The 72089-nt window shown below is 39.0% G+C and overlaps 1 protein-coding gene across 1 annotated transcript; it reads left to right on the forward strand.

Annotated features, from left to right (window-relative positions):
• The first annotated feature begins 19690 nt into the window (after positions 1-19690).
• TSPAN8 (tetraspanin 8) lies at positions 19691-55175 on the forward strand. Its single transcript, XM_062202070.1, has 8 exons — positions 19691-19797; positions 32795-32857; positions 38319-38456; positions 40287-40361; positions 40462-40569; positions 47323-47454; positions 50431-50514; positions 54541-55175. The coding sequence occupies exons 1-8, from the start codon at positions 19738-19740 to the stop codon at positions 54592-54594; spliced, it is 714 nt and encodes a 237-aa protein (XP_062058054.1). The 5' UTR covers positions 19691-19737; the 3' UTR covers positions 54595-55175.
• The last annotated feature ends 16914 nt before the right edge of the window (positions 55176-72089 follow it).

Here is a 72089-nt window from a genome sequence, read left to right on the forward strand (position 1 = left end):
AATACCACATTTTAAGACATACTACAGGGGAGGTACAATCAAAACAGCCTGGTACTGGCACAAAAACAGATATGTAGACCAATGGAACAGAATAGAAACTCCGGAAATCAGTCCACTCATCTACAATCAACTTATCTTTGACAAAGGAGCTGAAATCAATCCCTGGAGCAAGGAGTCTCTTAAAAGATGCTGGGAAAACTGGATTCCACATTCAGAAGTATGAAACAAGACCACTGCCTTATGCCTTACACAAAATTCCACTCAAAATGGATCAAATACCTAAATCTATGACCTGATACCATCAAATTACAAAAGAACATGAGGGAAAATCTGAAATACATTAGCATATGCAAAGACTTCTTGGAAAAGACCCCAGAAGCACAGGCAATGAAAGCCAATTGACAAAAGTGATTACATGAAGTTGAGAAGCTTCCCCAATGTAAAAGAAACACTCAGCAAGTGAAGAGGCAACCGACAGAATGGGAGAAAAATATTTGCAAACTATGCAACTGACAAAGGGTTTATATCCAGAATCCATGAAGAGCTCATGAAATTCAACAACAAAACAATCCATCTAGTTAAGAAATGGAAAAAGGACTTGAACATGCATTTTTTTTCAAGAGAGGAAATTCAAATGGTCAACAGACACTTGTAATAGAGAGTTCTTAAACTGAATTATGTGGGGTATTTTTTAATTTTTTAACTTTTATTTAATAAATATAAATTTCCAAAGAACAGCTTATGGAATACAGTGGTCCCCCCCCCCCCCCATAACTTCCTTCCCACGCACAATGCTCCAATCTCCCGCTTCCTCTCCCATTCTATTAATATCAAGATTCATTTTCAATTATCTTTATATACAGAAGATCAATTTAGTATATATTGAAATGTGCCAGGGGATTCCAATTCAATCCCATCAAGGTGGCATGTACCAATGCCACCTCACTAGTCCAAGAGATCAATTTCAGTTCACAATTGATCATACTGATAGGTCTAAGAGTCAAAGGGTTCACACAAACAAGACTAGTGTCTGCTAATACTAACTGATAGAATAAAAAAGGGAGAAAATGATCCAACATAGAATGGCAGATGTCCTAAACAGCACTCTGGCCTCAGAATCAGCCCTTAAGGCATTCGAATCTGGCTGACAAGCCCATGAGAGTATTTTAGGCATGGAAAACCAAGACACTCTGGCAAAAAAAAAAAAAAAAAAGACCTAAATGAAAGATCTCTGTGAGTGAGATCCCAGTAGAAAGAACAGGCCATCAAAGAAGGAGGTACCTTTCTCTGAAGGGAGGAGAGAACTTCCACTTTGACTATGTCCTTGTCTAAATAAGATCGAAGTCAGCGAACTCAAAAGGCTTCCATAGCCTTGGCAACTCATGACTAGAGCCTAGGGAGGTTACTGACGCCATAAACAAGAGCATCAATTTGTTAAGTCAACAACAGGAGTCACTGTGCACTTACTCCTCATGTAGGATCTCTGTCCTTAACGTGTTGTTCAATGTGAATTAATGCTATAACTAGTACTCAAACAGTATTTTACACTATATTCTGTGTGGATGCAAACTGTTGAAATCGTTACTTAATATATGCTAAATTGATCTTCTGTATATAAAGAAAATTGAAAATGAATCTTGGTGTGAATGGAATGGGAGAAGGAGCGGGAGTTGGGAGGGTTGCAGGCGGGCGGGAAGTTATGGGGTGGAAAAAGCCATTGTAATTCATAAGCTGTACTTTGGAAATTTATATTTGCTAAATAAAAGTTAAAAAGAAAAGATTTCAACAGTTTGTACCCACACAGAAACACAAAGTGTAAAGTACTGTTTGAGTACTAGTTATAGCATTAATTCACATTGTACAACACATTAAGGACAGAGATCCTACATGAAGAGTAAGTGCACAGTGACTCCTGTTGTTAACTTAACAAATTGACACTCTTGTTTATGGGGTATTTTTTTTAAAGATTTATTTATTTATTTATTTGAAAGTCAGAGTTACACAGAGAGAGGAGATGCAGGGAGAGAGAGGTCTTCCATCTGCTGGTTCACTCCCCAACTGGCTGCAATAGCCAGAGCTGTGCCAATCTGAAGCCAGGAGCCATAAGCCAGGAGCTTCTTCTGGGTCTCCCATGTGGGTGCAGGGGATTGGAAGTGGAGCAGCTGGGACTCAAACTGGTGATGTGTGGGTATTATAAGTGTTTAGGAGAGGAAGAAATCCATTTAAAAATGACTTAAATGAGAACTACCTTTTGATTTAATGCTTGAACAATAGATATGATGATATCAATGAAGTTGTTAATGTGGGAAGAACATTTGGGACAGGGAGAATGGAAAGATATTGTTAAGTTGGAAAAAAATGGTCTTAAAAAGACAAATTAGCTGTTATGGTTGATAAATTTGGGGAGTTTTAGGAATTGTGATTATAAGTGGTAATTGGGATACTGCTGTTGAACGAATTTGATGCTTTGCTAATGATTTTATATTTGGTTTAGGTATTAGAAAGCTATATTACAGCTGTTTTTATTAAATATTAGGAGCTTTTAAAAATGGAATACTTAGTCTGGCCATTCTCTGCGACTGTACAGATGAATGATCATATCAGGGGAAAGTTCTTTCTCGTATTTCTGTGCATCTTTTGAGCAGAAGCATTAACACTTTCGTTTTAGACAATTTTATTTTTCAAGAATGCTTGGGTAGCAGACAGCTTCAGAAGGCAAAGACAATGTTTTTCTTCTGACAAAGGAAAAGGAGCCCCTTTAAAGATGGATTTTTCCTAAACTCAGAGCCCCTTATTTAATACAAACTTACTGTGTACTCAGCATCTCCCTGGGATGCTGAGTATCTTCCCAGTGCAACATTGGGATAAAGAGAACTCACAAAACCAGAGGCTCCTAGACTTTCCGTGCTGTGAATTATAGTCATTTGTTTCTTTCCCGGGAGTCTCATGTCTTGTGACAACAACTATTAAACTGTTGTAGACTACCTTGTTAGTTTGCAAGTAAAAACTTTACAGTTTTTTTTTTTTAATATTAGTTTATTTATTTGAAAGTAAGAGTTACAGAGAAGGAGAGATAGAGATAGAATCTTTAATCTGATGCTTCACTTCCCATTTGATCAGAATGGCCAGCATTGGGCTAGCCCAAAACCAGGAGCCAGGAGCTTCTTCCAGGTCTTCCATGTGGGTAGCAGTGGCCTATGACATTGGGTCATCTTGTGCTATTTTTCCCAGGCCATTAGCAGGGAGCTGGATTGTAACTGGAACTGGAGCAGCTGGAACATAAACTGGTGTCCATATGGGATGCCAGCTATGCAGGTAGCAGCTTTACCTGTTAGGCCACAACACTAACCCTGGACCTTTACAGATCTTGATAGACAGAAACCTTGTAGCCCAAGAAAATAGTTACTGTAGTAATTCAGTGAGTTATGATTAAGTATTGGCAGTGGACATGAAACTGGAGTTTGTCAGAGATAACAAAATATGTCTATAAACTGGGAAAATAATTAGATAAGAGTAATGGGTTTTGAGACTTATTTCACATGGGATTATGTGTCTTACTAAAAAAAATAGGATTAAGAAGATGAAAAGACAAGCCAAAAATGAGAAAAAAACATTTTAAAAATACATATTTTGATGGAATAGCAATACCCCAAAATATACTGCTTTGGTATTCACCCTGAAAGCACCTGGGGAGCAGACGATTCAGGGAGAGACCTTCCCTGTAGCTCCCTTAACTTGCTGACAAACAGATCCACCGACTGCAAACCCACTGGGACTTCTTTTCTGAAAGGCACATTTATTTGAATGGGAGAGCATGGTGGGGGAAGTGTATAGGGTGGAGACAGAGAGAGAGAGGGAGGAGAGAGACAGAATCTCTATCCATTGGTTCACTCTCCAAATGGCTGCCACAGCAAAGGCTATCCCAGACTGAAGCCAGGAGCCAGGAAGTCCATTCGGGTCTCCTACATGACCTTTCCAAGCACTTGGACCATCATCCATTGCCTTTCCAGGAGCATTAACAGGAAGCTTGATCAGAAGCAGAGCATCCTGGACTCAAAGAAGCATTCTGATATGGGCTGCTGGCACTGCAAGTAGCAGTTTAACCTGATGCCCCACAACAGTGGCCCCCTGCTACTGACATTTCATTACCCAGGGAAGATTAAGTTAACATCACAGCGGTAGAAGAAATTGAAAATTACATATTATGCCCACAGCACAAAGGAATTTTGTCCCAGTCCATTATATACTCTTTGGGCCCTTTCATCTCTAAAAATCATTTACTATTCCTCTGAAGTTGCCTATATCCCTCACTTTACTCTTTTTTATAAAGAAGGCACTTAAGCCTCAACCATGTGATATTTCATTGAGTTTCATATTCCATGTGGCCCCTATGCACATTGAATAAAACATATGCCTTTTTTCCTGTTGACCTATTGTTTGTTTATTTCAACAGACTTAAACTTTCAGAGGGGAAGGGAGAAATTCCTTTGCCCCTATACACATATCTGATAAAGGACTTATCTACAAAATGATAAAAAGAACTCTTGAAACTCAGCAATAATAAAATCAGTGACTCAAAATCTGTACAAAAGGTTTTTAAAAAGATTTATTTATTTATGTGAAAGGTGGAGTTAGACAGAAGGAGAGAGTGTGAGCAGGCATGAGGGAGATCTTCCATCCGCTGGTTCACTCCCCAAATGACCACAATGGCCAGAGCTGGGCTAGCCCTGGCCATTGTGACCATTTGGGGAGTAGACCATAGATGAAAGATTTCTCTCTCTCTCTCTCTCTCTCTCTCTCTCTCTCTCTCTCTCTCTCTCCCCATGACTCTGTCTCTCAAGTAAATAAATATCTTTTAAAAAACTAATAAAAATAAAAAACGGATAAAAATAAAATTAGTACAAATTGTCTAAATTTTCATACTTCTTATTTCTTCTTCAACTCTTGCCATTTGGGCTCTGTCCCTACTATGTGACTAAGACTGGATTTCTGTTAAAGACAGCAGTAATTCCCACACTGTGAAAACGAGCGGGCTTGGGAGCTGTTATCTTAAGAGGTTTCTAGACAGTATTGGCAACTGCCCCAACTCTCTCCTTATTTTCTTTTTCTCACTTCCAGAAAACCACATTGCTGATTCTCCTCATAACACACTGCTAATTGCTTTTCAATTTTGTATATTTCCTCCTTTTCCCTTTTTCAGTTTTACATGTTGGTATGCTCCAGAGATAGCGTTGAGTTTTGATGGTATCTATACACGCATTCTCCTTAGATAATTTTGTCCAGTACTTTTTCTCTAAATATCTTCCATACATCAAAGATGCCCAAATCTTATGTTTTCCTTGAATTCCACATTCATATGGCCCACTTAATTATCTCTACTTTGGCTTCTCAAAGCTAAGATGTTCAGAACAGTCTTTGCTCTTTCTCCAGTGTCTACTGTAGTGGTATCACTATCAACCAAGGTGTTCAAGTCAAAATCTCGGTGGCATCTATGTTCCTCCCTTCCCTTCACTTCAATGTTGATTTCACCTCTGAAGAATATTTATTTATGTACTCCCCTTCCTGTGCACTCCTCTAGACCAGCCATTACAATTTCCTGAACTGCGTCATGTTACTTCATTCCTTAAAACCAGCCTATACTTCTAGTACTTACACTTCAGTCTTTTTTTCTTGCTTACAACTCTCTATAAAATCTGGCTTAAAGAGCTCTTTCTCGGAGCTCATCTCCTACCATGCCTCCCGTGCCATTATAATGCTTATAATTATTTGTTTATTTTCTTTTCATTTGAAAATTGGGAGATAGAGGTAGAAATAGAAATAGAGAGGGAGGGAGGGCGAGATAATGAGCGTGAGAGTGAGAGTGAGAAAGTGAGAGAGAGAGAGAGAAATCTTCCATCCATGATTCACTCCCCAAATGCTTGCAACAACCAAGGCTGAGCTCAGAATTCAATCCAGGTCTCCTGGATCCAAGTACTTAAACCATTGTCTGCTGCCTCCCAGGGTGTGCATTAACAAAACTGGAATGGGATGTGGATCCAGGATTTGTAATCCAGGCACTCTGAGGTGGGTTGCAGTCACCCTCAAGCAGCATCTTAACCACTGCATCAAGCACCTGATCCACCAACAACTCTTTGTCCTTCCTCCAGCTTGCCAAGACCCCGCCTGCCTTAGCTCTAAGTATGTATGCTGTTTGTTCTGTCCACAATGCTATTATTCTATTTCTTGGCTTGTGCCTTCTTCTCAGGCATGCCTCAGGTTAAACTCCACCTCCTCCTCAGAGTTCCATGTAATGTGAAGTAGTCCCTCACTTACTTTTTTTTTTTAAAGAGTTATTTTATCTATTTGAAAGTCAGAGTTACACAGAGAGAGGAGAGGCAGAGAAAGAGAAAGAGAGAGAGAGAGAGAGAGATCTTCCATCTGCTGGTTTACTCCCCCAGATGGCCGCAACGGCTGGAGCTGCGCCATTCCGAAGCCAGGAACCAGGAGCCTCTTCCATCTGCTGATTCACTCCCCCAGATGGCTGCAACGGCTGGAGCTGCGCCATTCCCAAGCCAGGAGCCGGGAGCCTCTTCTGGATCTCCCACGCGGGTGCAGGGGCCCAAGGACTTGGGCCATCTTCTAGTGCTTTCCCAGGCCATAGCAGGGAGCTGGATTGGAAGAGGAGCAGCTGGGACTTGAACCGGCATCCATATGGGATGCCCGCACTGTAGGCTGGGGCTTTAACCCGCTACGCCACAGTGCTGGCCCCAGCTTCACTTACTTTTAAAGACAGGATGCTGTTATTTCTCTCTTATTGGTGGTCCCTTGTGTAATTATGTGAGTTTGGTTCTTTGCTGTCTACGGTGGGTAGAATATAAGGTCTGTTCGAGAGCTGTGGGCTTTGTCTTCCTTTCACCAGGACGTGTGCCAGCACCTAGTGCTGACGATAGTCCACCAGTCATTATACTGGATTACAGAAATGAAAAGGTGAAGAGACACACATGAAAACATTCTATTACTAAAACATTAATAAAAGTATTTAGACAACTTGCTGTTTGGTCATTCATCCAGAAAATATTGAGTGCCTAGCCTATTCTGGGACCTGGGGAGTGCACAACACTGAAACTACTCATGACCTCCTGAAGTTTACATTTCAGAAAGGAAGCATAAAAGAGAACAACAGATGAATAAATATACAAAACCGAGAGTGGGAGATGAAACATCAAGTTCTGCAGATGAAGAGGATTCCAGAGGGAGAGAAAAATGGGAAAGTCCTGAGTTAAGAACATGTTCCGCCAAGTCCAAGGAGCAGCAAAGGAGTCCATGGTGGCCAAGGCAGCATGAGTGAGGGAGAGCGTGGGTGGAAATGAGGTCGGCTCGGCAGCTCAGGGCCCATCTTGTGTGGCTTTGGATTTTGTTCTAATTGTGATGGGAATCCATTAGAGAGTTCAAAGCTGGGAATGACATCATCTTCTACTGCACAGAGAATTGCTTTATGGACTATTTCCTTCTCAGAAAATTCATTAGGGGATTGGGTGAGAAGGCAGTGAATCTCAAGAAATTGAAATTTCTGGCTGATATTCCTTATACATCAGATCCTGTTCTGGTAGCTGGAAATCCTGGAGTGTGTTCCCAGATTCGCACATTCCTTCTTCAGGGGCCTTGGCTAGGCCTATCTAGCTGGCCTAATAATACCTCTTCACACTCGTGTATTCAAGGAAGCATGAAGAGTGAGAAGGAAAGAGAGGAGAGGCTTACAGGAATTCCCTGGCACTCCGCAGCCTCAAGTAGGAATATGGTCTAAATAAATTAGTGGGCAGAAAGAGTTTGGATTATTTTCACAGTAAAAACAAAACAGTAAGACCTCTTGTGGAATATTTTCTGAAGGTTTAATAATTAGTGTAGGAAAAAATAGAGATCAACACAACTCTGTAAAACAAAACAATTCTTGCACTTTCCTCTACCCATAGGCAGTTGAATGACTCCCAAGAGTAGCTTATTTTTTAAAAAAAATTCTGCTTCCTCACATAGTTGCCCTATAGGTAAGGCACTTTCTGGATTAACTTTCTGTTAATAAGTAAGACAAATATTGGGAAGGTCAGGGAAGGACGCTTTAATGCCTGACCATAAATGGAGAAGGGAACCAAAAGAGAGAATTCCAGGAGACATGGTGCATTCTGTGCCTAGTTTCTGGCAAAGCTACATCTGGAATTTGTATTCTTAAAGGCATGCACTTCTGTTTGATTTGATCAAAATTAGGTGCTTCATTCTTATGGGATGATAGCGAGGCAGATGCAGCCATTGCCCTCTCGTTTTGGAAGTGATGGGCTGGATGTGCAGACACAGGTTTCCTGGCTCTTTCTTTTGACTTCTCACATTAAGAGAAAAGCAGGTCGTACAGTTACTCAAGAAAAACTCAGATAGGACTCTCTATAGTATTTTTTAATCTATTCTAATCAGAGCGTGAGTTATTTTCTTCTGAGCTTATTTGGGATACATTTTCTTGTTATGAAAGTGTATGGGGTTTGGGATTTCCTCATAAATGACCTTTTACAATGACTTCCTGTTGTTTTATTGCTCCCTGGGAACCAGAATATCCATGCAATGCCTTTCCACTGTGTGAGGTTGAATAAATCTTTCTAATTTAGAATTAGTCCCTTGTAGATCCTAATTAGTAGTATGAGTAAAATGTCTATGTTTATTTCTGACCAGTCATGGGATAAACCTGTACTAAATTCAGTGTCACATTTTGTTGGCTGTGTCAGCTTGAGAAGCTGATGTCTGATAAAAGAATCAAACATCTCCTAGACTATTTTTTTCCTTTCCCTTCTTTCTTTTTCTTTTTTGTTTTACTCTTAGAACTCTATGTTGGTGGCCTCCACTCATGTCCTTACCTCTTAATCACTGTTAACTCAGAACTTAATCATATCCAGCAGCTAATGTGTGCTTTGTGAACTTACCAAACAAAGGACTGATTCAGAGAGAACTCATGGAAAAGCAGGTTGGCATTTTAACTTTTAACCTAAAAAGCAAACAGCTAGGCAAATATTTGACACAAAAATAGACTACTCAATGATCCTGGAATGGTGAGTTTAAGTCTTGTTTTGTATGCTTATTCTCTGTAGAGTATTACAGTGTGTAATACTCCCAATTTGGAGAGAAGGAAAAGAAGATTGAGAAATTATCTAGTAAAATTTATAAATATGAACCAAGAGATGAGTTGTGTGTAAGTGAAGACATTTTTTATTTTTATTTTTATTATTTTTTTTGACAGGCAGAGTTAGACAATGAGAGAGAGAGAGAGACAGAGAGAAAGGTCTTCCTTCTGTTGGTTCACTCCCCAAATGGCTGCTGCGGCCGGCGCGCTGTGCTGATCTGAAGCCAGGAGCCAGGTGCTCCCTCCTGGTCTTCTATGTGGGTGCAGGGCCCAAGCATTTGGGCCATCCTCCACTGCTTTCCCGAGCCACAGCAGAGAGCTGGACTGGAAGAGGAGTAGCCAGGACAGAATCCAGCGCCCCAACCGGGACTAGAACCAGGGGTGCTGGCGCCGCAGGCAGAGGATTAGCCCAGTGAGCCGTGGCACTGGCCGTAAGTGAAGACTTTTATAAATATCTAAAATGCAATTAAAATGAAATCTTGGAAACAGGACTGAACTGAATTTATAGTCCAGTAAAAGGAAACCCACTCAGCTATCGTGTATCCTTGTCTGAAGACACTGAGATCCCAGAGTGGGAAGGGGTTGTTAGAGCACAAAAAAGGCAAGCTAGTAAAGAAAGGGTTTGGAGGAGTCTCATGCTAACATTCAGGGATAGGAGGCTAACACCACAGAGAACTTCATCTGGAGGGTGTGACTCTTGGATCCCTGGGGGAGTTCTAGAGTCATCAGCAAGCAAATCTTGGCAACACATCCACTGATTCCTTTCCTGAATTCATCATACTGGATACGTTCTGTGTATGCTCTGATTTCTGGGCTGCTTTTATTTTTTTTTTTTTTTAACAAAAAGAGGAATTTCTGATCAGTCTCTCTCTTCTGCCTCTGGATGGACTGATGGGTGCATTTCTCTTGATAAACAAAGATATTAACATTTTGGCTCTTTCTTAAGTGGATCCTAAGTGGATTTTTCCTAAGAAGCAGATCACTGCAGGAAAGGCTGGCAAAGCGAAGCTGTCAGGGTTGCTAATCCAACGACCTGACTCTGGATCCGACATTTCACTGGTCTCCTTCTCAATTTGTTGTGACTACTGAAAGTATTAAAGGAGTTAAACCCTATAGAAAAGCCTAAAGAGAGTTCATGGACATCTCTAATCCACCATGATCAGAAAGTGTATTTTTCATTACTGTACCATTTTGCTTCAGTTTTTTCTTATAAACATATAAGACCAGATTTGGGTGATGTAAAGTCTATTTTTCTCATGCACATTTTCATATTTTTTCTTAAATGACCTATATGGTTAGTAATCAGATGTCCCAAACCCATGAATATTTTAGAATAAAAATATCTTATGGAACAGGAAGAAAATTGGATATTGGAGATCCATTCTTCATGAACACTGGATTCCCACTTCACAATGGTAATGCTAACCCCCCCCCCCTTTTTTTTTTTTCTGAGCTGGAATGAACACCATAAGTAGAGATTGTTGGTTTTAAATGTACTGCAAAGGATAAAGCGGGTTCATTCTCATACCGGATGCTTCCCACCCTCAGTGGGAATAACTAAACGATTTTATGAGCCAGACTCGGGAAGGACAAAAGGAAGGCAAGAAGCTCACATAAAAGCAAAGAAGAATGTTGATCTCAAGAGACCTGGAATTGGACTACAAAACAAGAGCCAAAGCTCTTGTCCTGTGAAAGTGACCATAAAACACATAAGTGAGTAACTTCAACTTTCCTAACAAAAGAAGGTAGTTTTTCAAATAAGAAATTCTAGCGATAACTGGAATTTTCCTTTTAATAGTTCAGAATGCATGATCTAATGCCCTTACAGAACTACCCCTAAATATAGTCGTAAGGAAAATAAATTTCAGCATCATTTTCTTATGCTGCTACCAGCCTTTGAGAAAATAAATTGATTGCCCACTAAGTTATGAAAAGAACACAGTATAGAATGACAGTAACACAAAGGAATAAACAATAGAGTAAATAATTCTTCCTCTAAAACATAATTTACTTTTCTACACTACTCTGTTAGCAAATGTATTAGGTTAGTAGATTTTGGAAACCAAAATGTAAAAACATTAGATTTCATCTTGATTTGTAAAGTGCTATGTCTCTTGTACCTGGTAAAGTGACTGGAATATATTAGATAGTCAACACACTTGTTAAATGGATTTATTTTTATTTTTATTTTTTTACAGGCAGAGTGGACAGTGAGAGAGAGAGACAGAGAGAAAGGTCTTCCTTTTGCCGTTGGTTCACCCTCCAATGGCCGCCGTGGTAGGCGCACTGTGGCCGGCGCACCGCGCTGATCCGATGGCAGGAGCCAGGTGCTTCTCCTGGTCTCCCATGGGGTGCAGGGCCCAAGCACTTGGGCCATCCTCCACTGCGCTCCCTGGCCACAGCAGAGAGCTGGCCTGGAAGAGGGGCAACCGGGACAGGATGGGTGCCCTGACCGGGACTAGAACCCGGTGTGCCGGCGCCGCAAGGCGGAGGATTAGCCTAGTGAGCCGCGGCGCCGGCCATTAAATGGATTTTTCAAGAAGGTTTTTATTTAATGAATACAAATTTTATATGTACTGCTTTTAGGAATATAGTGGTTCTTCCTCCCATTCCCACCTTCCCATCCCACTTCCTGCTTCCTCTCCCATCCCATTCTTTATTAAGATTCGTTTTTAATTAATTTCATATACAGAAGACCAACTCTATCCTAAGTAAAAATTTCAGCAGTTTGTACCCATCCCCCCCCCCACACCAGGTATAAATTACAGATTGAGAGCAAGTTTTACAGTTATTTCTCATTCATTAAGGACAGAGGTCCTACATGGGAAGTAAGTGCACAGTGACTCCTGCTGTTGATCTAACAATTAACACTCTTATTTTTTATGTCAGTGACCACCCAAGGCTCTTGACATGAGCTGCCAAGACTATGGAAGCCTTTTGAGTCCACAGACTCTGTTGGTATATAGACAGGGCCATATACAAAGTGGAAGTTCTCTCCTCCCTTCAGTACATCCTTCTTTGATGGCCCCTTCTTTTTTTAATAGAAAGCTTTTATTTAATAAATATAAATTTCATAGATACGACTTCTGGATTATAGCAGTTCTTCCTCTCATACCCTCCCTCCCTCCCATTTTTCATTAAGATTCATTTTTAATTATATTTATATACAGAAATCAACTCTATACTAAGTAAAGATTTCAACAGTTTACATCCACACAGACACACAAAGTATAAAGTACTGTTTGAGTATTAGTTTTTTTTTTTTTAATTTATTTGACAGGTAGAGTTTTAGACAGTGAGAGAGAGACAGAGAGAAAGGTCTTCCTTCCGTTGGTTCACTCCCCAAATGGCCACTATGGCCGGCGTGCCGCGCTGATCCGAAGCCAGGAGCCAAGTGCTTCCTCCTGGTCTCCCATGCGGGTGCAGGGCCCAAGCACTTGGGCCATCCTCCACTGCACTCCCGGGCCACAGCAGAGAGCTGGACTTGAAGAGGAGCAACTGGGACAGAATCCGGCGCCCCAACTGGGACTAGAACCCAGGGTGTCGACGCCACAGGCAGAGGATTAGCCAAGTGAGCTACAGCGCCTGCCGTAAGTACTAGTTTTACCATTAATTCTCATAGTACAGTTCATTAAGGACAGAGGTCCTACATGTGGAGCAAGTGTACAGTGACTCCTGTTGTTGATTTAACAATTGACACTCTTATTTATGACGTCAGTGATCACAAGAGGCTCTTATCATGAGCTGCCAAGGCTATGGAAGCCTCTTGAGTCCACAAACTCCGACATTATTTAGACAGGGACATAATCAAAGTGGAAGTTCTCTCCTCCCTTCAGAGAAATGTACCTCCTTCTGTGATGGCCTGTTTTTTTCCACTGGGATCTCACTCAGATCTTTCATTTAGGGTCTTTTTTTTTTTTTTTTTTTTTTGCCACAGTGTCTTGGCATTCCATGCCTGCGAAACTCTCATGGGCTTTTTAGCCAGATCTGAATGTCTTAAAGGCTGATTCTGAGGCCAGAGTGCTGTTTAGGGCACCTACCATTCTATGAGTCTGCTGTGTGGTTGATGGTCCCTTCTTTCCACTGGAGTCTCACTCACAGAGATCCTTCATGCAGAACATTTTTTGCCACTATGTCTTGGCTTTCCATGCCTGAAATACTCTTGTGGGCTTTTCAGCCAGATACGAATGCCCTAGAGGCTGATTCTGAGGTAAGAGTTCTGTTTAGGGTGTTTATCGTAATATGAGTCTGCTGTGTGGGCTGCTTCCCATGTTGGAGCCTTCTCTCCTTTTTAATTCTATCTATTGTTATTACCAGATACTTGGTGTTTTTATGTGATCCCTTTGACATTTAATTATATCTGTATGATCAATTCCACACTTCATATGATCACTTTAACACATAAGATGGGCTTAGTACCACCCAGCTTAATGGGATCTGGAGTCCATGGCAAGTTCTTAGCTTTCATTTTAGGGGAATGTGTGCTGAACTGTACAGCTCCTCCTTCTCTCATTCCCACTCTTATTTTTAACTCTATTTTCAATTGACTTAATACACCTATGATTAATTCTATGCTAAATAAAGAGTTCAAGCAATAGTATTAAGTAGAAAAAAAGAATAAATAAAAAAAATGAAATAATGAAGTCTTTCTTGACAGTCAAGACAAGGGCTGTTCAAGTAATTGCTTCTTGTATTGTCAGTTTCACTTCTACAGGTCACCTTTTTGGTACTCTCTTAGTTATCACAGATCAGAGAGAACATATGGTACTTGTTCCTTTGGGACTGGCTTATTTCCTTAAGTATGATGTTTTTCAGATTCATCCATTTTCTTGAAAATGACTGGATTTAGTTTTTTTTAAACCACTGTGTAGTATTCCATAGAGTACACATCCCATAGTTTCTTTATCCAGTCTTCCATTGATTGGCATTTAGGTTGATTCTGTGTCTTAGCTATTGTGAATTGAGCTGCAGTAAATATGGAGGTGTAGATGATTCTTTCATTTGTTGATTTCATTTCCTTTGGGTAAATTCCAAGGAGTGGAATGGCTAGGTCATATGGTAGGACTATATTCAGATTTCTGAAGTATCTCCAAACTGTCTTCCATATTGTTTTTACCAGTTTGCCTTCCTACCAACAGTGGATTAGGTTACCTTTTTCCCCACATCCTCTCCAGCATTTGTTGTTTGTTGATTTCTGTATGAAAGCCATTCTGACTGGGGTGAGGTTAACCCTCACTGTGGTTTTGGTTTGCATTTCCCAGACAGCTAGTGATCCTGAGCACTTTTTCATGTGTCTGCTGGCCATTTGGATTTCCTCTTTTGAGAAATGTCTGTTTAAGTCCTTTGCCCATTTCTTGCCTGGATTCTTTGTTTTGCTGTTGTTGAGTTTTTTTGATCACTTTATGTATTCTGGTTACTAAACCTTTATCAATTGCATGGTTTGCAAGTAATTTCTCCCATTCTGTTGGTTGCCTCTTTACTTTCCTGACCATTTCTTTTGGTGTACAGAAGCTTCTCAATTTGATGTAATCCCATTTGTTAATTTTGGCTTTTATTGCCTGTGCTTCTGGGATCTTTTCCAAGGATTTTTTTTGCCTATACCAATGTCTTGCAGGGTTTCTCCAATGCTGTCTAGTAATTTGATAGTATTTAGATTTAGGTCTTTAATCCATTTTGAATGGATTTTTGTGTTAGGTGTAAGGTAGGGTTTCTGCTTTATACTTCTGCATGTGGAAATCCCAGCACCATTCGTTGAAGAGACTGTCCTTGCTCCAGGGAATGGTTTTAGCTCCTTGGTTGAATAGAAGTTGTTGTAGATGCGTTAAATGGATTTTTGTGTATATTCCAGAGGAGAAGACAATACATAATGAAAATATGAACTATGTGTAAATTTCTGCTTTCTGGTTCAAGTCCTATCTTAGTGGGATTTGTGCTGTTGTGAAATGATACCTGAGGCTGGGTAATTTATGAAGAACAGAGATTTATTTCCTAAAGTTCTGGAGACTGGGAAGTCCAAGGCTAAGGCACTCATACCTGGTGAGACCCTTTTTGCTGCATCACCTCATTGCAGAAGGCAGAAATGCAAAGCAGCACCTGCACACAAGTAAGAGACAGAGTTGGAAGGGGGTTGGAGAGAGGGGTGGTTGCTGAAGGGAGAGGCTCAACTTGCTTTTATAACAAACCTGCTCTGGACATAATGAAGTCACTCCCACAATTATGCCATCTATGCATTCATGAAGGCTTTGCCTTTAATCATCTTTTAAAGGTCCCACCTCTCAATACTGTTGCATTGGGAATTAAGTTTCATTACATGCATTTTGTAGGACACATTCAAACCATAGCAAGTACCTAATGTAGGCCTGATTTGCTTGATGACCTAGAGAAAATGAGATATTTTACACAAGGCATCTGATGATCTTACACAGGCTGTTTCCTCTGCCCTGATAATGAAGAATCTCTTTCTCTTTTTTCCCGGTCAGGAGTCTCATACTGTTATCAAAACCTAGCTTAATAGTGATTACCTTATGGAGAGTTAGAGTGATTAATCAGATTGAATTTGTATCTTGCTTTCTTCTGTGCATGCACTATTGAGTAATAATAATTAGCATGATGACAACATTAGGAAAGTTGTTCTACATCTGTTGAGACTTTCTCTCTGCTCTTTCTCTCCATTGTCATTTCTTGCTTTGAAACTCATATTCCACTACCTCTCCTTCCTGGCCTGGTCTTTCATGAGGTCTGATAAGTATTACTAACATTCTCCAACCCTTCCCCCAACCATTATTAAAAAGTCTGGGCCGGCGCCGCGGCTCAATAGGCTAATCCTCCGCCTTGTGGCGCCGACACACCGAGTTCTAGTCCCGGTCGGGGCACTGGATACTGTCCTGGTTGCCCCTCTTCCAGGCCAGCTCTCTGCTGTGGCCCGGGAGTGCAGAGGAGGATGGCTCAAGTGCTTGGGCCCTGCACCCCATGGGAGACCAGGAGAAGCACCTGGCTCCCTGCCTTCGGATCAGCGCGGTGCACCGGCCGCGGCAGCCATTGGAGGGTGAACCAACGGCAAAAAGGAAGACCTTTCTCTCTGTCTCTCTCTCACTGTCCACTCTGCCTGTCAAAAAATTTAAAAAAAAATTTTTTTTTAAAAAGTCTGTTGTATGATAACTTATCAACATTGAAGGTGGTAAATGACTCATACTTCATAAGTTAAGACATAGCAGATAGCAGTGAGCAGAACAGTGATCAACTAATCACATGACTTCATTTATACAAGGAGCTCTACCACTAGGTGATTTTTGTGAACTTGTAATTTTCCTGGACTGTACGTTTCTCATGTATAAAATGTGGGGCCTTATCTGGATTAATGTTTCTCTAGGTACGTATGTACGTTCTGTAATGCTGGTCCTGGATATATTGCATTCATTTGAGAATTACTATATAGTACCTTCTTGAATGTTATAAGGATTTCTCTGACATATCTTGAGACAAGGAACAGTTTTTCTTTACTGGAAATTGTTTAGGGGGAATGGATGGTATGTGGATGGTTCTCCAGACAGTTCTCTGAGGGGATCTATAGTTTACCTTTCTGGGGAGCTTGGCTTCAATTACATGTCCCTTTACTTCTAGTGATAACAACCATTGGTATAAAGTAGGTCAAGAGCTTCACCTCTCAGGCAGCAAGGATGGAATAAGGGAGAGGTACGAATAACTGTAGTATAGGATGACAGTTGAGACTAAATGTATGATCAAATTCTAATGGGTAAGAGGACTGAGAAAGAAGTAAGTTCTCCCCAGAGTTTGGAGAGAGGATTAGGAAGGAAGACTCCACAGGGGCAGCACTGTATGAGCTCTGTGTTGAGGGGAGTTAGCAATAATTCAACAGGCCAAGAGGCTCAGCAAGGATAGCCTAGGCAAAGGGAACAACACGGCACAATGGTGTAAAACTGCAGGTATGCTCTGTGGTAGGCTCTGTGGCTATGAAAACCTAGGAGTAGACGCTGCCTAGGAACAGGAAAAAGTCTTGGAGGTGGGTGCCTTTATAAGAAGCCTGAAATTTAAGATGCAGTTAAAAAGACACCATTCTTAGGACAGTTTTTAATCAGGGGGCTTTCTTGATCAATAGGTGTTTTATAAAAAGAATTATGGAGAACTGAGGCAGATTGGGAGTGGTGGGTGGAGAGACTGGCAGGGAAATTATTTATGATTCTATTGAAATGGTGCAAGTAAGAGATGATAAAGGAGTGAATCATGACAGGGGCAAATGGATGAGATAGAGGAAACAGAAATAAAGGAAATTCACAAACTTTTTAGACCATGGGGGAATGGTTAGATAATGAGGAAAGAAAGAAAGAGGAATATAAAATGGCTCTATAGTGTGTAGCTTGGGCAAGTATTGTATGATTATATAACTTACTGGGATAGGAACTCAAAGGAATGAACTGTTTCACATAGATTTTGAGTCAGGTTGGGAGCTGTATTGCGTAGGGTCATTTTCCTATAAAACACACCCATGGTTGTTGTGTTTCAGAGTTCAAGAATGATTTAACTAAAGACTGTATTATTTTCAAGAAGATTCATTGTCCACTAGAAAATATATTCCAAACTGAAATTTAGTAGTCACAAGATACATTCTTGTCAGTAGAACAGTATTTAAGTCTATGTTTTTCTTTTATTTTTATGTATATGCGATAAATCATTATTTTTTGAATTATAAATCCATTTGGCTTTTCACTTAATATAAAATTCTTTTTCCTTTCATCTGTGGATTGTACTACATATACTAATATCTCAGTAGATATTAGCACTTCCATTTTCTAGGATAAAATTGCACAGAACACTGACAATATTAGTGATAACTGAAATATTAAGCTATTATTTTTGGGACTAATCCCAAATTTGGCTTTTAGCATGAAATTTTATCATTGATAATGCATTAAAATATATTGTTTATACTGAGGGAGTAGGATTGTACCTCTGTGAAAATTAGAAATAAATATTCTTTTGGAAGAACTCTATCTTTGCTTATTGTGTGGAATTTTCCACAAATTTTAAAGAAATATTTTCTTTCTTTCTTTCTTTCTTTTTTTTTTTTTTTTGACAGGCAGAGTGGACAGTTAGAGAGAGAGACAGAGAGAAAGGTCTTCTTTTTGCCGTTAGTTCACCCTCCAATGGCCGGCGGCGGCTGGCGTGCTGCGGCCGGTGCACTGCGCTGATCTGAAGGCAGGAGCCAGGTGCTTCTCCTGGTCTCCCATGCGGGTGCAGGGCCCAACAACTTGGGCCATCCTCCACTGCACTCCTGGGCCATAGCAGAGAGCTGGCCTGGAAGAGGGGCAACAGGGACAGAATCCGGCGCCCCAACCAGGACTAGAATCGGGTGTGCCAGCACTGCTAGGTGGAGGATTAGCCTAGTGAGCCGTGACGCCGGCCGAAAATATTTTCTAATAGCCTTTTGAGGTAGAGAGCTTTCTTAAAATTATTGTTTAGAGGAATAAGAGCTCCTTTTGAGAGGTAAAATGTGGAACCTAGCATGCTCCAGGTTACTTACATGAAGTAGTTCATAGCTTCCTCATTAGGTCCAAGACTTTTGCTTTTACCTGGGACAGCTGCCTTCTATTTGCACTGGAAGCAAATTGTACAATCTGTGTCCAATGATCCATGACCACCTTCTCATTTCGGATTTTCTTTTCTGTCCAGAAGGGCCTAGAATTCAGAAACTCAGTTGGTGGAGATGTATTGTTGCTAGAAATAATTTATCAGAGGAAAGAAAAGACTGTGTTCATCTTTCAAACAAACCAAGCTATGAAACTGGCTACACTTTATGAAGTGAGCACAATAGTGGTAGTCAGAAACAGACTCCTGAGAACATTTTTTTCTTGTATATCATAAAGAAATAAAGATAAAAACATAATGTTCTTATTGTTATAGGAAAACTCTCCATCCCTCGCCACTTGCCACAACTGTGGTGCATTTAAGGCAGTCTGTGGAATTGTTTTGAAATAAGTTGGAAGCTCAAAAAGGCACGTGCGTGTCATGGTCGATTCACTATTCTGAGGTTAATGATAAAAGGTTGCTCCTTGAGATTGGACCGATTTTTGAATGTATTTTTTTTGCTGTTAGAAGAAATGTCACATTCTTGAGAAAATGCAGTGCAAAATGAGTTGAGACACAATGTGCCTTACCTCAGAGCAATACAACCTTATTTCCCTGCAGCAGATACAGAGGGCGGGGAAGTCGGGCCTTGGTTTCTGAAGTCCAACCACCCAGTATCTGGCTGTGCCATTCTCTCCCCTGATCCAGTGCCACTCCCTTAACTTGATATCTGTTTACTTTAGAGGAGGCCGTTTTTCAGAAAGGATCATAAATATCCTGGCCCAGTGCCCCAAGAGCCATGACAAGCAAAAAGAACATACTTTCCTGCAGATAGCATTGGTGGTATTTAAATATGTGGGTTAATTTTTTATCCACTTCAGCTTCCCTGCCTTCTATTTCTGCTCAGAAGCCCTGGGCACAGGAACCTGTGCAGGCACATTACTCCAGAGCATATTGCAGGACAGTCGTCGAACGAACAGCTGCGTTCACGGCATCTGGATTCCTGATCCTTTTGGAACATGGCAGGTGTGAGTGGTTGTATAAAATATTCCATGTTTATCTTCAACTTCTTATTCTGGGTAAGTGTTTCCCTTTTAATTATCAATTTTCTGCAAGAAAGGCGATCTTGATATCATAAACAAGAACAGATTCTGTGCTAGAGAAATAGGAGGAGAAGGAAAACGTATCTTCCATTTACTTGTTTGGATTTGTTTGTTCTTGCTTTGGATATTTCAGTAATTGAAAATGAGCCAATGACTCAAAAAAGTACACTTAGATTCTGTGAGGATAAACATTTCATAAATGTTTTGATATTGTTGCAAAAACAATCACGGAGGAAAAACTACCCCTTAATGAAAGGACAATTATTCTTAGTTGTATATCAACCAGGACTCCCTGGTTTAAGTCCCCTGTGGGAAAGACACGGTCTAATTCCATCCCTTTATGTCTGGATTTGAAACAGGTGAATAGCATGACATGGAATGATAAAGACATGAAAAGAGGGTCATTTCCTGACCACTCCCCCCCCCCAAAAAAAAGCAATCAATCATAAAAAACTTGAGGGGGAAGCAGTTAAATTATTTTATCATAAAAGGATTGAATTAAACCAGTGGAATTATATTGGCATTTTTGGAGTTAGGATTTTTTTTCGGTTAGGATTTTAATATCATCCCCTCTTTAATAAACTGCTAAGTAACATCTAACATGTTGAAATGGGAAAAATGGAAAAGGCACATGGGATGTTGGGAAATTGACTATCATTTTTAGTGTATATGGTGCAATTAGAGACTGTTCAAAAGCAAATTATTGGAAATAACCCAGACCACTTAGATGAAAAAAGTTTTGAATGATGGATTAAGCAGTACAAGGAGAAACAAAACCTCCTTTATTTGGAATATGTTATCTGTATGTTTTATACCTGTTTGCCTATGGTAAGCAGATAGCTGGTATCTACACAGTGGTGATTTCTGTCCAATTAAAATAATTCTTTAAAAATACCTTTTTAAAAAGGTAGAATAAGCACTTCTTACTTTTTCACATTTCAGACTGATGAGTTAGCTTTCTATTATCATTCAAAAGTGATAAACTAGTACTTCTTTACCTATCCTTATGAAATGAGATTTCTTTACAATTCTTATTCCTATTGATGTGTTTCTTGTTCCATATTTGGAATCACAACATAGAAGAAAAATAATGGACTTAATTAAACTTAATTACATAAATACAGATTCATTGTACAGAATGACATTCCAAATGATCAGCAGTCTCAAAGTACACAGATGATATATTTGGGAATTAAATCACTGAAAATATAAACAAAATAAAGAAGGAAAAAGGTTTATCATTTTTGCTTTCTCCTTTTCCAAGAAAAAAATATTGATTATATCAATTTCAAAAAATTTTTCCTGAGAAATTTCTTCCCTTGAAAGAAGTAAATTGATTAAGCAGTGAGAGTATAATGCCTTGGCTTTATTTCTAATTTGATATTATGGAGAACTTCAAATGTTCATCAAAGAAGATAGAATAGGAGAATCACCTCTATCACCCAGCCCCAACAGCCATGAAAGCATGGCCAGTTTTCTTCCATTAATACTTTTGAAGCAATCTAGATAGGTCATTTTACCTATAAATATTTTAGTATATGTTTCCAAATGATAATTCTTTTAAAAGTGTAAGTGCAATATCCTTATAATGCTTTAAAATTTAGTAACAGTTTCATGATCAGCGATCAAATAGCCACCCAGGGTTCAAATTTTCAGTTGGCTTATAAATGTTCCTGTGTGAGTCAGGATCCAGATGAAGTCCATACATTGTCATTGTTTAATACATCTTTCAGGTTAATTTAATCTATAGAATCTCCCTCTAACTTCATCTTTTTATTCCCTCTTGAAGTTGTAAGTGCTGACATGTATGTTTGTCTTAACGACATTTTCCAGAGTCTGGATTTTGCCATTTGCAGAGGTGTGAGTTTAATATGCACTCCCATCCTTTGTACTATCTTTTATGTTAGTAATTGCGTCTGGCTGCTTAATGATATTCAGAGTTTGTTTTGTTTTTTGGGCACAACTGCTTCATAAGTGATATCGTGTTCTTTCAACAGTAGGCACATGATGTTTGATTGTTTTAATTTTTGAGATGTAAGTAGCCATTGATGCTTAAGTACTAAAGAAAGTATTGATTGATTAAGAGATTCAAATTGGTGATATTCTTCTTCTATCAACTTTTCTTCATATATAAGTATTAGCAATAATACTTTCAATAATAAGAAATTTTTCATTTACTGCTTGGTTACCAGTGATACGGAACTTTTATTTTTAGAACAGGTAACGTAAGAACTTCTTTCTCATTTTTCACTTGTCAAATTTCAAAATAATGAATTACACCAAAGTGATAAACTAACATTTTTAAGTACCCTTTATGAAATGACAGATAAATTAACTTTTTATTGATGTGCAATTTATCCATCTTTGCCTAGTGGAGCTTCTTCAGGTTGACTCCTGGGACCTTGTGACATAATCCTGAACTTGCCTAGTTTCTGCCCATCCCTGGAATCAGCGATTTCTCCAAGATGTCCTTATACTTGTCTTTATAGCCATTGTCTTTATATGACACAGAATATATATCACCCATGTAAAACAACCAGGATATTCATATACTAATAAATATATGGTTCCTATTATTAAGATGCCTTAAAGAATCTAAACTGGTAGCAATCTTTAGATTATGAGATGGCTTAAATATATTTTTGTTGTATGAAGACAGCATGCAAAGAGCTGATGGCTGTTGTGAATATATCAAAGGTCAGTGTTTCATAAATAGTTAACCAGGAATTTGGAATATATCTGAATTTTATTTTTAAAAAAGATTTACTTATTTTAATTGAAAGGCAGAGGGACAGAGAGAGGAGATACATGGAGAGGGAGATCTTCTTCCCTCATGTTTACTCCCCAAATGATGGGCCAGGCTGAAGCCAGGAGCCAGGAACTCCAACTGGGTCTCTCACATCGGTGGCAGGAACCTAACTTCACTTGGCGGACAGGAACTTAACTTCTGTTGCCTCCCACGTACATAGCAGGATGCTAGGTTAGAAGCAGGGGGGCTGAGACCCAAACCAGCACTCATATTGGATGTGGACTCCCCAGTTGGTGGTTTAACCCATTGTACCATGACTCTCACCCTAGTCAGGGCATGTTTTACAGATTCAGGATTGCACAAGAGTATTTCAGAAATTTCATAGGAGACCTTGTCTAAATAAGATCAGAGTTGGTGAACTCAAAAGGCTTCCATAGCTATGGCAACTCATGAAAAGAGCCTAGGGTGATTACTGACTCCATAAACAAGAGTGTCAATTGTTAAATCAACAACAGGAGTCACTGTGCACTTACTCCCCATGTAGGATCTCTGTCCTTAATGTGTTGTGCTATGTGAATTAATGGTATAACTAGTACTCAAACAGTACTTTATACTTTGTGTTTCTGTGTGGGTGCAAACTGTTGAAATCTTTACTTCGTATATACTAAATTGATCTTCTGTATATAAAGATAATCAAAAATGAATTTTGATGTGAATGGGATGGGAGAGGGAGTGGGAGATGGAATGGTTGTGGGTGGGAGTGAGGTTATGGGGGGAAAAGGCTGCTGTAATTCAAAAGCTGTACTTTGGAAGTTTATATTTATTAAATAAAAGTTTAAAAAAATTCATAGGAAAGTGTAATTAGTAATATGAGTTTGTTTTGATGAAAAAAATTTCCACAATATGTGGAAAATGTGTATTAGGAAAAACTGTGCATGAATTTTCAAAAAAAAGATTTTAAACCAAAATAAATTTACCTTTTTAAATTTTTCCACAAGATTTTTGAAGTACTATTGCATATTTAGGAATCAGAGTGAGTTGTAGAGCTCTGTACCGTGGTGCACCGGAAATGATCACTGCTTTCCTGGGAAATTGTGATTTATTTATCATAACCATTCTCTTTTGACAAAGTCCTTCTGATGGTGTAGATCATAATTAGATATTTCTCATTTTCCTGGGGGTTCATTCCATTAGTGTATGTGGTCAGGCCTACAAAGCCTGTGTAAGAAATCTTGATGCCCCTCTTCCAGGCCAGCTCTCTGCTGTGGCCAGGGAGTGCAGTGGAGGGTGGCCCAAGTGCTTGGGCCCTGCACCCCATGGGAGAACAGGAGAAGCACCTGGCTCCTGCCATCGGATCAGCGCGGTGCGCCGGCCGCAGCGTGCCAGCCGCAGCGGCCATTGGAGGGTGAACCAACGGCAAAAAGGAAGACCTTTCTCTCTGTCTCTCTCTCTCACTGTCCACTCTGCCTGTCAAAAAAAAAAAAAAAAAGAAAGAAAGAAATCTTGAAATTGAATCAATCTTTCAGCGAGAGCAAGAGTTATAAAGGCTGCTACTGACAACTTCTTAGCCTACAGGTGACATCAATATTTTAAACCAAAATGTAGATGATAGAATCTCTGCAGTTAGAGAATGTTCCTACTACTCTCCTGTCTACCCCCAACCTAGAGTCTTCAGTTGGAGTTTTACAGTCCTTCACAGGAAGTTAGCAAGTTGTCACATTCTTAATGTTTACTTAAGCAAAAATTTTAAGGGTCCCACTGATGTGGTTTTCTTATAGATGTCCATAGCCTTTTGTTTTCAAATGCATTCTTTCTGGTGTAACTTGCTAAGCTAAACCTTTGCAAAATAGGGCCAGATGTGGAAATATCTCAAAGATATGCATATGGTTATTTAATCTAAACATACTAGTTTCTTCAGGGGAAGAATTTGTGATGTGCCACGTAAATATGCAGTAATTTCCAAGTGTTAGAATTACTAATTGAAGGAAAACATGTGAAAGTAAAAATGACTCCAGTCACTTATGCAAGAAGTTGATGCAAGTTGGAAAATTGGATGCCCTATTGTAATGTAATTGGTACAAAATCTGTTTTCCTGCCCTTTATGTTAAAAACAAATGCAATGCCTTCCAGATTCCTCCATTTTCTTGCAAATGACCAGATTTCTTTTTTTTTTCTTTTTTCTTTTTTTTTTTTTACTGCTGTATAGTATTCTATAGAGTACATGTCCCTAATTTCTTTATCCAGTCTACTGTTGATGGGCATTTAGGTTGATTCCAGGTCTTAGCTATTGTGAATTGAGCAGCAATAAACATTAAGGTGCAGACCGCTTTTTTGTTTGCCAATTTAATTTCCTTTGGGTAAATTCCAAGGAGTGGGATGGCTGGGTTGAATGGTAGGGTTATATTCAGGTTTCTGAGGAATCTCCAGACTGACTTCCATAGTGGCTTTACCAGTTTGCATTCCCACCAACAGTGGGTTAGTGTCCCTTTTTCCCCACATCCTCGCCAGCATCTGTTGTTGGTGGATTTCTGAATGTGAGCCATTCTCACTGGCGTGAGGTGAAACCTCATTGTGATTTTGATTTGCATTTCCCTGATTGCTAGTGATCTTGAACATTTTTTCATGTGTCTGTTTGCCATTTGGATTTCCTCCTTTGAAAAATGTCTGTTGAGGTCCTTGGCCCATCTCTTAAGTGGGTTGTTTGTTTTGTTGTTGTGGATTTTCTTGATCTCTTTGTAGATTCTGGTTATTAATCCTTTATCTATTGCGTAGTTTGCAAATATTTTTTCCCATTCTGTTGGTTTCCTATTCACTCTCCTAACTGTTTCTTTTGCAGTACAGAAACTTCTCAATTTGATGCAATCCCAGTAGTTAATTTTGGCTTTGACTGCCTGCACCTCCAGGGTCTTTTCTAGGAAGTCTTTGCCGGTGCCAATATCTTACAGGGTCTCTCCAATGTTCTGTAATAATTTGATGGTGTCAGGTCGTAGATTTAGGTCTTTAATCCATGTTGAGTGGATTTTTGTGTAAGGTGTAAGGTAGGGGTCTTGCTTCATGCTTCTGTACGTGGAAATCCAGTTTTCCTAGCACCATTAGTTGAATAGACTGTCCTTGTTCCAGGAATTGGTTTTAGATCCTTGATCAAATATAAGTTGGCTGTAGATGTTTAGGTTGATTTCTGGTGTTTCTATTCTGTTCCATTGGTCTATTCATCTGTTTCTGTACCAGTACCATGCTGTTTTGATTACAATTGCCCTGTAGTATGTCCTGAAATCTGGTGTTATGATGCCTCTGGCTTTGTTTTTGTTGTACGGAATTGCTTTAGCTATTCGAGGTCTCCTGCATCTCCATATGAAATTCAGCATCATTTTTTCCATCTCTGAGAAGAATGTCTGGTATCTTGGTTGGTATCCAATTGAATCTATAATTGCTTTTGGGAGAATGGACATTTTGATGATGTTGATTCTTCCAATCCATGAACATGGAAGATTTTTCCATTTTTTGGTATCCTCTTCTATTTCTTTCTTTAAGATTTTGTAATTCTCATCACAGAGATCTTTAACATCCTTGATTAAGTTTATTCCAAGGTATTTGATTGTTTTTGTAGCTATCATGAATGGGATTGATCTTAGAAGTTCTTTCTCAACCATGGCATTGCCTGTGTATACAAAGGCTATTGATTTTTGTGCATTGATTTTATATCATGCTACTTTTCCAAACTCTTCTATGAGTTCCAATAGTCTCTTAGTAGAGTTCTTTGGATCCCCTAAATAAAGAATGATATCATCTGCAAAGAGGGATAGTTTAAGTTCTTCCTTCCCAATTTGTATCCCTTTCATTCCTTTGTCTTGCCTAATAGCACTGGCTAAAACTTCCAGAGCTACATTGAATAGCAGTGGTGAGAGTGGGCATCCCTGTCTGGTACCAGATCTCAGTGGAAATGCTTCCAACTTTTCCCCATTCAATAGGATGTTGGCCGTGGGTTTTTCATAAATTGCTTTGATTATATTGAGGAATGTTCCTTCTATACCCAATTTGCTTAGGGTTTTCATCATGAAAGGGTGTTGAATTTTATCAAATGCTTTCTCTGCATCTATTGAGATAATCATGTGGTTTTTCTTCTGCAGTTTGTTAATGTGATGTATTACATTGATTGTTTTATGAATACTGAACCATCCCTGCATACCAGGAATAAATCCCACTTGGTCTGGGTGGATGATACCAATGCCAGCCCACTAGTCCATTTGATCAATTTCTGTTTACAATTGATCATAATGATAGGACTAAGAATCAAATGGATCACATAAACAAGACTAGTGTCTGAAAATACTAACCAATAGAACAAAAAAGGGAGAGAATTATCCAACATGGGACGTGGGATACACAGCAGACTCATAGAATGGCGGATGTCCTAAACAGCAGTCTGGCCCCAGAATCAGCCCTTAAGGCATTCGGATCTGGCTGAAAAGCCCATGAGAGTATTTCAGGCATGGAAAGTCAAGACACTCTGAAAAAAAAAAAAAAAAAAAACACCTAAATGAAAGATCTCTGCGAGTGAGATCCCAGTGGAAAGAACAGGTCATCAAAGAAGGAGGTACTTTACTCTGAAGGGAGGAGAGAACTTCCACTTTGACTATGACCTTGTCTAAATATTATCAGAGTCGGTGAACTCAAAAGGCTTCCACAGCTATGGCAACTCATGAAAAGAGCCTAGGGTGATTACTGACTCCATAAACAAGAGTGTCAATTTGTTAAGTCAACAACAGGAGTCACTGTGCACTTACTCCTCATGTAGGATCTCTGTCCTTAATGTGCTGTACATTGTGATTTAATGCTATAACTAGTACTCAAACAGTATGTTTCACTTTGTGTTGCTATGGGGTACAAACTGTTGAAATCTTTACTTAATATATACTAAACTGATCTTCTGTATATAAAGATAATTGAAAATGAATCTGGAGGTGAATGAAAGGGGAAAGGGAGCAGGAAAGGGGAGGGTTGTGAGTGGGAGGGAAATTATGGGGGGGGGGGGAAGCCATTGTAATCCATAAGCTGTACTTTGGAAATTTATATTCATTAAATAAAAGTTTTAAAAAAAAGGAAAAAAAATACAAATGCAATGCCCACATTTTCCTATGCCTCTCTTAGATACACCATGCTGATAGTATTGTAGCTGCTGAGGGTGTTTTAGGTGTCTGAGTAAGCATGGAACAGAGAGCATTTGGCTGGTGGATGTGGTGGAATAATGGCCAGCAATGGAGACAATGGAGAGCTATGGAGAGGCCAGCTCTTTTTTTTTTTTTTTTTTTTTGACAGGCAGAGTAGATAGTGAGAGAGAGAGACAGAGAAAGGTCTTCCTTTTTGCCATTGGTTCACCCTCCAATGGCCACTGTGACCGGCTTATCATGCTGATCCGAAGCCAGGGGCCAGGTGCTTCTCCTGGTCTCCCATGCGGGTGCAGGGCCCAAGCACTTGGGCCATCCTCCACTGCCTTCCCGGGCCACAGCAGAGAGCTGGCCTGGAAGAGGGGCAACCAGGATAGAATCCGGCGCCCCAACCGGGACTAAAACCCGGTGTGCTGGCACCACAAGGCGGAGGATTAGCCTGTTAAGCCACGGCGCCGGAGGCCAGCTTTTAATGAAGGAGAGCAGAGTGAGGTAACATCCACAATCCCAGATGGGGCAAGGTGAGGAAAAGAGGTCAAGTTGTGGAGTCAGGTGTATCAGAAACTGAAGGAAGCCAATACATGCAGAAATACGAAGAGAGAGAAGGAAATCAGAATGTGGTGAGAGTTTCAAGAATCAGGATTTCAATGTTCATCAATGAATTCTTTGTGGTACCTTGGCTTGATCTCTAGGTTAGATGTGCGTCCCAAGGTAGACTTATCTATGGCTGTAATGTATGAACTTTGTAAATAGAGTCGTTGGCTACCACCGTGCGATCATGTGACAGTGACAAAACACATTAGAACCCAGTGGTGGAGATCTCAGTCTGAATATCAGTTCTTTCATCACTAGCTGTGCTGCCTTCTGGAAATTAGCTAATCTCTCTCTGCATTACTACTCCTCATCAATAAAAAAATGATGACAGTGGTAGTATCTATCTACATCATGGAGTTGTGAAAATTAAGTGCATTGACAGATGAGAAGAACTCATAATAATGCCATATAAATATTTAAAGAAGACATTTCAGTGGCAATTGTATAAGAATCTTTATGACTCAGAAATATGAAACTACTCTACATAGTGGCGAATAAATTTCAGTGTTTGATTTTGAAACAGGAAGAAATAAAACAGCAAGAAAAAAAGGCAAGAATTTGTCTCTCTCTCATAAGTCAAGACAATGAGAAAAAAGTATATACTGTAAACACAGTGACTGGGATCAAATCCTGAATCCATCCCTATTGCTCTGTGACTAGCACATGACTTTTCTGCCTCCCATAATCAAGTCACCTCTGGTATTCTGGGATTATCGTAAAAATGAGTCTTGTAGTTGGCCCCTTAAACATTATCCATTTTTGTCCCTCAAGGTGCCCCTTTGGGACCAATAATGATAAAGTTCACAGTCTAGTCTGTATCCCAGCAGTTTCTCCCTTTCTCTACACTGCTGAAGCACACTTCCATAAACATTAAAATCAAAAGATACAGTTGGGAGAGAGGGAGTAGGGATGATTGGAGGACATGTTATCAGAGAAGAGGACAAGTCAACATTCTACCAGTTGGGGAGGACATGTGACACAGTAGTTAATTTGCTGCCTGGAATGTCCACATCCCGTATTGGAGGGCTTGGTTTGAGTCCTGGCACCTCTGCTCCAAATTCAGCTTCCTTCTAATATTTACCCTGGGAGGCTGCAGATGGCTGCTCAAGTATTTGGGTCCTGCCACCCTTGTGGAAGACCTGGAGAGAGTTTCTGGCTCCTGTTGCAGGCATTTGGAGAGTGAATCAGGAGATGGTAGATCTCTGGTGGGTTTCTGGTGAGGGCCCTCTTCCTGGCCACCTTCTTGCTATGTTCTTTCTTGGTCTTTCTTCAGTTGTGTGAGTGGGAGAGGGAGAGAGGGAAAGAGAGATTTTGATTACTTTTAAGGTCACCAATCTTAACAGGTTAGGATGCCACCTTTATGACTTTACATGATCCTATCTTTTAAAATCCATATCTCCAAATACAGTCACATTGGAAGTTAGGATTTTCAACATATAAATTTTCAACATATACATTTTTAGTCCATTGAATATACATAAGCAAATTTCACAATTGCCTAATTTGTTAGAATGCTGATTGAGACCAACTACATCCTAATTCCATAGAAAGAATGATGCTCTGTGAAAGCTGAGTAAAAACCACAGAGATTCTCTAGAAATAAGTGGAAGAGGTTGGGCCAAGGAAGTTCTGCAGGGTCACTGATAGCAGGCCTCGGCACTGAGTATACTGACCCCTTTCCTTTTACAACTTTACCAAAAGAAACTGGGTTGGAGATAGACACATATTTCTTTTCTTCTTAAAAATTTTTAAAAATTTTATTGAAGGTACACAAATTGCATGTATTTCATGAACTTAGTGATACTTCCCACCCTACCCTCCCTCCCGCCTATGTTCCCACCTTTCTTCCTTCTCCCTCTCCTACTCCCACTCTTTTTACAAAGATCTATTTTCAGCTTACTTTATACTTATTTCTTAATTTATACTTGTGTTGATGAAAACAGCATGAAAAGACTAAGGGAGAAATCCTTGAGGCAAACTGGAAAAAGGGCTCAGGGAACCAATATGGTAGTCAATCTAATAATCAAGATGAACTAGTTTAGTATTTTTTTTTTTTTTTGACAAGCAGAGTTAGACAGTGAGAGAGAGAGACAAAGAGAGAAAGGTCTTCCTTCCATTGGTTTGTCCCCCAAATGGCTGCTGCCGCCGGCACGCTGCGCCAATCCAAAGCCAGGAGCCAGGTGCTTCCTCCCAGTCTCCCATGCGGGTGCAGGGCCCAAGCACTTGGGCCATCCTCCACTGCACTCCCGGGCCACAGCAGAGAGCTGGACTGGAAGAGGGGCAACCGGGACAGAATCCGGCACCCCGACCGGGACTAGAACCTAGAGTACCGCCGCCACAGGCAGAGGATTAGCCTAGTGAGCTGTGGTGCCAGCCGAACTAGTCTAGTATTAATCATCACTATAGAATGATCATCCTTGATAGAAAGGAAATTTACCTTCATCTTTGTTTGAGAAGCAAAGAGAGACAGAGAGAAAGATAATGAAAGCTCTCATTTGGAGAGTAAATCAGTCAATGGGAATTCTATCAATCTTTGCTTCTCAAATGAAGTTTCAATTTTTAAAATATAAACAGTTAAATAAAGAAAAACTTGTCATTTGTGGGACAGTTAGTGTTTATTTCATAAGGCTTACTAATGGTTTGTTTTCTAAGTACTTGGAAAAATGAAGAACTTATCATACACACAAAAATTTAAACATCATGTTTACTCTGAAAATTATTAAAGATTTTTCGTTGATAGTTGAATAAATGTCAGATAACAATGATAAAACTGCCAGGATTGTATTTGTATTTGAAGCTAAAGACCAATGTGAGAACTTAGATAATAAATTTACGTCTACTTGTGAAAGGAGAATAAAAAGAAAGAAAATATTAGTGAACAAATCATGTAACAAAAACCCAGTTGTTATAAAATTACTGAAAACTCCAGAAGGTTTTATTGTCATTTGTATAAATTCTCACTTAGAGACTTATTAACAGAAAATTTCTAAAATGAGCATTTATCCTAATTTACAAATGAAGTTAGGATTTAGTGAAAGGAGGTAGGGGTGTAAAAAAAGGAAGATTTTGAGACTCCGAAACTTTCTTTCATGGCTTCTATTTTACTGTATGTATAGATGTGTAAGATAATTAAATTGCATAGGTTGTTTGGCATTTAGATAAAGAGCTTTTATTTTTAATTTTAATTACACTCATTTTTGGGGGGAGTTGAAGCATGTGATGGACATGGATTGGGTAGGAGTTGCTGAGGATTTTCAGAATGAATACACACACACACACACACACACACACACACACATATATATATATATATATATATATATATATATATATTTGAATTCCAACTTCTTCATCCAAGATGAAGAGTTAGGACCTGGGTTTTGAAGTTTTTTAGAGTATACAGAATCTTATTTTTCAGCTACTCATTACACTTGACAAAAATCTCGACTCTGTCTCCACTATAAACCTCATGAGGAGCCATTAAAAGTGCCATTGGGCATTGCTGCCTTGTGGCTCAACCATGCATGAAAGCAATGATGCTCTGAGGACACTGGGTTTTGGAGGACTTGGACATTTCTCTGTCAGAGCATGGAAGCTTAGAATCTTCTAGAAAGTCCATCCAGGCCTGCTGTGTCTGATATGTTACCAGCCCTGCTCTTAACATCTCCCTCTAATAATAGATCTTTGACTTTTTTTTGAGGTCATAATATGTATCTTTTTTTTTTTAAAGAAAGCCTGAAAGACAAGAATTTTCCTTACACTAAAGTAAAATGTGTTTCACATTTTATGTGTTGGCCTTTGTCCAAATTAAATAATCTGGTAGAGTCATTAAAGGAATTTAAGACTTTAAGAACTATTCTTCATTGTTCTTTTTCTCTGGATAAACTTTACTACCTACAAGAACTTATTTTTAAAAGAATTTATTTAGGTCCAATAAGTGTTGGTTAGTGTATATCTCAGTTGCTGAACTGCAAATTTTGTCTAATGTCCTACTGTTCTCTGCTTACCCCAACTTTATTCTCCCTCTTGCATCCTGAGTGAATATTTCATGATTAGTCAGTTGTTTTCTTCTTTCTGGACCCAAGATAGCTTTTGAGAGACAAACCCAGAGGCTTGATAAATATATTTTATCTCTAATCTATTGTGACTTGTCTTTTGGGTGTTACAATCTCCAAAAACACAGAGTTGGAATTGCAACATGGAAAATGATCTTTCCTTGCTTAGTGAAGATGACTTCTGGTCCACAGACCTACCAGTGCTTTGCAGACAACAAGCAGTTATTCTTATCAAACATATGGATTGCAATAGAACATTTCCACAATTATCTGTATATTTCATTTATGCCTTTCAGGTAGTAATGGTTAATTTAATGAAAAACTAGATGGATGACTAGATGGATGAGAGTATGTGGAATTGGTTCATTTTGTCTTAATTGTAAACTCTACCTTTTTTTTTTTTTTTCCAGCTATGTGGTATCTTGATCCTGGCAATAGCAATATGGGTACGAGTAAGCAAAGATGGTCAAGAGGTAAATAAACAAATATAAGCCACCTTGTCCCTAGTGTAGTTTATTTCTAATAACTATTTTATCTATGAAAATGAAAGTAATGACTATCACAATAACAATAAGCACTTCCACAACATTTTTCTTGACTACTTTAACTCATCATTTGTGCTGATATGTGATTTTATAATTTAGTTAAGTTAATTGAATTACTCTGTCCCTGGCACCATGCTAGGTGTCAACAATGGTTCTGGAGCATAGAAGAGGTATTATTCTAAACATTGAAAAATTTCAGTGAAAATGGAGGTGGGAAGGGGCTGAAGTGGAAATGTTTTTCCTTCATCATTTGTTTAAAGCCAGCCTGATATACCACTTGAGAAAGTAGACCACCCCCCTCCTCACCAAGAGTAACCATTTTTGTACTAGAAGATTTTTCAATAATTTAACTGATCTCAAAGTGGTTGATCCAAAAGGAAAAAAAAGGTGTGTGGGGGGAGTTATCTTAAGGAAATTTGAGTCTGTGCTTTAAAGGCATCACGAAACACTATAGTTAGTGTTACTCATGACAACTAACATTGAAGGCAATCCCTTCCAACATGAAAAGCTTGTCATGTGAATATAGCTCAGCAGTTATCTGGGCATGCCCAGCTTCTTGCTACCTGTACAAGACGAACATGTCCCTGTTTTGCCTACTACACATATTTTTTTGACCAGGGGCAAAGATCTTATGAAGATTTTCCCGAGTTTAGAAGAAGCTTTCTTCCTATGGATAAATTTTGATTCCAGCCTCTGGACTTCTCATGTGCTCTCCATTTCATACCACAGTGTCACAAATGTGGGAAGACTGGGCAGGGAAGGGACAAAAGCAAAAGCATGGGAGGAGGGTTCTTTGTTTTATCCAACACTGTGCCATCCTGGCAGCATTCTCCGGTTTCTTGCTCTCCTCTTTTCAGGGGTATCCCTCCTTCCCAAATTATTATTCTTAATCCTGTAGAATGTTTTTTTTCATTTTTCTTTGTTGCCTGGGTTCTTGCCACTGTGCGGAATCATGTCTTCTATTGCTAGTGCCATTTCAAGGTATTTGCCCAAATGAGGAGAATTTCCTCCTCCTTAGATTTTTTTATTCCTATTTGATAGTTATTAAACTATTTTTAAGCCAGCAGTTAAGAGAATATCTGTGTGACAAAGATAGAGAGCAAGCTCTTACTTGCTGGTTCACTCCCAAAATGCCTTCAATGTGACTAGGACTGGGGCTAGGCCAGGCTGAAGCTGGGAGCCAGAAACTCAATCCAGGTTTCCTGCATGAGTGACTGGGACTCAACTAGTTGAGCAATCACTTGCTGCCTCCCCGGGTATGCTTTAGCTGGAAGCTAAAATCAGGAGTTGGAACCAGGATTCAAATTCATTACTGTCTTCTGGGATACAGACATCTCAACTAGCTTCTTAACTACTAGGTCAAACATCTGCTTCAGATAGCACATATCCTAATAAAATTTATTTAATCATGGTACAGTTAAAAGCCTCTGTTCACAGCCTGGTGGAAAGAGCAATTAAAGACAAATTTTTCTGTTCTGTTTCCTATCCTAAAGTGGGGGACACTTCTGGAAATTTCTCTCCCTCTTTCTCTTTTACAATTTGCTTTCTACTCCTGTGGAACCCATAGAATCAGAGCAACAATTAGTTACCTCAGCATTCTGTGCCTTACTTAGGTGAAAACCTTTGGTGGGGGACAGTTATGTTTTATACTGATAAATATGCCTTCCTGAAGGCTTGAGGATCTGCAATGTAAGCCTAGAAAAGGTATTTGAAGATGGACAGAATCTCTGTTGTTTAGAATGGGATGTCTGACATTGGGGCTCATCATCAAACACAGAGATTAACAACAACCTACATATAGAGCACTTTGGCCTTTTCTAACATGGGTGCGAGGCCTGCATCTTATTTATTTTATTCTTTTACTTCTGGTTGATATTTTCTTTCCCCTTAGTGTTTCTGGTAAACAAATTTGGTGTTTAGTCTGTTAAGAAGTTACCCACATTGAATAAATTAAGGGAATACTGTTGTCATTGAGGGTGTTACTCCACATGTGGGGATAAGAATGAATTAATAGAACTAGACAGCATCTTAGTTATGTTCAGACTCTTGCGCTGTCAGCCTCTTACCATGAACAAAAGCAAGTTATTTGCCAGGACCACATTAACCAGTTTGATTTATCTACAGTTAGCTTGATTTTTATTTATCTGAGGTTTGTGACAAAGAATCATGACTGAGCAAAGAGCTGAACTTTATTAGTGGAGAAATAGAAGTAGCAGTTTTAGAAGGGAAAACATGGACACAAACAGAAAAGGAGAATGTTGAGGAGGAGGTAACATATCTTTCTGCTAGTGTTTCATAGGAATAATTTTCTTCCCCTGGGATAAACTCAGCACCATGAGGAGAAGCATATTGGCAGCCATCCTTGACCCAGGAGACCTCCTCTAATCCAAAGAGGAACCCTGGCGCTTTGTTGTCCAGGCCCAGCCATTCCTCTTCCATTAGAAATTCTCCCCTTGTCCTATGACTCACTCAGACACACCATTCATCCAACATCTTTTAATACCCTAAGTTTTCTCTGATGCACCAAACATCTGAACTGAGATTTCTATCCCATTCTTGAGTAAGACTAGCTGCTTTTTGTGCTGGACATGGCACAGTGACTGCCAGGCAGTCAACACACTGCTTTCTGGCCAGTCTCTGACGCTGGGTCACCCTTCCTAGGCCAGTCTCATAGAGGTTCCTCATGAACTGCTGCACCAGTGCTGGCTGTACCACCCAGACCCCATAAGTATATATTTGATCTATTATTCTATACCTGGGTGATCTGTCCTAAATTCTGATAGCCCTGCTAGTGAGTCTTCAAACCTGTTTGACAGCTTAGGGTTTGCTTGTACTGGCCACAATATTCTAGTGAAGCATTTTTAGTGGTAAGTTAATAGAGATCATTTCTTTTCTTAGAAGAAATATTTACTTTTTTGAAAGAGAGGGAGGGAGGGAGGGGGGAAGGAGAGAGAGAAAAAGGGAGAGAGAGAGAAGATAGAGAGAGAACCCAAGAGCTCCCATCAGCTGGTTCACCCCTCAAAAGGCAATGATAACCAGGGAGCCAAGGTTAGGAGCGATGAACTGAATCCAGTTCTTTCACATGGATGACAGGATCCCATCTAATTGAGCTATCACCTGGTGCTGTGGATTTGTTCTGGGAGGAGGAGCACAGTGGGGGCAAAAGGCATGGAGTCACCACACAGACACCAGGAGTGAGGTGAAAATGGGCCAGAGGCGAGCAGCCTGCAGATTCATTTATTTCAGTTGGTACAGCAGCTTATATAGTCGAGGCAGCCAATCCGGTCAAGGGGTGGTTTCTGCCCTAACCAGTCACAGCCTGTTGCCAGGCAGGCTCCATTGCCAGGTGGTTTCCCAGGGGGCTTCTGAAGCCATTCCTGAGTAACTGATGCTAGCTTGCCAGTGGCCATCTTGGCATGGCCTTCTCATTCCACCTTAATCACCCATTGCATCTTAGAGTCTGGAGGAAACTAGAGTCAGTACTGAAAGCTAAGGATAAAACCCAGGGTGCTCCAGTGTGGGATTCAGGCATCCTTGCTGGCATCATAACCACCAGGCCAAATGCCCACTCCAGGCTGGTTTCTTAATGCTACTTTTTTGTCACATTTAGTTTGACCCAGATATCATGACTGTTTATTAACAAAGCTGATTTCATGGCTTCAATCCTAACAAGAAAACAAACAAAGAAAGCCCCAAAACAAACAAAAATCTTTAGGCCTAACCAAGCTTTCAAAATATGTAAATTGAAACATTATCTGTAAATACAGACTTTAATAGACAAGAGGACTTAGATGTTAGAGGCTGGCCCACAACCTCTTTATAAATGGAAAACTGAAGCCCAAAGAGTTAGTTGAGTATCCCAGGGTTACAAATTTAGTTTTTGTTTTGTTGTTTTGTTTTACAAATTGAGTTCTTTGTCAGGATCCTGACTGGGATCTAAATCTTTGTTTTAATGCTTTTCTAACTTCAGCACAATATTTCATACTGATTGCAGAATAAAGATTTCTTCTAGTTATGAAAGGACATAAAAAGCCTTGAAAACAAAAAAAGGGCATCAAAAGTGGTAGCAGTAGTCAAATCATTTTTGCCTTTGACATTACCAGGGATCTGTACAGCAGATTCTGAGAGACAAAATATTTCAGGTAGACTAGTAACTAGTGTTCTACCTGGAGATAGCCCAGTAGAAGAGGTTAGAGGTGATAGATGGACTATGTGTAAAAGTCATGTATGACACAGGCACACGATTTCACTCCTTCACTATGATTTGTTCCTGGCCCTATATGAAGAACAAGATTTTGATCAGGGGTAGGTCTTCAGAGGGTGTTGAAGAAAAACATGTGCTATGGTGTGGTGTGTTGTGTGTGTGTGTGTGTGTTAATAGAAATTAATTATACCGAATGGAGAGCACATCCACAGAAAGGGTCCTAGAATTTTTTCCTTAATATCCCATTTCTTATCAGTCAGAAAAATTAGAGTTGATAAGAAATATTAGAAGTGGACTTTCTTTTATAAAGATGAAAAGTATTCTTACGCAAAAGTACTCTCATGTCCTTTTTCAATCAATACCTATTTTCTCTCCTGCCTTCATCCAAGGAAAACACTGCTTTGATTTTTATCACCATAGTGTTACTATTCTTGAATTTCATATTAGGGGACTCAGACATTATTTATGCCTTTACGCAGGGCTTCTTTAGCTCACTGTAATAATGAGATTCTTTCATAGCATTGTGTCTATCCATTGTTTGAGAAATGTTGGACTTTTAAAATTTAAAACATTAAATTGCCATAATGGTTTATAATGCAACTTTGTGCCTAAAATGCAGAATATGCAAACCAAAGATCACATCAGTAACAGTGAAAATACCTGCCTTCTAAACTTTTTGAAATCATTTTTAAAAGCCTATTACATCCTTTCCATCCATCCAACTTCCAATGTATCACTTTAGAAAAATAGGAGATTGGAAACATGATTCAGATCCATGTCATCTTAACAGAATGTTAGGTCATGGTGGCCTGGGATTCTCACTTGTTTAGATCATGTCAGTATTTCAAGGTCCCAGAACAGGGCCTGGCACATAGAAGATACTCATTGGCTATATATTTTAACTTTCATTTAAAAACTTTAACAGACACATAAAAACTCTACATGTTTGTGGAGTACCAAGTGATGTTTTAATGCATATCTACATTGTATATAATGTCTACTCAGGGTGAACAGATCTATTTCCTCAAATATTGAAGATTTTTCAGTGGTGAAAGCCTTCAAAATCCTATTCTTTAGCTCTTTTTTTTTTTTTTTTTGAGAGTGAGAGACATATAGATATAGTTGTTGAATGAAGGAAACATCAAGGAAATGGCTTTTTTGTCATTAATCTCTTTTTATTTCCAGATTATCAGTTCTGGAGACAAAGCCACCAACTTCTATGTTGCTGCAGATATGTTGATTGCTGTGGGCGCCATCATCATGATCCTGGGCTTCCTGGGATGCTGTGGAGCCATGAAAGAAAGTCGCTGCATGCTTCTCTTGGTGAGCTCTTCAGGCAAACCCCAACATTCAGCCTGCAGGCTCCTGAGGATTATCTTCCATCCTCAGAGTCTGTCAAAAGTGTTTGCCAAGACTGATCTAATTCCAACTTCCGTTAGAGGGTTTAACTGTGGAAACTAACATGACTTAGAGTTGACTATGTTTGGCTGTGATTGGAGAATACTTTGAGAAAAGACAAACTCTAGTCATTTACATATCATTCATTTATTCAACAGTACTGCAGACCTCTGGGTGCCAGATTCTGTGCTAAACCATATATACAACTTAAGGCAATTCCAACCTGGTACGGAAGAGTAATAAGTAAATAGCCGGTTACACTGGGAGTGTTCCCAGGAGAAAAGGGCAAGGAGAGGGGCCACTTTTTGGCAGGGGCAGAGATGAATAAGGTGATTGTGTGGGCAAAGGTATAATGAGGTCTCTAGAAAGATATCCTGGCTGTCCAGTGCTTGTATATTTGGGGAACTGAAAAGCCTTGGAAATGGCGGGAGAGTAGGCAATAGCCACGTTCAATAAATCATGGATCTGAGCCTGTGGTCAAATCATAAAGTGTCCTATGTGCCACATAAGACAATGTAAGCCATGAGAGAACCAGACTTGTCACTTGGAAAATAAGGAGGATGAACTATGTCAGAATAATCCAAATATGTTTACTTTTAACATATACAGTAAAAAATAATGAATGGATATGGTAAAAAAAAATAGGAAAAATCCAAGTGTTTGTCAGGTATAGAACTGACACTAGAGTTTTTGAGAGCCAATCAAAACTTGTTTCTTTCTTTTTCTTTTTCTTTTTTTTTATTTTTGACAGGCAGAGTGGACAGTGAGAGAGAGAGACAGAGAGAAAGGTCTTATTTTTGCTGTTGGTTCACTCTCCAATGGCCGCCGTGGCCGGCACGCTGTGGCCCGCGCACCGCGCTGATCCGAAGCCAGGAGCCAGGTGCTTCTCCTGGTCTCGCATGGGGTGCAGGGCCCAAGCACTTGGGCCATCCTCCACTGCACTCCAGGGGCCATAGCAGAGAGCTGGCCTGGAAGAGGAGCAACCAGGATAGAATCCGGCACCCCAACCAGGACTAGAACCCAGTGTGCCGGCGCCACAAGGCGGAGGATTAGCCTATTGAGCCGCGGCGCCGGCCAAAACTTGTTTCTTAATAAAATAAGTGTTTTATGAGTCCTTGAAAAGAATTTCTTTTAACTGTTTCTTTGGTATGAGGGAGCTTTAACAGGACACTAACAGGATGCTAACAGCATCCTGAACTGTTACCTTTTCATTAAAAAGATCCTATTTGCAATGTGGGGAAGTTAATGACTTGAGAAGTTTATTAAACAAATAAACAAGCAAAAAAAGAATCTGTGGGCTGCATCCTCCAAAATTATGATTCAGTAGATCTGAGGCATGTTTCAGGAATCTACATATCTATAACCAAATGCCAGATGGTCCTGATAATGACGGAAATTCTGTTTCAAAACCATCTCTCTGCGTTTGGTGAAGACAGGGAAGGAGAAAGATAATATTCAAATAAATTCATGTATGTCTTCAGCTTCTCTCCATTCACTATCATAGATACCAGTAGTCCTATCAATAAATTTTCATTTGCACTATTTTCCTTTGCCAGTCTTTGAAGCAAATGTTTCTGAGTGATAACACACCTCCAATTTGCAGTCTGAGCAGGGTAGAGTAAGTGAAGGGTGTGGCTGCTACACGACTGTATAAGATCCCGAGTGTCAAGAGCAGTGCTGTGCTAAAGTGTCCCCAGATGTTACTGAATGTGTAGAGGACAATAAATGTTCTTACTCCTTTTTTTTTTCTTTCAGTTTTTCATAGGCTTGCTTCTGATCCTGATCCTGCAGTTGGCAACAGGAATCCTAGGAGCTGTTTTCAGATCAGAGGTGTGTACATAGAGGATGTTTGGAAAATTTTGGAACAGCATGAAAAGTTGAAATACTGCCCTCTGGCATAAATAATTTAATAATATTTTCTCATTTGCAGTCTGAGCATGTTCTAAATTCAACTCTCTATGAAAACGTAAAGCTGTTGAGAGAAACAAGTGAGGAGGCAAAAATGTTCCAGCAGGCCCTGATTGAATTTCAAGAAGAGGTAATTAGCATCTGCAGGTTATCTGGGGAGTTGGGCACAGGTTTTCTACACTTACACTGGTGTATTCCTTGAAGACTGATAATGTTTGCATTTTGCAGATATTGACTGATTATTCTGTCACCATGCCATAAGAAATATTCAGGAATATTTGTAGCTATTTTCCAATTTCCGTATGAAATTCTTGAACTAGATTAGAAGATAGAGATTAAGAAGTTAAGTTTTTTGATTGGTTCAATTCAGTAACTGCTTTAACATCATCAAAAGGAAAATATAAGAAGTTTCTCTCTCTCTCTTGCTCTCTCTCTCTCTCTCTCTCTCACACACACACACACACACGCACACGCTCACACCCTCTCACCCTATCACCTTCTCCCTCCCAGAAAAATAAGCATAGTTGGCCCGCACTGTGGCTCAATAGGCTAATCCTCTGCCTGCAGAGCCAGCACACCAGGTTCTAGTCCCAGTCGGGGCGCCGGATTCTGTCCTGGTTGCCCCTCTTCCAGGCCAGCTCTCTGCTGTGGCCCGGGAGGGCAGTGGAGGATGGCCCAAGTCCTTGGGTCCTGCACCCGCATGGGAGACCAGGAGAAGCACCTGGCTCCTGGCTTCGGATCAGCGCGGTGCGCCGGCCACAGCACGCCAGCCACGGCGGCCATTGGAGAGTGAACCAACGGTAAAGGAAGACCTTTCTCTCTCTCTCTCTCTCTCTCACTGTCCACTCTGCCTGTCCAAAAAAAAAAAAAAAAAAATAAGCGTAGCTAACATTGGTAGTCATGATTACCAGGTTTTACATTCAGCAGCTCATTTATGCCTTTCAATAACCCTAAATGCTGTTTTAGTTGTTTGTGTTACTATAACAAAATACCCAAGGCTTGGAACTTTGTAAAGAAAAGTTTTATTTGGTTTATGGTTCTAGAGGACCGAGACCATGACATCAGCACCTGCTGTGCTCTGTCTGATGCAGGCTTCATGACAGGTGGCATCACATGGCAGCTACAAGTGTGTAGAGGGGAGAGACATCACATGGCAAGACAAGAAGACAGAGGCTGGGGAGAGTCCAGGCTTGCTCTCATTATAACAACCTATTCTCCTAGAAGTTAATTCACTCCTGCAAGATCTACATACTCAAGAAGATGAGCATTAATTTATCTATGAGAGTAGAGCTCTTTTGACTTAAATCCTTCCACTACACCCCACTTCTTAAAGATTCTACCATCTCGAAACCATCCGACTTGGAACCAGCCTTCCAGCACATGTACCTTTGAGGGACACACTCAAATCATATAAAACCACAGCAGATGGTATACAAGTCAACCATTGCATTACTACATTAAAATATCTAAAGCAGATAACTTTATGAAGAGAAAACATTTATTTGGCTTGCAGTTTTGAACGTTTAAGGGCATGGGGCCAGCATCAGCTCAGTTCTGGAGAGGAAAGCATGGCAAGTAGTAGATAGTGATGGCAGGAATGTGTGTGTTGGAATAAGTGGTCATATCTCAAGCCAGGAGCAAAAAGTGATACACATGTCCCTTAACCCTTCAAGGGTCACACACCCTCAGTTACCTAAGAATTTCCCACAAGGCTCCACCTACCAAAGATCTCACCGCTTCCCAATTGCTGTGCCCTGGGGACCATACTTTAATCATGGACCTTTGGGGGATGTACAGTCCATAAAAGATGGGTAATATCACTATTCTTGTTATCACCATTTTATAGATGAAGAAATTGAGGGCCAGCGCCATAGCTCACTTGGCTAATCCTTCACCTGCGGCACCAGCACCTCGGGTTCTAGTCCCGGTTTGGGCACTGGTTCTGTCCCGATTGTTCCTCTTCCAGTCCAGCTCTCTGCTGTGGCCCAGGAGTGCAGTGGAGGATGGCCCAAGTCCTTGGGCCCTGCACCCACATGGGAGACCAGGAGGAAACACCTAGCTCCTAACTTCAGATCAGCGTGGTGTGCTGGCCACAGCATGCCAGCCATAGCAGCCATTTGGGGGGTGAACCAATGGAAAAAGGAAGACCTTTCTCTCTGTCTCTCTCTCTCTCACTGTCTAATTCTGCCTGTCCAAAAAAAAAAAAAAAAAAAAAAAGGAAATTGAGGTTTAGAAGGCTCTGACTGCTGACAAGTTTTGGGTTGGAGTTTGAGTCCAGATCTGTCTTGCCAGTCTATTTATTATGTTTTAATTGATCCTGGGTAGGCATTGAAGGTACTCTACTCTCTGACTCCCACCTGCTCTTTTTACACCATTCCATAAAGAAGTCACTTGAGTCCAGTTAGATTTATCTCCTCAAGATCCCTTGAACAATTTTGTCTTTCTGCCTTTGCATCATTTCTACTGTTCCCTGCTGTTGGAATATACTTACCACATTTTTTCCCTAGATATATGTACTGTAAAGATGGACTAAAACTATTAGTTCTCTGTGAAACTCATCCTCATAATAGCTTTTCATTCAATATTCCCCTCATATTAACTACATATTGCATTCACTTCATGCAAGTCATGAAAATTCTCAGAATTTTAGGGGAGGCTTTTATAGGTCATTTACCTTGACTTCTCATTGACTGAAGCATTTTGTATTTATGGTCTTCTACCTTTTAATTAAATATTGAACGGGTGGGCTTAGGCACAGAGGGTTAAGATACTACTCAAAATGCCCATATCAGAGTGTTTGAATTCAAGTCCCATCCCAGGTGTACTCTACATCCAACCTTCAGTTAATGCACAGCCTGTGAATGAGCAGATGATGGTTCAAGGACTTGGGCCCTGTGATCCATGTGGGAAACGTGGAATGAGTTCTGGATTCCAGGGTTTTGCCTGGCCCAGCCCTTGCTGTTGTGAGCATTTGGGGGTAGTGAATCAATTATGGGAGATCTCTCTCTCTCTCTCTCTCTCTCGCTCTCCACATCTCTGTCTTTCTGCCTTTCAAGTAAATAAAATAAACATTAAAAATAAGTATTAAGGAATTAGTTTTATCATTTTTGCCCATTCCAATTAGATACAAGATTATTTGTGTGTTTTTTCTTAATTTGAAACAAATATGCTTCCCTAAAATTTACATCATTTAGTCCTAGTTCAATTTCAGAAGACAAATCAATTCTATGGATGCTTTCACACAAGGCAGCTTTTCTTTGAAAATGGATATTGTTTGATTCCTAAAAGCTTTGCTTCTCAATTTGAAACATCCTTGGTTTCTTGAGCTATTTATCAGATGACTTTTTTTTCCCCTCCAGAACATTCTTAAATTCCTATTTGGAAAGGCTCCAGCTTGTAAAAATTCTGCTTAAAGCTTTGTTTCCTAGAACTGAAACCTGACATGGGTCATTCCCTGTTTAGCATCCTCTGTTTTGTGCATTGTTCCTAGCTCCCCTGTAGTTGCGTCCTCTGATTTTCTCTCCTCCTAAGTCATTCCCTCTCTAGAGCACAAAATAATACAGGCTTGCTGTAGGAAGAATTTAGACAGCCGCAGTCCCTCCACTGGGCAGGACTGAGCACCCTGGTCATTTCTGGTTATGTTGAATAGACCAGGTATACTGCGGGTCACACTTGCTGCACTTTTCCCCCGAGATTCAAAGTCTCAATGCCAACCCCGAGTTTCTAAATAATCTGTTTATTTTGGCATGTTCTCCTGAAGTGCCCTCAATCTTCTTATAGAAATCCTGTCTGCAGCTCCTTGTGTTCGTTGGGCTATCATAACTTTCTGCTGTCTATCTGAGTTTGTTTATTTTTCTTCTTTTTTTCCTTTCATGGCTTTCTTGTTTTAGTTATGTTTCTTTGGGAAAAGAGTTTTACCCTAAATTCTGGCTGGGTAACCTGGGGTCCCACTACATATGGACAGAAATTACAGCAGAGGCATAGCTTTCTTTCTGGGTTTCAGTGAATTTCCACACAAATTCATGGTTGACATATGATGGAATGTTCCTCTCTTGGGTTCTTGGTAATGGCTATTTGTCTAGAGGGGCTGTGTCACTCATAGTATACTGCCCTTCTCATTTAGAGGTTACACAACTTTCAGCAAGTCCTGGCCCACATCTTCTCTCCCTGTGCCCACTTATAATCTAGTGATCAACTATTATGATAAGTTTTAGCTTTCCTACTTCCCACCCTATCCTTTAACAAGTATGTCTCTGTGCCTCCCTGAGGTGCGTTGTATTCCAGGTACAGACTCTGAATGTGTATAGTGGGACTTACATTATGTTTAATTTGGAGTATTTGTATCAGTTAATGCTATTCAAGATTACATAATCAGAATGAGTAGGAAATTAATCATGTCTCCCATGGGAACAGGAAAAGAAATTGTTTCAAGATTTCCCTCTTTGTTAATGTTGACCTTGGAACCACCTGAAATTTCCAGCTCTTTGTCACCTGTTGAGTCATATTCTTGTGCAATTCAGTCTTTGGGCCAAGGTGCAAGACTGCATGACTGCCTCAGTTGAACTTGTTAGTTTAAATCCATTCTTTGCACTGTCTTTGAAACTTGATTCTGTTCTCCAGTGTATTAATCACCACTTCCAGCTCCCCATCACTACATAGTTCACTTTTTTTTTGAAAGACAGAGCAATGGGGGTGGGGGGGGGAGGGAGGGAGAGAGAGAGAGAGAGATCTGAAATCAGGAGCCAGGGACTCCATCTGGGATCACTACATGGGTGACCATGGCCCACACACTGAAGCATCTTTCACTGCCTTCCCAGCTGCATTAGCAGGAAACTGGATCAAAAATAGAGGTAACAGAACTGAATCCAGCACTCTCATATGGGATGCTTACATCCTAAGCAGCTGCTTAACCTGCTACACCATAATGCCAGCCCCAACAGAGTTCAAAGATACTTTGTATATTTTTATCCAAAATACTTTGTGTGTTTTTACCCAATATTGAATAGATACATTCATGTTTGTGCATAACACTACCACCAACAATAAAAGCAGTGTACACATGCAATCAGATGCTTTCTACAAACCAGGCACTGGGCTAAGCACTTCATATATGCATATGGATTTGCTTATTTCCATCTTTACAAGTTGGCAAGTTAGATGCTATTCTTCACAACTATTTTCTGCATTGCAAAGATGAAGAAACTGAGAAACAGAGAAGTTTGAGTCATGTGAGTAACCTAACCACCTACCCAGTTCCTTAATTGTCCCAGCATTGCAATGCATTGAAGCCTGGAGAGGCATCCAGTGTTGGTTCTATTTTTTCAGCAATGTTTTCCCCACCATTTCTGCATAAAGAGTGTTCTCACTAATAGAGCAGATAGGAGCACGATGAGAGATAATAACTTTTCTCTCTCTCATTTGATAATATTACACTTTTCTCTCTCTCATTTGATAGTATTACATGCTATTCCCTCTGGGTCATTGGGCATATCACTTCCTTGTTTTTCTTCACCAAGGAAAGCTATATATCCTCTGTTTCCTCTTCCTAGTGATTCTCCATGCTTCAGTGTATTCTGGACCTTAATTTTCCCAACATTATTCTAAGAGTTTCATTCTTCATTTGTTTACCTTCCATATTTTACAGAGGCTTATGAAAACTCAATCATGTGAGAGGCCCCTTGAGGATACTCTTTGGTCCTTGAGAAGCCTCTCATCTTTCTCCTCCTCTCTCCCAAGATAATCAGAAATTGTGGGGTGGAAACTTTATTTTTAAAACTTCTTATCTGTTTTGAGAAACAGTTCTTTAATGAGACCCTGACACTCTCATGAATTCTTTGGAAACATACTAGCTAAAATCTAGGATATAGGGACCTGACACTCAACCCTTCTCATTTGTCAATAGAATTTGAAGGTGAATTTTTAAAAATCTTCTTCCAAGTGCCTCAGATTTTTGACTCTTATCCTCATTTTTCCTCATTAATCTTAAGACCAAAATGAAAGATTCTTTCATTTTTACTTCTGTGTTCAGGTGAGTGAAGAGATTTACAAGATGGTGAAGTATGAGAAACTTCTTGGGGCTGGCGCTGTGGCACAGCAGGTTAATGCCCTGACCTGAACCACCAGCATCCCATATGGGTGCCGGTTCGAGACCCGGTTGCTCCACTTCCAATCCAGCTCTCTGCTTAACCTGGGAAAGCAGTAGAAAATGGTCCAAGTCCTTGGGGCCCTGCACCCACGTGGGAGACCCGGAGGAAGCTCCTGGCTCCTAGCTTTGGATTGGCACAGCTCCGGCCGTTGTGGCCAACTGGGGAGTGAACCGTCAGATGGAAGACCTCTCTCTCTCTCTCTCCCTCTGCCTCTCCTCTCTTTGTGTAACTCTGACTTTCAAATAAATAAATCTTAAAAAAAAAAAGAAATTTCTTCTTCTTCTTCTTCTTCTTCTTCTTTTTTTTTTTTTTTTTTTTTGACAGGCAGAGTGGATAGTGAGAGAGAGAGACAGAGAAAGGTCTTCCTTTTTGCCATTGGTTCACCCTCCAATGGCCACTGCGGCCGGCGCATCTCGCTGATCCAAAGGCAGGAGCCAGGTGCTTCTCCTGGTCTCCCATGCGGGTGCAGGGCCCAAGGACTTGGGCCATCCTCCACTGCCTTCCCAGGCCACAGCAGAGAGCTGGCCTGGAAGAGGGGCAACCGGGATAGAATCCGGCGTCCCGACCGGGACTAGAACCTGGTGTGCCGGCGCCGCAAGGCGGAGGATTAGCCTGTTAAACCATGGCGCCGGCAAAAAAGAAACTTCTTAATAATGAGTTCAGAAGAGTATGATTTAGTGTATTGAGAATGTTTTTAATCTTCTTAATGACTTCTCATTCTTCTTTTCATGAAACAGTTTAAATGCTGTGGTGTGGTCAATGGAGCTATTGATTGGGGAAACAATTTTCAACAAAATTACAAATCATGTGAATGTCCAGTTGTGTCAGAATCTTGTACATATTATGAAGGACAATTTGTGTACAAACAGGTAAGAACAAAATCAAATTTGGCATAAAAAGGCGACTCTGTTATTTTCTTTTCACAATGAAATTCTGTGCAAAAAATTAAAGTACAGCAAGTACATTGGAAATCATGTTATTAAATTTACAGGAGTTTCCTAAATACAAAAGAATTCCTTATTTAAAGATAAAAGCATATATTAAAAATGAAAGTATTTTATTTCTTCTATGAGCTTGGTATTATTTAAAACCAACTTTTACATTTCAAAAAAATATTCTATAAGGGAAGGCAAAGTACATACTAAAAGTTTATTTTGTCCTGTTTTTAGTGTCCTTAATCACTATTCTCCATTTTTTTTATTTTAACGTAAATTCTAAAAATGAATATTCTCATCAATTTTCAAAGGCAGTTTTGTTTTTCTTATTAAAGTTTTCTTTTCTCAAGAAATTATGTAAGTGTAAAGGAAGGATTTGACATTTAGGGGTTTAAGTTCTGGCTATTAAAGTTTTCTAGCAGTTTACCTAGTTATTTATGAAATTGAGAAGCTGCCTTGGAGATTTAAAGTCAACTAAAAAGATGAGTTTATCTTTTATGTATGTGGATGTCATATTTATGTGACTTTTGGAAATCAGTCAGTGGTTGTCCAATTTCTTTCTATTGATCAACTCATCAAATATTTGTTGACTACCTCCTATGTGCTACACCTTCTACCAGCCTCTGGGGATACATTCTTGAACAGGATACTAATGGAGCTGATGCCAGATAGGGAAGAGTGAAAAATGATTAGGTGACTTCAATTCAATGGATATCGGCATTGTTAGAATAGGAGTATCACAAGTGTTGTGGTACCCCATCCAAATCAGTCTTTGAAGTTCGAGATATGGTTTCACAGAGGACATGACATCTGTCCCTTACCAAAGGGCTTTATATGGCTGCTCCTTATGCCTGGAGGGAATGCATAATAAAATAACAATTGGTATTAGTATGTCATATATGTGCTGTTATTCTTTGTTGCATACTATGTGTGAGACAAACTCTTGATAGGTTTAGATGTGTTTCTGGATCTTCAAGATTATAATCAAGTTAGGAGACAGATGCTTAAAAATGATCATAATTCACAATGAACTGATTTCTTTAATAACTAGAGATTATTTTTAATCTATTATTGTTTGGTTTTAGTAACTGCTATTGAGCATAGTATATAAAAGGAAATAGAAAGTATCTCAAGGATAACTTCCTTCTCCCTGACTACCTCCTCTAGGTCCCACAGGCTCTGTTCTGAAGGGTTTTGTTGGCACAAATATTTAAAGTAACCCACAGAAGTTATCTAGACTACAGCATTACTGTGTCTTTTCAGTGTCAAAGTAATATCACTGAAAACATTTTATTCTTACTTTTTGTAGTCCTCTATGCTCCTCACCTCCTTATTATATAATATTAATGGTACAGTATCTACAGGAAGCAGGGAAATAAACATGGTACAAATGAATGTAGTTCCCACTTAGGGTAGTGAGAAAATTAGTAAATTCAATTGCAGATTGCTGGCTGTCTCCCATTAAAGATTCAATTTACAAACGTTTTTCCTCAGTTAGGAAAAAGTGCTTTTCTTGGTTTTTCTAAAAAAGTCCCTAGTATTATATATACTAAAAGGATATTCTCTGCAATTTCACACATAATTCAGCTGCATATAGGTTGATAGATGTACCAGTTTCCCAGGAAGTTATAAATTCATAAAATACTTCCATCTGCCTTCAGTCATTTGCAAGAAGTTTGGAAAAATAAGCAATCTGGAATGGCTGCAATTCACATTTCTTCCTTCCCACCCTTCCCCCTTTTACCAAGATAACCTTGTTATCTCAGGGAAAGTGGCAGAGAAAAATCGCTCAAATATAACTAGTGTGACTCAGTAGATGTAATCCCTAACCTCATAGTTAACCTGAAATGATGTAGTAACCTCCGTGAATAGTTACTGCTTTGATCAGGTGTGAATGAAGAAACTCATTACAGTCACGAATGAAGGGAAAAGACTGACTCAGCCTGGTGGAGACATTTAGTTATTAAACAAATAGTAGTATCATGTTAGCCTTCGGACACATATGAATATCACAGTGATGCTATATTTTATAGCAATACAATTTCCATTTTTAAAATCAGCCTTATAATTTATAATTGCTGAAGTTTTTAGGTTTGATCTGAAATGTTTTAAACTTAGGGAATTGTATGGTGGTTTGAATAAATTTCTGAAAAATAATAGGGGTAACTTTATAAATTCTCCTTTTAATCTAAAATAATGGCATGATGGTAGATATAAAGATTTTTTTTCCTTTTAAGATAAAAATAACACTGATGTACATTTCAAATAATTTCATTTTTAACTGACAAAATTTGCATATTTGTGGTTATAGACATTATTAAGGGGTTTTGTTTTATGAATGAAAATTTGCAATATATTTAGGTAAAATCTTAATCAGAAACATCCGTTTTGCAGATTATGAACCTAAAAAATTCTAGTCCAGGTTATATCAAGTCTAGTATAAATAAAATGAATTTAGGATAAAATATTTTATCAGTTGTAGTATTGTAATAAAATTATAATTTCTATACTTTGGAATATATTGGAAGGTATTATTTATAAACATTAATCCATAGATTCAGCAACTAGTCAATTGAAGCAAAATTTTGTTCTTTAAGTGCTTTATAATTTTGGGAGATATTGGTGAAAATATTATTATTTATAATTATAGGTCCTAGGTTTACTAGTTAGGTAATTGAGCAAAATTTTACTCTTGAGGAATCAATTTTGAGGAACTTTTGATTTATAAACAAATGATAGCAGTTATAACCTTTTGGAGAAAGGGTGAAGTAGAGAGTAGAGGAGATAATCTGATTTCCTTTTTGTTGAGTGTGTTGCGTGGCAACAATAAAAACATAAACCAAATGAATAAAAATGTTAATATTATATTATCAAAATTTTACTAAAGGTAACATTTTATTTTTTTAACAGCCATGTATTTCTTTGATAAAAGACTTTGTTATAAAACATATTATTATAATTGTTGGAATAGCATTTGGACTGGCAGTTATTGAGGTACGTATAATCTTGCCTTATGACTTTTCATTCGTTCCCTTGTTTGCTCATTAATACATCTAACAAATCACCTATGGTAAGCCAAACGAAAATCAGGTGCTTTAGAAAAGCATTGGGTTCTGAGTGCCCTAGGCCCAGCATCTCTGTAAATCAGCCTGAGAATGGGGAAGGGATTTCAGTCCTATGAACTGAGCAGAGCTGAGGCTGCTATTTCTGAAGTGAGAAAAAAAAAGTAGAATTAGTTTCTATACTGTTCTTAGTCCCAGATATTCTTTTCCTATGGAAAAGTAACACAAGGGCTAAACTTTCCTAACATTAGAAAGAAAAGCACCACACACAAGCAAAGAACAACCCTTAAAGTTTCTTCTCTCTCTTCATGACTTTGAAACAGGAAAAAAAAACTGAGTTCAAGAGTATGGGGAGTGATTTTCTTGTTATTCTATTCTAGAAAAATCTTGCACGTTCTAAAAACTAGAAGCAATTGCCTATGATTTTTCTCAATGTGAGTACTGGAGACTTCCAGTAGTTTTCAGGGAAGTTTCGGGTTTATAGATTATTCTCATCAATTTAATCATTGATGTTGAAAAAAATCCTTCATGGGATTTTTATCTTGATGGAGTAATTTGAAGAATACTTTATACATGACCTAAATCTTTGCCAAACAGATGAAATAAAACTGCTTACAGCAGCAATTTTGGAATTATCCCAAATCTTGGGTAACTTAGATATCAAGTGAGTCAAGTTCACTCACAGGACATTCATAAGAATCTTAAGGATGTGAACTGTCCCCCTGGTTCCTGAATTTCTCAGCCAACCATTAGAAAAGATGTAGGGATTATTCACAGAAAATGGAGCTATTAAATGTTACTTTCTTGTAATCCAGATTAGTAGGTCTTTCATGGTAGGTAATGGTTGCCTTTCTTTAGGTCTGATATATAACTAAAGTCAAATAGTCTGTTTCTCTTTTCTAAAAAATAGCTCCAAGAGTATGTGATTTTTAAAGATTTGTTTATTTATTTGAAACGCCAAGTTACAGAGAGAGAGGGACAGACACCACACACACACACACAGAGAGAGAGAGAGAGAGAGAGAAACAGAATGAGAATGATCTTCCATCGAAATGGCAGCAACCATGAGGTCTGGGCCAGGCCAAAGCCAGGAGACTAGAACTCCATCTAACTTTTCCATATGTTTGGCAGTGACCCAAGCACCTTGACCATCCTCTGCTGCTTTTTCAGGTGCATTATCAGGGAGCTGGATGGGAAGTAGAGTGGGACTCAATCCGGCACTCAAATGGAATGCTGGTGTTGTAGGCGAAGACATGCGTCTGCACCACAACACCAGCCCTAGCCTACTTCTCTCGATTCTGTCTTTTGAAAAATGCCCTTTGTTTCTTTACTTTATGTTCTGGGCTTATACTAACTTAGAAGTAAGTACTAATGATTTCTTAGATGAATGACACAAGAGTGTATATATACTCAGACATACAGTGGATATTCATGTATATTTGATAGAGTTGAAATTAAATGAAAGATTGAGAGTTCAGGCTTTAAATTGGAAAATATTCAATGTGAGTGTTAAATTTCATATTATACCCAAACTCAAACAATTGGCTATGGTTGGCTATAACCAGCAAATGCATTTAAGAAGCTTCTCATAAGTAAAGCCAGAAAAAATAAACAATTGGAGAGATTGATGTCTCTTGTATCATATCCAAATGCATTGCCAGAGAATTAAATACACTGAGTGGAAAATAAGAGTGCAAGAGGAATAGTATATTTCAGTATTTTACAAAATGGGTATACATCATGTATTTGTTAAAATTTTAGATATTTTAGTGTTCTAAAGAAATATACAGGGAAATATCTTAATAAAGGCATTATGTACAGTAATTTATAGATGAAGAGTTTATAAGGTGCTATTGTAAAATATGGCCATAGTTTTCTTTTAGATTAGTTGAATTAGATTCTGTAGATAAGGCAAACAGTTGGTTCAAAGAAGTGTTTGAGGTTTTTTGGTTGTTCAATTCCTGAATCTAAAGCCTGCTCTCCCTGTAGGGTTTGAAGAGAAAGGAGCTAATTTTCTATTCCTTCCTCCTTTATTCAAAAAGCAATTTTGAAGGTAGTTCTTCTGTCATCCAATCTACAAAAATGTGTTCTCCCCTCTCCAGTGGCACTTAGATCTGTCACAGAGTCATTAATACAAGTTGTCTGACACTGAAGCCCATTACCCTTCTTTGTTTCCCAAGTTTAAATTCAGGGAAACACAAATATACACAGAGTGAAAAACTTCTTTGCAAATATTCTTAAGGAAGCACATGTCCCTGCAGAAAACACATTCAGACCATTTCCACAGAAATAAGTCATACAACCAACAAACAACACCCTTCCACATTTAAACCTTTGGACTTAATCTCTTTAGGCATAGGATTTAATGGAGTGGGACAACTGTTTCCAAAGCTCCGTTAAGAATCTTCTCAAATTAGTTGGTAGGAATCTATGCAAAATGCTTTATTCTATAAGGAAGATGTACCTATAGACATTTTTGGATTGTCAGTATTTTTACTTAGATAACCAATCATCTTTCCTTAATTGACTACAGTAATCTATAAGCTCCCAAACTAATCAGCATTTACTTTCCCACTTTATTTAAAAAAAAAAAAAAGCCATTGACACTGATAGTCATTACTGTGTAGGATAAAACTTATGCTGATAGGTGGTCCTGGGAATAGAGCAGTTAAACATGGTAATTTACAGTTTTTTTAGACTGCTTCACAATATTGGACTTCTCTATACCACTTAGCAAATTTTTCATGAGTCTTAGCATATCTTATAATGTGATAAATCTCTTTTATTTGGTGTTTTCCCACACAGTAATTAATGTTCTTTTCAGAAAGAGCAAAATAAAACATGTGATATTAATTGTCTAGTTTGCTGATGAATGGTGGTCTTCTATTTTAAGAATGTGGCAATGAAAAACAATTGCCTTTTCCCATTATTTTGCACATTTTCTTTTTTCTTTCCTGATACTTGTTCCCCAGACTTAAAGCTTAGGATCAAAGCAGAAAGTCTAAATTTCAGTCCTGACTTTGAGAACATTCTGAATGAAAATCATTATTTTCGCAGAGAATTGGTGACTTTTGTTGTTGTTAAGAAGGAAGAAATATTAGGCAGCAATTCTCCTTTGAATTACATTTCCAGAAAAGGATTAGTAAGCAGAAAGTCTCAACACAGTAGGAGCATTTAAGATGACTCAGCATAGATGGCACCTTGCCGTCTTCCTGCCTCTATTCCAGGGAGCTGTTGAAGAGACACACCGGTCCTTTCTGGCATTTCAACATCAAAGTCACAGTGTGCAAGACAACCAGTGCAGAGCCAATTACAGCAAATTTTGGGGTCCCTTATTCTTGGAAGAGCTATATAATGAGATGGAAATTATGCCCTAGATTTTCAGCTGTGCTTTTCAACTTCAAAGGAAATTCCTGAATTAAGCTATTCCCCATAGTTTAGAAGCTTTTTTTTTTTTTTAAAGAAAAGTTACTTCATGTTTTCATCCCTCATGGCAATGACTAAAACTATGGTAAAAGAAATTCTAGACTCCTTGATTTTTATGCAGATGATCTAAACCAGATGATCACAATCTAACTATGGAAGCAATAGGTATATTTAGCCCCCGGAGGCCTGAGCTCCCCAGAGCTACAGGGCAGATGCCCTACAGAAGAATATATGTGTTCCAGAAAGAGGATCAGGGCACCTGGTGGCAGCTGCCACTGCACATTTAAATAGGACTTTTAGAATCTGGTCAGCCAAAAACTCTGATTAAAACACACAGAGATGCACAGAGAGCTTTCTGGGTGCTCTTTTGACCCTTGGGAATCAATAGTTTCCTGAGAACAATGAGTTAGATAAATAAGATTAGAATTGTCAGTAGGTTGAATCTTTTTATTTATAATTTTTTCTGTTTATTTATAATGTCTTCATTGCTTTCCTTTAAATTATATATTAATTCTGTTGCTTTATTCTCTAGATGCTTGGTTTAGTGTTTTCTATGGTCCTGTACTGCCAGATTGGGAACAAATGAAACTGTGGATATGTCAAGCTATCATCAGCCAAACCCCTTTTTAAAATGTCTCTAGACATAGCTAGAATATGAATATCTTCTAGACACATTGGACATATTTAAGAATTGAGGGACACAATAAAAAGTATATGAATGTGTATTTTTACTCAAAATAAAAGTAACATTGTTTACATGGTGCCTTCCTATTTCTAAATGATTGTGTTCAGGTAATGCTGTATTTAAAATGCCCATCTAGAGCCACCCAGTGGAATAACCTACATTTCCAAGTGACAGGGCCATAGATAGACAAGACAGTGTATCTGCGATCTTCAGAATCAACACTGTCTTCGGTATAATCTGTCCACTGTTGATGATAAGATTGAATTAAATCTGAAGCTGAAATAATTGAGAGTGTCCTGCTAACGGGTCAACATCTCTTTTCTACGTATGGCAATGACTACTAACGATGTCTCTCTCTTGCTAACATCTATTGTGGGGACAAACATATGTGAGTGTCTGTCTCCCAGCCATTGGATCTCTGGTACATTCTGAATCTTCCTCTGGGACACAGAAGTATTTTTAAAATTTACTTTTTGTCAGAGTACAATATACACACAGTAAAGTGAATGCAACTCAAGTGTATAGTCCTGTGACTGCATACACCTGTGTAGGTCCCAGCCAGATCAATGCACAGAACCTTTCCAGCACACCAAGTCCAGCTTCATGCCACCTCCCAGTGCAGTCCTGGAGCTGGCTCATGCTAACATGCCAGAGCAGGCGGTGCACACACACGCTCTTCCCAACTATGATCTTTGAGTCATTTTTACTATTGTTGAACTCTCTCTAAAAGTAATAATGACGTATGCACTGTGGCTTCTTTTACTCAAGATTTTGTTTGTGAGATTGATCTGCATTGTTGCATGTTGCTGGAGTTTGTTCTCATTGTTATATATCATTGTACAGTATATGAATATATCACTGTTTATCTATTCTTCTATTGATATGCATTTGGTTTGCTTTCTGTTTGGGCACTATTATGAATAAAGCTGCTATAACGTTCTTTTACATACATAAAAGTGCTCCTTTTAGGGTACATATGTAATAATGAAAGTGTTTGTATATGTGTGTGTGTGTGTTCAGCTCTCATAAATTCTGTTAAGACATTTTCTAAAGTGATGATACTAATTTATATCTATACTAGACAAGTATGTTAGACTCAATCTCCTGAGGGAGAGGAAAAGGAAGAAAAGCAGTTACTTTGAAGTAGCTTGGAGCGACTACCAAGGAACAGGTAACTTAAGCAAATCCTGGAATAGAATAGGCACCTCTATTCTGTGCTCCCTACTAATGATAAAAAAATCATCTTTCTCTCAGCATATGTCATATTCCAAGAACCATAGCAGAAACTGTCATTTTATTATCACCTCTCTTCTCACCACATTCTTATGAGACAGATACTATCTTTCTTTCCATTTTGCAAATGAGCACATTGAGGCATAGAGAAGTTAGGTGACTTGCCCCAAGTCAAACAGTTAATAATTGGCAGAACTGGGTTGACAAATGCTTCCCCAATCCTGGCTGTTGATCATGTTAACTTTCCCAAATCTATCAATAAACTTGTATTATTTTATTATAATTATCTGACCATGGATTTTACCTTTGTTAATATTACCAAAAACTACTTGAGAGGCATTGATTGTTCCTAATTTGTGTTTATAAACCAAGTACCTATTGAATGGCTTGGTGCATAAATGATATTCAATAAATTATAGCTAAAATATTAGATGTATTGAGAACTTATTATATTCCTAGAATATACTAAGCATTCTACGTTCAGTAACTCATTTAATCTATAATTGCCCTCTTATATTAGCACAATTATTAGCCACAATTTGCAGACAAGGAAAACAGAGCCTGAGGAGACTAATTTTTCTTAGATTATGTAGCTAGTAAATAAAGAGTTCTGATTTAATCTAAGTGACTCAAAATCTGTACTACTTTGTCATATCTTATGATACTGTTGGGAGAAATAGGTAAAAGGATGTGTAGTCACGTGGCTCATGTATGCTGCCCGGCACATATTAGGGCTCAATGTATACATAATGGCATCAGGATGTAAAGGAACTTGTATCAGGACCAGAAGCTCAGCCTTAGAGGTTAAGATGCTGATTAATACACATGCATCTCAAATAACAATACTTGTTTTTTTAAAGTATTTGCTTATTTGAAAGGCAGAGCCACAGTGAGAGAGCTGGAGGGAAGGAGGAGGAGAGGGAGGGAAGGAGAGGGAGAGAGAGACAGGGAGGAAGGGAGAGAGAGACAGAGAGGGAGAGAGAGAGGAAGAGAGAGAGACAGAATGAATCTTCCATTCACTTGTTCATTCCCCAAATGGCTGTAACAGCAGTGGCTGGGCAAAGCCAAACATTGGAACCTGGAACTCCATCTGAGTCTTCACATGGGTAGCAGGGACTCAATACTTGAGTTGTCTCCCAGGAATATTAGCAAGGAGCTGGATCAGAAGCAGAGCAGCTGGGACTTGAACCCATGCTCATTCTGGATGCAGGCATTGTGAGCAATGGCTTAACCTGCTGCACCACAGTGCCAGCCCTACAATACTTGGATTTCATTCTAGGTTCAGGCTCTTGACCCTAGTTTTCTGCTAATTCAGATCGTGGAAGGCAGTAATGATTGCTCAAGTAATTGGGTTCCTGCCACCCACTTGAGAGTCTTGAGCTGCATTTCTGGCTCCAGGCTTGGAAGCTGTGGCAAGCATTTGGGGAGTGAACCAGCAGATGGAGCTCTGGCTCCCTCTTTGTGTGCATGTATGCACACCTCTCAAATCACTAAATTAAAATAGAAAATAACTTGTATCAGTCAGGGAAACAGAAACCCTCCACTATTTCAAGTAATGGGAATACAACTTAAGGAATTTGTGTATTTTTCAATTTGGACTGCTATAACAAAATACAACCCACTGGGTGGAGTAAACAACAGAAGCTTCTTTTCTCAGAGTTCTAGAGGCTGAGTCCAAGATCAGGTACTGGCAGATTTGGCTCCCAGTGAGGGCTTGCTTTCTGGTTAGCAGATCAACTGCTTCTTGCTGTGTCTTTACATGTGTGTGTGTGTGATAGAGAATGAAAACTCTCTGGTGTGCCCTCTTGTAGGATAATATAATTGAGGGCTCCACCCTTATGACCTTATTTAACATTATTTAATTCAGATACAGCCAAAATGGGAGTTAGAGCTTCAGCATGTGAATTTAGGGGGACATGATTTAATCTATAGCAACTTCTTATACAGATGATGGAAAAACTGGGAAACCAAATGGAATGGCAAGGAAAACCAGAGATTAGCAGCAATAGAAATTTATTAGTGTGTCTAAAACAGAGGGGCAGCAACACTTACCAGAATCCAGGGTTCAGGACCACTTAGTGGAAGGTAGAACCAAGGCAGGGATCACAGAGGGAGAACTGTTCAGCGGAGTAGAAGTAAGAGGTGACTTAATAGCCATTAGTAAAAGAGGAGAGAGAGATAGAGAAAGAGAGAAAACGAGAGAAGTACTCTGGTTTCTTTCCCCTGTCCACTCCAATCTTACTGGATCTCCCATTGGCCAACCCACTTATAAGTCAGAAAACATGGGCGCCTGGGAAATGTAGTTTTCTTTGATAGAAAGCAGAGCTGGGGATAGCAAGGGCTGGGACTGAGAGTTGACAGGAGAGAGACTGTCAAAGCAGTTAGAGAGTTAGCAGGTTTACTGCTGGACTTTTTGAGAAAAGCTTATAAAAATTGTGGAACGTATAACTGAGATTTAGAATTGTCACAAGAAAGTATGCAAAGTTTCTTTGATTCTTTCTCTTATGGCTGAAGTACATATTTTAGGGATAGAGAGGACTATAGAGTAGTTGTTCTTAACAGAGGGCCATCTTGTCTCAGAAGATATTTGGTAGTGTTTGGAGACACTTGTTTTCACAAGTAGAGTACATGGTGGGGGTTACAATTATCTAGTGGCCAGAGCCTGGGAATGCTGCTAAATGTTCTGCAGTTCTTCTGAATGTGCCCCACAATGAAAAATTACATAGTTCAAAATGTCGATGGTGCTGTGATAGACCTGGCTTTAGAGAAGCTCCTGTGAGTAACAAAATCCATCTCAGGACACAATAATGTGCGTGTGAGTTTGGAAAGTGAATGGGATTGGAGTCAGGAGTCATTTTAGACTGGAATCTCACACTGGCTAGTTTTGTGACCTTTACAATTCACTGAACTTGATTTTCCTCCTCTTGAAATAAGAATTTTATCAAGAAGATTTTTAAGCTCTCTACCAATTCTCAAATATCTGTGTATACTAACTTCTTAAATGTATTTAGTTTTCTACTATGGGTATTTTAAAAATATCAGTATTTATTTGCTTATGATAGTTCCCCTAAGTTTCCATTTTAATCTTCAGAGCTGAAGGTGATTGGGCCGGAAGTTTTTATTCTCTCAAAGGACATTCAATTCAGATGTAAGAATAAGCACATTCTTTAGTTTCATGCTTCCAAGGTCAAGCCATACTATCGAAAATGTATTAAATTTGGTTAAAATATTTAAGAATCATAGCAAGAACAAAATAAAAGGACACTCTAAATTGATAATTTAAGATAGATGAAAATGTTTTTTTCAATTCAGAAAAATGTAGGAATTATCTTCATGATGCTTAAGATTGTACAGTAGCACTAATTTAAGTATATAACATTTACATTAAAACTTGGAAGATAGTTGTCAGGTCTGCCAACTTCTGTTTCAGTATTTTATTTTTATTATTATTATTTTTTTTTGTTTTTGACAGGCAGAGTGGACAGTGAGAGAGAGAGACAGAGAGAAAGGTCTTCCTTTTGCCGTTGGTTCACCCTCCAATGGCCGCCGCGGTAGGTGCACTGCGGCCGGCACACCGCACTGATCCGAAGCCAGGAGCCAGGTGCTTCTCCTGATCTCCCATGTGGGTGCAGGGCCCAAGCACTTGGGCCATCCTCCACTGCACTCCCAGGCCACAGCAGAGAGCTGGCCTGGAAGAGGGGCAACCGGGACAGAATCAGGTGCCCCGACTGGGACTAGAACCCAGTGTGCCGGCGCCGCAAGGTGGAGGATTAGCCTAGTGAGCCGCGGCGCAGGCCAGTCTGCCAACTTCTCTGCTTCACTCTCACCACCATCCTGCCTTATCTCTCCCAATCTCTCTTGAGAAAGTATCATTGCAATAATATCTTGATGACTTTTTTAAGTTTGTTTTTTTCTTCAGATTCATTTTCCAGTGGGCAATGGAATGAGCTGCCTAAAATGCAGACTTTATCAAGTTAAACAACTGTCCCCCCAAAAATAGAGAATCTTGAATGGTTCTCTGCTGACTACAATGCCCTTCATAAGAACTAAGAGAACCATGTCCATCTTTCTTTGCTCTTCTCCAGTACTCTTCCATATGTACCCAATATGGCTTCAACTTTCTGCTTTTTGGCTATACTTTCATATCTTTGCCATTGTGCTCACTGTGCCTAGAATGGCCTTCATATTCATTTGGTTGGATACCCTCAAGTCTAGCTCACATGTCATCTACTCCATGAAGCTTTTATGGATCTAATCATAGCAATTCTTTCATTCATCTGCATTTTCCCATAGCATATTATATTTACAGATCAATTATCTTAATTTTGGGTATGTTTTTGTCTGTATTTTATTATAGTATCCTTGAATGCTTTTGAGTTCTGAATTCTGAATTGAATTGAATTCTGCATTGAATTTGAGTTCTGAACTGAATTTATCCCAGGCTTTAGTATAATACACAATATACTAATGGATTAATAAGTGTATGTTATTATTAATATCCCCTACTCCACTTGATGAAAGATATCCATTGTTACATTATGGATATTTTCCTTTTATTATCTATGTCTCCATATAATAACTATTACATGTAGTGCTTATTACATGCTAGGTACTCTTCTAAAGAATTCACATATATTCATTCATTCAGTTCTCACAACAGTTATATTGCTAAAGTTATCCTCATCTTACATATAAGAAAACCATAGGAAGAATAAGTAAGTTGCCCAAAGAATTCAGATTCAGCTGTTCTACAGATTGCATTATTGACCCACAATACTATGGTACATCTCTTGGAGGGCAAAGTTGATTTGATTAATAAATAACATTTTAGATTTTTTCTAGAGTAACTGAACTGCTAAGGGTAATACTTGAACATTGAAGTATATTGCTGTATCAATGTAAGCCCACATGTCATGATCTCCTTTCCTTTGCTCTCATACATTGTATATAACCCCATCACTATATTCATCATGCTATATTTCAAAGATTTGTTTCCATATCTACCTCTTTTATCTGACTGGGAACAATTTGAGACAAGCAATGTATCATTTTAAAAGTTGTGTTCTACCTATACATTGCATGATAGTGGCAGATGTTTGGACAATCAGTGTTATTAAATGAAATAATAAGGAATAGATTTTGCCTTTTAAAAAACATTAAAATTTCCACATCCATAAATGAAAGTTGATGAGTCATATAGTTTACAACAAATTAAATCCAAGAGATGGCACTAGAATATCCTGTTCTTTTTCATGATCGAAGTTTGATTAGTAATCATTTTTATCTTGTCTTTCCATTGTGATGGGGGTGAAGAAAAAATACAGATTCTGAAATCAGATTGATTGGGGTTTGACTCATGTCTTCACTGTCTGGTATCTGAGTGATCTTGGACATGGTCCTTATTTTCTCTGTGCCTCATCCAAAAGCCAATGATAAAAAGAAATCTGTACAGGGCTGTTGTGAGATTACATGAGATAATACATGAAAAATTCTTTTAGAACACATACACCGCAGTTTGTAGTCAATTGAGTATAACAATAGCATCATCACTATCAGAATAATTGCATGTAACATCAGTAGTTAGCATCAGTATTTAATGATACACTTATCTAGATTTGTTTTTGATTATGAAACATTTTAATTCTTTGAAGAATGTTTTGGGCCATCAGCAATTTCATCTTCAAAGCCCTGAGTTTTTGAAATGAGTTTTGACGGTAACTCCCCCTGAAAGATAAATCTTCTGCTTATAATCTCTTTCCAAGGCTGCTATCCAGCTATCATGTTAAGCAGTGGAACTAAAAAGAAAGAGAAGTACAATGGGCCTGAAACTGAGCCACACGGAATGACAGACAGTAAATGAAAGGGGATGTAATCAGGAATCATTGTGATGTTAAACAGCACACGTGTAGACAAGCGGAGAGACAGGCTGGTAAGCTATGTTGGCAAGGTGAGACCCAAATAAGTCATGTCTGTTTAATACAATCCGAGCATCACTTGTGGCAAAGCCAAGAGCAATAACTAACTCAGGCAAACACAACACTGCACCTGGCTCGCGATATCTCCAAGAGTAATTTGTGACACTATTTCAAGTGATTCCAATAGAACATGTTGTTCTCTGCAGAAATCATGATTTTGGAAAACAGGTTAGGGTTCATGGCAACATTGGAGATGAAAATTATCAGGAATGTTATAAACAAGTAAGAAATTATTCCTAACAAAATGCCATGATAACTGGCAATTGGACTTTTTTAATAACCAAAATACGCTTAATATAGAAACAGATAAATCAAACAAAATATAAGAACTAAGCCCAATAAGTGTTCAGAAGTAAAATAAGGATCAAATGTGTGTAATGAGCATGAGAATGTAGCCAGTACTTGTTGAATTGAAAATGGGAGCGTCTCATGGGTCTTGAAGCTGGAACCATGGCTTGTGAGTTGGGCTGTGAGCCTGGCTCTGTGTGATGCTGGCTAACTCCCCAACACCTTTTTTATCCTTGTTAATTGTCCCTCAGTGGTTCAACATTCTCTGCTTTGGAAAGCACTTTCAAGAGATCTGAAGATCTAAAAACCTTTTGATAGAATAAGAAAGTTTCTGACACAGGAGCCAACTTTCCTGGGAAGCATCCAGCCATAAAAATTCTAAAAATATCTTGGAAAGGCCATATATTTGAGAGTTATAAAGTAAAGAATTTATTTTTCCTACTACCTAGCTTACTCTTGTATGTAATTAGCTTTTATCTTTATAGTCAAATAGTAGTGATGCAGGTCTGTATAATATTCAGTCAGGGGAGGAAAAAGGAAAGAAAAATGGTTGAGAGAAAAAAATGGAAATTCACAAAGCTTTTCTCAGGTTGGATAGATTAAATGGCAATGTTACATTACCTGTTGTTGTGGGAAGAAATTGTGGACAATGTAATTGAAGTTCCCCATGAAACTCAGTTATTACAAGAAGATAAAAGGCCATACAAATAGAAGAGGAAAATGGGGCAGAAATCAATATTTATTATGTAGATATTGGCTATTTCTCAGGCTCAAGGCTGGGCACTTTACATATTTAATCTCAAGTAAATACCACAATACCAATGTGTGAAGCATATCCCTATGTATTTTAAAAAATTAATTATTAATTATAATATGCAGCTGATTGAGAATCACTACCCCGTACAAGGATTCAACAAAAACTACTCCCTGCTCCCCAGTACCTTTTTATCTTGTGCTGTTGAACTCCACAAATTTTCTCAGATATGTTCCCTTCAAGTACCATCATGACCAACTACAGTAACAGGACCACCATAAAATACACGCAGCAACTCTTAAATATTTTCCAGTCTTGAACCCATGTATGGACCTCTCAAATTCAAGGTTAGTCCTTCCATGGGTTCCTCCTTGATCCTAAATCAGAATGAATTTATTGTAGTTGATTGAGTGCTGTTTTCTAGAGACTGGCTTTAATTATTTAGAGCTGTTATTTCTCCAATGTTCTGGACTGCATGTAGGATTCAGCGTTAACATTGTCCTGGTTTTCATTGTCTACTATGGCATGGCTTCATTTTTCTTAGGCTTGAATCTCTGCTTCAGTTGAGCCCATGAAGTAAATCTGCTTTATAAAGCCTTCACTACTATCCTTTAGATGGTCTAGTATCACAGATGTTTCCTGATATTTGAACTTCACACACACACACACACACACACACACCAGTCCTTTCACCCCATGTCTTTGCTGAGGTCTGCAGAGTTCACGCGTGCTCACTTGCTTGTGGACAAAATGGCTATAAGCAGCTGACATTTGCCAAAGTCCTGCTATAGCAGTTAAATGTCAGCCAAACCAGAAAAAAAAAACAAAAAACTATCTTTGGCATAATGCAAGTAAAATTTTGCCAACCAACAATGGGGATGTGCCCTACCCACACACTCAAGTCTATGTTCCATGAATTCAATCCATATGAGAAACCTCTCAATGTGTTACCTGGTATACAAATCCTACTTCCAGTTTTGTTTCTCAGTGTTCACAGCACATTTGCTTTTGGGGGAATCATGGGGAATCATGAGTCAACACTTCCCAAGCAACAAAATCTTGCCATGGAGTGAGTAATCCACAAGACATACTGGCTTCCAAAGGGGAAACGAGGAGCTAAGCCCAGAAGGCCATAAATTTTCATCCCCAAGTGACTGTCAGATGGGTCATTCTGGGGGGATGATGGGGGAGTAGTTAGGTGGTGGTAGGATGGCAGTACATACTGACAGGTTTCAAGAGTTAAACTAATGGAGCTATTCAGCATGGAAGAAACATCAGGTAACTTCACTTCTCACTGAAGAATGATGAATATTCAATGACCTATAAATACGATGCTTATTAAATGTGTCCACGAATTGTTTGCTACTCCACCCTCCAAAGGTAAAGTCTAAATCTGCTCTCCTTGGGTATGAGTCTAAGGGACATTCTCCTATGAATAGAGACTAACGAATGTGGCCGTGAATGAGTTCCAAAACCAGTTCATAAGAGGCAAGGTGGCTTCCTTTCGGCCTTTGTGCCTCGTGCTATGGAGGAAGGCTGCGGCCTTGCATTGAAGACACTCAAGTAGCGCTATGGAGCGATCTATGCCATGAAGAATGAAAACTTCTCTCCAAGAGATAGTGAGGAACCAAGGCTCCCTGCCACTAGCCATGTGTGAGTGCCATCTTGGAAGCAGATCTTCCAGCTCCAGTGGAGCCTTTATGTGAAACACCTCCTTCCAACAGCACAGCTGTAACTTCATGAGTGATCTTGAGGTAGAAACACCTAGATAAGCCTCTTTCCAACTCCTAGCTGAAAGAAATTAATATAATATAACATAGGCCGATGTTGTGGCACAGCAAATTAAGCCACTGCTTGCCAGGCCAGCATCTCATGTTAGACTGCTGGTTCAAGTCCTGGCTTCTCCACTTCTGATCCAGCTCCCTCGTATCAGATCGTGTGCCTCGGAAAGCAGCAGAAGACAGCCCAAGTACTTGGGCCCCTCCACTCATATGGGAGATGGGAGATGAGGATGGAATTCCTGGCTCCTGGCTTCTGGCCTTGCCCTGGCCTAGTCCTGACCTTTGTGGCCATTTGGAAAGTGAACCAGTGGATTGATGATCTCTCTGTGTCTCTCCCTCTCTGTCACTCTATCTTTCAAATAAATAAAATAAAATATTAAAACAGAAATTAATGTAACAATTATTGTTTCAAGCCTTTAAATTTTGAGTAATCTGTTAAGCAAGGAAAAAAAAAAAAAAAGAACAACTAATGCAATGAGTACAAATCAAAGAATTTCCAGAAAAAAGAAAGATCAAGAAACAGAATACTGAAGGCTTCCTCTATGTTACCTTTCAGTCCCTCCTCTCTTAGCTGAAGAGAAGCTGTATTCCTGACTTCTAAGAGCATACTTTTTGATTTTTGTTTTATTTTATTTTTACCATTTCTGTTATTTCATATAAATGGAATATAAAAATACGTGCAATTTTTGTCCAGCTTCTTTCACTCTATGTTATGTTTGTGAAATTTATCCAGGTTGTAAAATGTAGTTTTACATGATTAATTTTCATTACTGTATAGTTTTCCAGTGTATACATAAATAAAATTTGTCAAAAAACATACATTGCTTACCAAAATTTTCTTAAAGACTGTGTTTGTTTATTTAGGAGAGAGAGATAGAGAGAGACTGCTATCTCCCATTCACTGGATCACTCCTCAGATTCCCATGATGTTCCCTGGCCAAGCCAGGGACCAAAACTGGAACCAGGAGCTCGATCCTTAAGTTGCCCATATGGGTGGTAGGAATCCAACTACTTGAGCCATTATCATTGCCTCCAGGCGTTGCATTAGCAGGAAGCAGGAATCAACCCAAGGTACTCCTGTGTAGGCCATGGGAATCAGCTTACTAGCTAAATGCTTACTCCTACTTAATGATGTTTTTACAGCTACATGTTTAAAGCAACATTTTAACATTTGATAGTGTTGCTGCCTACAACCACCACTTTCTTCATCTGCAGAGAGGGAGATGTTTGCTGTTGGCTTTAGATTCAGGCAGATTTAACTTTGATATTTACTTTGGTTAGCTATTCTGTGTGTTGTTTGTGATCAAGTTAATCAAGATCACATGTACTTCAGGGTACAAATACATTATACACTAATACATATATATTTAATGTATAAAAGGGATGATTAAAAACATGTAATTATCTCCATAGAAGCCAGAATTCCTCAAATGAAATTAAATACCCATGTTTAAAAAGAAAATAATTTTAAAAAGTAAAAATATGACTATTCCCTAAGCACAATATTTCAGCCCCCAATTTGAATTTACTTAATGGAGATATCCAGGAAAATAAAATTAATATAATTACAGTATATTAGGATTTTCTAGAGAAATAGAACAAATAGGATCTATTTATAGATTTATAGGAGGATACTTATGATAGGAATGGGCTCACACAATTACAGCGGCCAGTAAGTCTCATGCTACGCCATCTGAAAGCTGGAAAAACAGGAGGTTCATGGTGTAGCTTAGTCCAAATCCAAAGGTATAAGAACCAGGAAGCCAATGACATCATTCCCAATACTAATCCCAAAGCCTTAAAACATGGTGAGGGATGGGGCACCAGTGTGATTTTCTGGGATTCTGAAGAAGCAAGGATCAGGAGTTCAGTCTGATGTTCCAAGGAAAGATAGGATGGATGTCCCAGCTTTAGAAGAGAGAGAGAGGATTTGTTCTTCCTCCAACCTGCTTTCTATATGGCCCTGAGTAGATTGGATGATGTCCATCAACAGTGGTGAGGGTGATCTTTACTCAGTCCATTATTTCAAACACTAGCCTCTTCTGCGAACACCATCAGAGAAACATTCAGAAATAAAGTTTTGTTAGCCAACTGGGCATCCCATAATCCATTGAAGTTGATACCTACAATTAACCCTCACCAGTGAAGTTTGTAAGGAAGCACAGTATAAAATGTTAACATCCACAAACCTGTAGTCTTCATATTAACAAGCGATTGTGACTAAAAGATAAAACAAAACTCTTCATGATGGGAATCAGAACAGGAAATACTTTGGGATAAACTGCATGTGAATTGTTCAAAATTTGTATGAGGAAAAGCTGAAAGCTTTTAAAAGACACAAAACAATATTAGAACAAATGAAAAGATGGGGGTTTGAGCTTGGCCCAGAGTTTAAAATGCACACATCCCATAGTGGAGAGCCCAGGTTTGTGTCCTGGCTCTGCTCCTGATTCTTGCTTCCTACTAAGGTGCATCCTGAGGGGTAGCAGGTGATGGTTTAATTAGTGAGTCCCTACCACCCACATGAGAGAACTGTATTGAGTTTCTGGCTTCTTGCTTCAACCTAGCCTAGTCCCAGTCATTGCAGACATTGGGGAGTGAACCAGACAAAGGGAGATATTTCTCTCTCTCTCTCTCTGCATCTACAAATTAAAAAATAAAATCAAATTGGAAACATAAAGACAACATCATAAATATATCAATTATCTGTATATATATATATGAACAAGTTCATATATATTTATAATCTGAATAAAATTTCAAAAACATTTTCAGCTAGAACTAGATGAACTGGTTTAAAATTCTTGTGCAGAAAGTAATTATTTAAGAATAGCTGGGGAAATGAGAAATAACTACAGGATCAGCTCTAACAGATATGAAAATAAATAATAAAGTCTCTGTAAATAATAAAAATTCGGAAAATAAATAGAATAACAATTTCATAAATAGACCCAAATCCACCTAGTAATTTAGTCGATGGTAAAGGTAGCATTTTAAATCACTATGAGGATAGACAAAGCTTCTAAAATTTTTAAATTTTATTTCAAAAGGCAGAGGGACAGATACACAGAGACAGGCACAAAAACAGATAAAAACCTTTCATATGCTGGAATACTCCCCAAATGCCCAATACAGCCGCAAAAGGGCGAGGCCAAAGCCAGGAGACCATAGCTCAATCTGGGTCTCCTGCCTGGGTGGCTGGGACCCAAGGAATTGGCACACTGCTTGCTGTCTCGCAGAGTGTACCTTAGCAGGTAACTAGAGTCAGAAGTACAGGCAGGACTTGAACAGGCATTCCAGTATGGGATGTGAGCATCCCAAGTGGTGTCTTGACTTCTACACTAAATGCTTGCCTCATCAGATGTGTTTTAATAGATTATATTGGAGCAGCTGGATAGCATTTGAAGAAGATAAAATTATATCCATATGCCAACTATATTATAATAAACTCTATGAGAATCAATGAAAATAAATTATACAAATGATAAAATGTAACTCATGATCTGGAAGTGAAAAACTCAAATATTTTATAAAGTGCACAAGCAATAAAAAAGTTTATGAATTTAATTCCACAAAATGCAGAATTTTTGTATGAAATACACTTATATTTCTGTGTGTATTTTTAAAAGTCATACAAAAAAATCAAACCACCTTAAACAAAGCCAAAAGATAAAGGACAAGCTGGGAGAAAATACTTGCAAGGCAGTGTGCTAATTTCCTCAAATATAAAAAAGGTATTTGTAATCGAGGATAAAGATCAAAAATTCAATAGAAAAGTGGGCAAAAATATAAAGGCAGAATGTGGACAAAGAAAGGAAAATAACCTTCAAAATAAGATAACTACAAATTAAAACTGCACTGAGATAATAGGTTGGCAAACATCCAAAGCTTGAAAGTATGTTTTCTTGGCAAAACTGTAGAAAACAAGCCCTATCATCAAATGCTGATGGGCTTTGTCACCCAAAGAGGCTCAGATGATCTGATAAGGCAAAAAGGCTTTTACCTGTCCTCTTAAATTTGCAAGTAGAGGAGCACAGATTCCAGTAGAGACCAGAATGTGTCCCCTTAAGGGATGGTTTACAGAGTCCGGTTAGGGGTAAAGAGAGGAAGTTGAAGTGAATTGCATAGATTGTTTGTCAAAAATTATACCTGGAGGACAAATTCACTTCTAGAGCTCAGTGGTCAAGTGCAGAATGGTTCAGACCGAATAATGGTTACTAGGAAAAAGTTTAAACGATATTCAGGATGTTCTGTTTCAGCAAATAATCGCCTCTTTGGCGTGTGATAAAGTTCAGGCTGGCGCCACGGCTCAATAGGCTAATCCTCCGCCTGCAGCACTGACACCCTGGGTTCTAGTCCCGGTCGGGGCGCCGGATTCTGTCCCGGTTGCCCCTCTTCCAGGCCAGCTCTCTGCTATGGCCCGGGAGTGCAGTGGAGGATGGCCCAAGTCCTTGGGCCCTGCACTCCATGGGAGACCAGGAGAAGCACCTGGCTCCTGCCTTTGGATCAGTGCAGTGCACCGGCCGCGGCCATGTGGGGGGTGAACCAATGGCAAAAAGGAAGACCTTTCTCTCAGTCTCTCTCTCTCACTATCCACTCTGCCTGTCAAAAAAAAAAAAAAAGTTCATAGAGTGGTCATAATCAAGCACAAGGTATGGCATGGGTGACAAACTGGATTCCTGCTGATAGCTCTTTCACAACCTTCAGAATGGCCCCACCTCTATGGAAGAGGATTTCGGGACATCTGATAAAACTACATATCCAGTTGACCCTTGACCCTGCAATCTGAATATCTTGGAGATGCATCTTCACAAATATGAAACAACACAAAAATATTAATTATAATGCTATTTGTGACAGCAAAAGATTAAAAATGACTCAAATGTACACAAGTAAGGGACTCTTGTCCCTTAAACTATAGTCCCTTAAACTGCGGTCCACTCTTTGAGGTATTATGCAACTACAAAAAAGAATGAAGGGTAGCTGTGAAGGCTGATAAGGACTGATTTCCAGGCTATGGTGTTAAGTAAAAGAATAATAAAATATTACAGCCTGCATATATTTTGCATTATTTGTGCAAAGAAATATAAAAGAAGTATAAAAATATCAAAGAAGTATAAAACAGAAGCTAATGAAAATGGTTACCTGTATAGGGAGTATGGCTATGAAGCAGAGGTTGGAATATATCCCACAAAAATAAATTCTTTTGACTTTTTAAGAAGGATTTATTTGAAAGGCAGAGATACACACACACACAGAGAGAGAGAGAGAGAGAGTGGACAGAGAGAGACTGAGACTATCTTCCATCCACTGGTTCATTCTTCAAATGACTGCATGATCAGGGCTGGGTCGGGTGGATGCCAGCAGACAGGAGCTTCTTCCAGGTCTCCCATATGGGTGCAGAAGCTCAAGCACTTGGGCAACTTCCACTGGTTTCCCAGGCACTTTAGCAGAGAACTGTCTAGGAAGTGGAGCAGCTGGGACTTGAACTGGTGCCCATATGGGATGCTGTTATTGCAGGTTTCAGCTTTACCCATTATACCACAATGTCAAACCCGTCTTTTAACTTTTTACTATGGTTTTGAACTAAATAAATGCTTTACAAACACAAAAATTAAATGAAAAAGGATCTGGAAAAAATGATGCTGAAATTCATATGGAGACACAGAAGACCTCGAATAGCCAAAGCAATCCTGTACAACAAAAACAAAGCCGGAGGCATCACAATACCTGATTTCAGGACATACTACAAGGCAGTTGTTATCAAAACAGCATGGTACTGGTACAGAAACAGATGGATAGACCAATGGAACAGAATAGAAACACCAGAAATCAATCCAAACATCTACAGCCAACTTATATTTGACCAAAGATCCAAATCTAATCCCTGGAATAAGGACAGTCTATTCAATAAATGGTGCTGGGAAAATTGGATTTCCACGTGCAGAAGCTTGAAGCAAGACCCATACCTATCACCTTACACAAAAATTCACTCAACATGGATTAAAGACTTAAATCTACGACCCGAAACCATCAAATTATTAGAGAACATTGGAGAAACCCTGCAAGATATAGGCACAGGCAAAGACTTCCTGGAAAATACTCCAACAGCACAGGCAGTCAAAACCAAAATTAACATTTGGGATTGTATCAAATTGAGAAGTTTCTGTACTTCAAAAGAAACAGTCAGGAAAGTGAAGAGGCAACCAACAGAATGGGAAAAAATATTCGCAAACTATACTACAGATAAAGGATTGATAACCAGAATCTACAAAGAAATCAAGAAAATCCACAACAACAAAACAAACAACCCACTTAAGAGATGGGCCAAGGACCTCAATAGACATTTTTCGAAAGAGGAAATCCAAATGGCCAACAGACACATGAAAAAATGTTCAAAATCACTGGCAATCAGAGAAATGCAAATCAAAACCACAATGAGGTTCCATCTCACCCCGGTTAGAATGGCTCACATTCAGAAATCTACCAACAATAGATGCTGGAGAGGATGTGGGGAAAAAGGGACACTAACCCACTGTTGGTGGGAATGCAAACTGGTTAAGCCACTATGGAAGTCTGTCTGGAGATTCCTCAGAAACCTGAACATAACCCTACCATACAACCCAGCCATCCCACTCCTTGGAATTTACCCAAAGGAAATTAATTTGGCAAATAAAAAAGCCATCTGCACATTAATGTTTATTGCAGCTCAATTCACAATAGCTAAGACCTGGAACCAACCTAAATGCCCATCAACAGTAGACTGGATAAAGAAATTATGGGACATGTACTCCATAGAATACTATACAGCAGTAAGAAACAACGAAACCCAGTCATTTGCAACAAGATGGAGCAATCTGGAAAACATCATGCTGAGTGAATTAAGCCAGTCCCAAAGAGAAAAATATCATTTGTTTTCCCTGATCGGTGACAACTGAGTGCCAAAGGGGAAACCTGTTAAGTGAAATGGACTATAAGCAACAATGAACTGATCAGCTCCTGTCCTGACTTTAGATGTACAATGTAATACTTTATCCTTTTTAGTATTTGTTGTTGTTGTTGTGGTTCTAGTACTATTGGTTGAACTCAGTAATTAACACACAATTATTCTTAGGTGTTTAAATTTTAACTGAAAAGTGATCCCTGTTAAATCTAAGAGTAGAAAAAGAGAGGGAGGAGATGAAGAGCTATGGGTTATTTAACTATGTGCTTATTTTCAAAGACTTGAATAATCACCTTGTAACAATGATCAGATTTGGTCTATGTTATGTCATGATTTTAAGGAATATTATTTCAACCAGATATTTTGGATTTTGATATTGGTCTATTATGCTATGTTATATGTGCGTACATATTGTATGTCCA

The sequence above is a fragment of the Lepus europaeus genome, chromosome 10, assembly GCF_033115175.1.
Source record: "Lepus europaeus isolate LE1 chromosome 10, mLepTim1.pri, whole genome shotgun sequence".
NCBI classification, from domain to species: domain Eukaryota; kingdom Metazoa; phylum Chordata; class Mammalia; order Lagomorpha; family Leporidae; genus Lepus; species Lepus europaeus.

Coding starts and splice junctions, on each gene's coding strand:
- TSPAN8 (XM_062202070.1), top strand. CDS start 19,738: ATGGCAGGTGTGAGTGGTTGTATAAAATATTCCATGTTTATCTTCAAC. Junction 40,362..40,461: donor GAGCTGTTTTCAGATCAGAG/GTGTGTACATAG, acceptor TCTCATTTGCAG/TCTGAGCATGTTCTAAATTC. Junction 47,455..50,430: donor GACAATTTGTGTACAAACAG/GTAAGAACAAAA, acceptor TTTTTTTAACAG/CCATGTATTTCTTTGATAAA.